Source organism: Xenopus tropicalis, chromosome 3 (genome assembly GCF_000004195.4).
Source record: "Xenopus tropicalis strain Nigerian chromosome 3, UCB_Xtro_10.0, whole genome shotgun sequence".
Classification (NCBI taxonomy): Eukaryota; Metazoa; Chordata; class Amphibia; order Anura; family Pipidae; genus Xenopus; species Xenopus tropicalis.
The window spans coordinates 129,357,163-129,429,251 of NC_030679.2; the positions used below are offsets into that span (position 1 = coordinate 129,357,163).

General features: G+C 43.5%; 1 protein-coding gene across 1 annotated transcript; it reads right to left on the bottom strand.

Moving 5' to 3' along the window:
- Positions 1-9,900: 9,900 nt before the first annotated feature.
- gfra2 (GDNF family receptor alpha 2) lies at positions 9,901-46,153 on the bottom strand. The gene is made up of 9 exons (NM_001113052.1): positions 45,954-46,153; positions 24,552-24,848; positions 23,861-23,944; positions 23,147-23,489; positions 16,800-16,909; positions 16,567-16,707; positions 11,619-11,794; positions 11,354-11,401; positions 9,901-10,282 (listed from the first exon to the last, which is right to left on the bottom strand). The coding sequence occupies exons 1-9, from the start codon at positions 45,997-45,999 to the stop codon at positions 10,163-10,165; spliced, it is 1,365 nt and encodes a 454-aa protein (NP_001106523.1). The 5' UTR covers positions 46,000-46,153; the 3' UTR covers positions 9,901-10,162.
- Positions 46,154-72,089: the final 25,936 nt, after the last annotated feature.

Here is a 72,089-nt window from a genome sequence, read left to right on the forward strand (position 1 = left end):
TGGTTGCACTCAATATAACTCTCCAATGGGGCACAGACCAATGCAGACACTTGCAATTTCACAGCAATGGATATCCAGGTATGGGACCTATTATCCAGAATGCTTGGGACCTGGGGTTTTTCCATATTTTGGATCTCTTAAGTCTACTAAAAAACATTTAAACCATAATTAAACCCAATAGGATTGCTTTACCCCCAATAAGGATTCATTATATCTTAGCTGGGATTAGGTACACAGTACTGTTTTATTATTACAGAGAAAAAGGTAATATTGTTTAAAAATGAGAATTATTTGAATAAAATGGAGCCTATGGGAGGTGGCCTTCCCATAATTCAGAACATTCTGCATAACGGCTTTCTGGATAACAGATCCCATACCTGTAAGATTATTTACCCACAGCTTTCCCAGGCTCCTTGGTGTTTTTGTGCACTTTAATAAAACATCCCATAATGTATTGGCTCTCTGGCTTTCTATTACAGTTAGAGCTTAAGCATGTACTGGATATTTTATTAATGCTCTCTAAGCTCGACATACAACGCTATATTTCCCTTTCTGCATTGTCTGTTAGAGATGAATAATATTTTAGCTTATTTTAAAAAGTTGAATAGAGTTACAAGAAAACCAGGACATATATACAGTATACAGTAGGTGGAAAGGTCTTCATTAAAGCATTGGCCGCACCCAGCTACATCAATTTCCCCATTGAAATGAAATGAAATGCGTAGGGGTGTAACTTGAGCTCCATCTGTATGTTCACCTACTAAAATGTATTGGCAGGAACAGCCTGTATATATATATATAGATGTATATATTTACTTATAACCCAACCAGTCGATCCCTTTAATGATTCAGAGTCATGTTTTTATGAATAAGATATCATAGCTACACACACATGATGGGCATAAAACTCAATATGGAATTAGCTGTTTACCTATGGTAGTCTCTATAGGTGATTACATGCAATATAAATAAGCAACTAACGTCACCATTGATCAATAGCGCTTATGAATAATGAATACTGAAGGGGAGAGGTAGCATAACAAGCAGTGTCAATGTTCCTTTGTATAAATATTCCCAACTATTTGTATGGATCTCATGAACTCTAGGAAGTCAAGACCACAGAACATCTTTACACTAAGGGGCTCATTGAAGTACGAGTTTGAATCCCAAAATGGGAAAAAATCAGATTAGATACAATAATTTCTGATGATCGCAAATATCACGAAAATGCTTATGAAAAAGAAAATAGTCAGGATAATATCATATTGGCGATCAGAAAGTCAAGAAATTTTCGTATTGAACGATCGAAAGCGGTGGGAAAACCGTTCCGACTTTGATCCTTAGGTGCATGATTTTGGAAGCCTCCCATAGGGCTCAATGGCACTCTGCAGCTCCAACCCGGCCCAAGGAAAGTCTCCCATAGGGCTCAATGGCACTCTGCAGCTCCAACCCGGCCCAAGGAAAGTCTCCCATAGGGCTCAATGGCACTCTGCAGCTCCAACCCGGCCCAAGGAAAGTCTCCCATAGGGCTCAATGGCACTCTGCAGCTCCAACCCGGCCCAAGGAAAGTCTCCCATAGGGCTCAATGGCACTCTGCAGCTCCAACCCGGCCCAAGGAAAGTCTCCCATAGGGCTCAATGGCACTCTGCAGCTCCAACCTGGCCCAAGGAAAGTCTCCCATAAGGCTAAATGGCACTCTGCAGCTCCAACCCGGCCCAAGGAAAGTCTCCCATAGGGCTCAATGGCACTCTGCAGCTCCAACCTGGCCCAAGGAAAGTCTCCCATAAGGCTAAATGGCACTCTGCAGCTCCAACCCGGCCCAAGGAAAGTCTCCCATAGGGCTCAATGGCACTCTGCAGCTCCAACCTGGCCCAAGGAAAGTCTCCCATAGGGCTCAATGGCACTCTGCAGCTCCAACCCGGCCCAAGGAAAGTCTCCCATAGGGCTAAATGGCACTCTGCAGCTCCAACCCGGCCCAAGGAAAGTCTCCCATAGGGCTCAATGGCACTCTGCAGCTCCAACCCGGCCCAAGGAAAGTCTCCCATAGGGCTAAATGGCACTCTGCAGCTCCAACCTGGCCCAAGGAAAGTCTCCCATAGGGCTCAATGGCACTCTGCAGCTCCAACCTGGCCCAAGGAAAGCCTCCCATAGGGCTCAATGGCACTCTGCAGCTCCAACCCGGCCCAAGGAAAGTCTCCCATAGGGCTCAATGGCACTCTGCAGCTCCAACCCGGCCCAAGGAAAGCCTCCCATAGGGCTCAATGGCACTCTGCAGCTCCAACCCGGCCCAAGGAAAGCCTCCCATAGGGCTCAATGGCACTCTGCAGCTCCAACCCGGCCCAAGGAAAGTCTCCCATAGGGCTAAATGGCACTCTGCAGCTCCAACCTGGCCCAAGGAAAGTCTCCCATAGGGCTCAATGGCACTCTGCAGCTCCAACCCGGCCCAAGGAAAGTCTCCCATAGGGCTCAATGGCACTCTGCAGCTCCAACCCGGCCCAAGGAAAGTCTCCCATAGGGCTCAATGGCACTCTGCAGCTCCAACCCGGCCCAAGGAAAGTCTCCCATAGGGCTAAATGGCACTCTGCAGCTCCAACCCGGCCCAAGGAAAGTCTCCCATAGGGCTCAATGGCACTCTGCAGCTCCAACCCGGCCCAAGGAAAGTCTCCCATAGGGCTCAATGGCACTCTGCAGCTCCAACCCGGCCCAAGGAAATCTCCCATAGGGCTCAATGGCACTCTGCAGCTCCAACCTGGCCCAAGGAAAGTCTCCCATAGGGCTCAATGGCACTCTGCAGCTCCAACCCAGCCCAAGGAAAGTCTCCCATAGGGCTCAATGGCACTCTGCAGCTCCAACCCGGCCCAAGGAAAGTCTCCCATAGGGCTCAATGGCACTCTGCAGCTCCAACCTGGCCCAAGGAAAGTCTCCCATAGGGCTCAATGGCACTCTGCAGCTCCAACCCGGCCCAAGGAAAGCCTCCCATAGGGCTCAATGGCACTCTGCAGCTCCAACCCGGCCCAAGGAAAGCCTCCCATAGGGCTCAATGGCACTCTGCAGCTCCAACCCGGCCCAAGGAAAGTCTCCCATAGGGCTCAATGGCACTCTGCAGCTTCAACCCGGCCCAAGGAAAGCCTCCCATAGGGCTCAATGGCACTCTGCAGCTCCAACCCGGCCCAAGGAAAGTCTCCCATAGGGCTCAATGGCACTCTGCAGCTCCAACCCGGCCCAAGGAAAGTCTCCCATAGGGCTCAATGGCACTCTGCAGCTCCAACCTGGCCCAAGGAAAGTCTCCCATAGGGCTCAATGGCACTCTGCAGCTCCAACCTGGCCCAAGGAAAGTCACGATAATGAAGCTTGAATGAATCTGAAACTTTCGTACTCGGCACGACAAATGCGATTTTGTCGCACAAAGTCGCACAAAGTATGACAAAGTTGCAGAAAATACGCACAGCACAAATTTTTTGTATTCGGACTCAATCGTACTTTGATAAATGTGCCCCTAATATTGTTCTGAATTCTAACACTCTGTTGTGATATATAAATTACCTAGCATAGTTCCTATTCCTATATACTCTTGTCAATCAGTCTTGATGTTCCATTAGGGAAACCATGTTTATACTCTTCTCATACAACAGGGATCCCCAACCTTTTATACCCGTGAGCCACATTCAAATGGAAAAAGTGTTGGGGAGCAACACAAGCATGAATAAAAGTTCCTGGGGGTGCAAATAAGGGCTATAATTGGCTACTTAATAGCCCCTATTTACACAGGTAGCCTATAGAAGGCTCTGTTTGGCTTTACACTGGGTTTTTATTCAACCAAAACTTGCCTCCAAGCCAGAAATTCAAAATTTAGCACCTACTTTGAGGCCACTGAGAGCAACATCCAAGGGGTTGGGGAGCAACATGTTGCTCACGAGCCACTGGTTGGGGATCACTGTCATACAAGATGCACAACACTGAACTTGTATCAGTGCCTTTTGCTTTGGTTTTGTAAGGCCCATTCCTCTGCTGGATTTGAACCAGGTACCTGATATATTGCAGTATGTTGCTGTACCTCTTTCCTATTCAGGCAGATTGGAGGCATAGGCTTACACTGTTCTGGGGTTCCTAGGGCTATTCCTAGTGCTGTTAATTACACTCACCTTGCCAGTGCCTAGGTCTCCATATGTGCTGGTTACCCTGATCTTTTTCCTGATTGCTGAGTACCCTGACCTTCTTGTTCTTGACCTTGTTCTTGTTCTGACCCTGTATCTGTCCCTGGTTTTTGATCCTGATTCCGGATCCTATACTTGCTGGTTACCTTCAGCACTGCCTGTATTTTTTCCTGTCCCAGGACTTATGTTACCCTTGAACGATTTCTGCTGAGCCAGTAACTTGCTTACTTTTATTATCCTGCTTGTCCCTGTACAATGGTAATTGTTTACTTTATGTCGGTTTAATAAACTGTTTGTGTACAAGCATCCTTCCAATCTCCTTGGAAGTCTACTCCCTACTAGTCTATACTTTAAACACTAGCCCAGTGGTCCCTGTGACCCTTGCGGCCCCCTGGTGGTCATTCCTATGTGGGGTTTGGGCCACTCAACGTGACAGGTTTGTCTTGTAGAATGCTACAAATATCAGGTGTTCAGTTTGTGCTTTAATTGTATACAAAAGCAAAACATTATGTGATATATTTGGCTTGGGGGGGGTGTGTGGCTTCAATAACCCATAATATCCCTGTGCCAGTTTAACTGCGGTATTTGCCAGGGACTGAAACAAGGGGAGTTATCACGAAAATGAAAAGTAAATATAAGCTGTATCTCACAAAAATAAGACCCTATATAAATATAATCAATTAAAAATGTTGGACTTTTTCTAAAACAATCAAGTTACTCTTCATTCTCCCTCCTCTTAGCAACCTGTCTTTCTTCATGAAAAAGTTGGGGATTGATTGACAGTTAAGTCTAATTCATGTTTAGGGGTGTTCCCCTTCCTAGCAGATGTATTAGAGCTCACTCAAACATTTCCTTAATTTTACTATAATACCTTTTCAAGCATTTTGTCTTATTTATAAGATGAATACAGTTTTTCTAGGAAAATTTCAGTACCTCTTGGCCCAGAGCTTGGGAAATAAATGTTTGTTTTAATGTGAGACAGAAGAATTTGCTGGTAGCAAAATGCCAGAAACAAGTCCTTGAAATGTTCCTCCCTAACGAAAATGTGAGCGAGGTCAGTAATGTGATAAAGAAGTAATGGGATCTCGGTAGCATTTTGCTATTTCCATCTACTTTCCATTTCCTGATATCATCAGTTATTTTGCTGCCCATCAAATTCCACAGACTTCTTTTTTTTTTTCTTTTTAAGATAAACCCTGTTTCTCCAGTAACTGCTGAGATACGTTAAAATGGGGCGCTGGCTGCTCCTGTATTTAGCTATATGCCAGCTGGGGCAGGTTTTAGGATAGGGAATGGTGTTTACTCAGGGCCCAGCTTGTCTGCAATCGCAGGGGATGCCTATTGTCTAACTATGGCACTGGTTATAATTAATATGTGTAATAAGGGGAGCAATTAGGGATGGGCAAAATAATTAGTCAGTCATGGATTTGCGGCAAATTTCTGCATTTCGCCATTGGCGGATTATGTCACAAAACGGGCGACAAAATTCGCAGCAGTAAAAATGTTTTCACCACGCAACATTTTTGACATTTCACAGATTTTTTGCTGTTTTGCAAATCTTTTTACAGATTCACAATTTTTTTGCCGAAGCGAAACAGGACAGATTCGCTCTTCACTAGTAGCAATCTATATCACTGGGAAATTGCTTGTTTAATTCTTTATTGCTTGACAGATTGGGGTTCATGATCTTATCATATCCTTTTCTGCGCAGCCAATAAACCCTGCTTTCTGTTTCAACACTGCAATTATTTTGGTAGGAAAATCGGACTTGTTTCATTGCTGAATGTTTCCAAAGATTCGTGTAACGGCGGAAAATTCTCGAAACAACCAAAATATCACAGTCAAAAAAAATTGTTGCACTTGTCAACGAAATTGCTGTGTGCAGCTTTTTTTGACACGAGTCAATTTTTTTTTTTGTTGTGGGCGACAATCTTTGCGTGGCAAATTGTCACCTGTTTCACGAAACAATCCACCAGTGCCGAAACACAGACATTTACCCCGAATACATGCCTGGCGAAAAATTTCACCCATGACTAGTAGGAAATTGAATTGCCCATTTATAAAGTACATTTGGCAGAAAACAATGAAAAGTGTCTGTATTGAGATGGGTGTAAAGGTCCCCATACATGGGCCGATTCCAGCTATGGGTCCCTTAGACCGATTCGGTAACTAATCACCAATCGGCAGGTTAAAAAATCTAGTTGGATTGGGGACCGCACCGTCATAATTTGATTGTTTGGCCCCAGGCTACAATCAGCCAATATGAGTAAATCTAAACAACTGGACATGCTAAGTAATCATTGAAGACGTTTCACTACTCATCTGAGCAGCGAAACGTCTTCAATGATTACTTAGCAAGTCCAATTGCTTAAGATTTACTTATATTAGATATATCGTGACCCAGATGAATGAAAATCTTCATAGTCAATCAGCCAATATGGTTAAGTTAATGCTTAAAATGGATTTAATCTATTTAACATTTTATTTCCATAAATAATGAAGATAAGATCAATTAGAATATTGGATACAACTGGTCAGTTTTCCTTTTCTACCCACCATTTATAGATAAGTTACTAGATTTTATAGAGCGGTTTTTCATTTTTGAACATATATACTTGCCTGTGCTCTTTCTAGGAATTAACGTGATGAAAGTAAATCATTCTCCAATGAAAACTCATTTACCAACAACTGATGGATTTTGATGGCCAATCAGAATATTGATTTTCCTTTCTCATACATTGGATCTCTTCCCACGTTATAAACTGAGGCTTAACTAGGTATATGTCCCAATCATATATATCTCACATAGTACATTAATGGCGCAGCCTGCAATGGCACTTCAAAGTCATTCTCTTACCGGCAAGGGTCTTGGAACTTAAGGCATAAATAGAGAACAAGTAGGGCCAGATCTTTGCTGAAACCAAATGCCAAAATGAGGTTTTCACAACTGATTACCTGGAGATTTGTTGCACTGGCAAATTGTACCCTATCAATGGTGCCTTCTCGTTGACATACTACAAATGGCTGATCAATACTCCATTTGTGCTCTGTAGAGCCACTCAGTATACATGGATCAAATGGAGTATTGATAATGTATTCATCAATATATATCTTCATTCAGCCATCTATCATAGGGCACTTGGCCTCCGACTAGACAGTGATGCTTCGGCCCTGGCATTTGTTTTTCAGATCTCTGTGAGTTATTGGTTTATAAAGCACAAAATTGAATAGATATAGAATAGAATAGACCCAAATGTTGTAATCTTGTAAAGCCACAACTTGAGATATATTAATTAGAAATACTTTGAGTGGATACTTGGCCTAAGGCTTTCATAAGAGATGAACGTGCCTTAAAGATCTGCTATTCAAGCAGAATTATGAAGATAGAAGTTAGAGATTCAGTAAACAATCTCCATTTAATATATAGTATAAGTAAATCTAAAGCAACTGGACTTGCTGAGTAATCATTTGAGATGTTTCACTACTCACAAAGAAGCTGCTCGGATGAGTAGTGAAACGTCTTCAATGATTACTCGGCAAGTCCAGTTGCTTTAGATTTACTTATACTAGATATAACATGATCTGAATGAATGAAAATCATCATAGTCAAACTTTCATTGTTTCCTTTATCTACCTCTCTTTCTAACTGGGGCTTCTATGATATTTTTGTTTTACAAACAAGCCTTCCTAATTCTAGAGCACAATAAATTGTAATTGTTTTGTGTCTTCTATTTGTCCCAGAATTGCAATGGCTTTTGCCGGGTGCATATGGCATAAATAGTCCAAGGCAGAGTTCAAAATGGCAGAGCTCCAGATTGTAATCTCTAGAAGTGGTCCTAACCATTCTGTTCCCTGCCAAAATGGCACTCTTTATTAACACCATGTCCCAGTGGGCTTTCTGCTGTCACTAAGTGCACTAAGCCTTGGCTATTTGGCAGCTTTTGTGCTAGTCATGTGGTGCACTCAAAGAAAAGACTAAAGGAAATGGCAAGCCTATAGTCCTGGTGGTCTTGGGGACTGTTTGCACTGCAATGGGCAAACCTTTTAAAGACCTGTGCCAAGAGCACCTTTAGTCACCCTTCCCCTTTTTACTACTAGGAGCTAATTTATTAAGAGTATACAATGCTCACTTTATTTATGTGGGTCATGGTGCCATTTTTATCCCTGGTATCCAAGGATGTCGCATCACCTGACCCAAACACAACTTGTGTTCGCATTTTTGAAGAGAGAACTATGCCGGTGAAAGGCGCATTAAGCAAAATGCTTGTCTCTCATCATTAAGCATTGCCTGTAAGGGGCATGAACAAAACACGCTGATTGTAGGGAAAAAAATGAACCCTGTATTTATCTATGGCTTTGGAAAGACTGTAACTGGGCTCCTTGCAGCAGATTTCTGTATAATGAACAACGTCCTTACCTGTCCCATGAAGAAGCAGCCGTGCATCTGCACTGATCACTGCCCCACCCCAACATGTAAAGTAGATCCTAATATTCTGTGTAATAAATTCAGTAAAGAATGGATGAGACTACAGGATCAATACATTTTAATTCATAAAATGAAGAAAAATGCAATTCCAGAGGACATTATAAATATTTGGGGATATGTACAGCAAAAGATGCACAGAAAGAGGCACCTAACAAACTATCTCCTTCCAGAACTTTCCATTTGTCATTCCTTCTCTTTCATTTCTAATCCCTTCTATAGTATTTCTTTTGCAGATGGCTTGTTCTTTATGACTAGTGATGAGCGAATCTGTCCCGTTTCGCTTCGCCGGAAAATTTTCGAATCTTTCAAAAGATTCGCGAAACAGCAAAAAATTAGTCCGCGGCTATTATTTTGTCGCACGGCTATTATTTCGTCGCCCGCGGGTATTATTTCGTTGCAAAGCTATTATTTTGTCGCCCGCGGCTATTATTTCGTCACACGGCTATTTTTTCGTCGCCCGCGGCTATTATTTTGTCACGTGGCTATTATTTCGCCGCACGGCTATTATTTCATCATCCGCGGCTATTATTTCATCGCACGGCTATTATTTCATCGCCCTTGGGTATTATTCTGTCGGACGGCTATTATTTCATCGCACGGCTATTATTTAGTCGCACGGCTATTATTTTGTTGCCCGCGGCTATTATTTTGTCGCCTGCAGCTATTATTTCGTCGCCCACGGGTATTATTTTGTCGCCCCCGGCTATTATGTTTTTGCGCGTCAATTTTTGGACGCACAGCGAATTTTTCCATGGAGAAATTTTTTAATCCATTTCGCGAAACAATCCACCAATGGCGAAACGCGGAAATTCGCCGCGAATCCATGCCTGGCAAAACATTTCGCCCATCACTATTTATGACTATACAGTACCCTGTCCTTCAGAACAGCCTGCCATCTATCTCCTATCATATATTTATGGTGCCTTTCCCTTTACCCTGCAAGAGAGAAGAACTTCACCAAACTGCAACATCACTCCATGAATATCTTTTCCATTTCAAGCTGAAGAGCACAGTAACACTACTCACATTCCTACTAGAAACCTGCAGAGCATCATTACACTAATTCCTTGTTAAAAGCAAGCCAAGGTCCATAACTTCCCAGCACCAATAAAAAAACTGCAAAGTATTTATCCATTCCCCATACATAGATACGGTATCTAAAGCATTCTTCAATCAATGACTCCTTTTCTGTATTTCCCATTCTTTACATTGCTTCTCTTACAATCCAATTTACAAGCAACATACATATACATGTTGTTCTTATATTCAGATTATTTTAATTGTCAATATGTACATTGGTCTGTTGGGAAACATTGCCCAACAAGGAAAATTTGGGGAATTTACAAAAATTTTTTAATCTGATTTGTTTCTGTCCCTCCTCTGTATGTGTTCTCTATGCTAGAGAAGTGGCTGCCTCATTGCCTTTCAGTGCCACCAATTAAACATTGGCTTTTTGGTGGATAAAGATCGGGGGTATAGTCCTTTGTATGAAAGGGGCAATATCTTCACTCATCAAGAGGCCTTAGGACAAAGACAGATGGCAAAGGATGGTGAGGGCGATGTACAGAACTGATGCTTGGAGTTGAGGTGTCCCAGAATGGCTCTCCTCTTCTGTCCTCAAATTGGGTATGTTGCGCTGGGACTGCAAAAATAAAGTAAAATCATTGGGTAAATATGAACATTCCCAGTATGCCATTGATGAACTAAGCATTATACAATTCTAAAGCTCAAGCATTAAAGTGTTGGCCACAGCAAGTGTTGGCCACAGCCTCCAATGAGAAATACTATGATGCTTAGTTTGGATAATAGGGGTTATTTACGTGTCGCAAGTACAGTGTTTAAAGTGCACTTTTGGATGCAACTGCCATGTCTTTTTTACCTACAATGCAGAGTTTATGCTTTCCACAATTCTAGTGTAACTGGGGGTCGAGAGAAACAGACGCGCCTGGAGCAATGGTGGCCAATGTATCGAAATTCAAGATAAAAATGTTCTAAGTTCAGTTAGCATCACTCCCATGACACATCTAAATGACATGCGTTGGATCTTTTAGGTGCAACTGAGCTGTGTGTATTGACGCAGGCTGCTGTGGGAACCCTGGAGCCTCCTTTGGAACTGGAGGTAACTCCTAGGTAAAGCACAACGATGCAGCAATTCAAGGACAGCGACTGTGGGCAATTTGGTTTGGACTTCAAAAGTGCTTTACATTAATTACCCCTAATATCTTACATTATTATTTATTGGGTGCTGCAGGAACCACACAGGATGTAGCAATTAGAAGAGACTATATACAGATACTGTTGGATAGACCCAATATCCAATGAAATGGTGTCAGCAGCCGAGTGAGCAATGAGCACAGTATAATACAATTCTAGTAGGACAACCAAAACCTAAATGTGTTTGAGATCACCTCCTTGTACCTTAGCAAAGTCAAATAGTGCCATAATGATAACAGTAGGACATATACATAATTCACCAGAGTGAAGCATAGCCAGTGTAGAGAAATACACATTTTTCTAACTTAGTGGCTGATTTGTTGAATAACGGTGAATTCTAGATCAGAACAGTAATGGAACTTATGTTAGGACCTTCAAACTAAAGGGCCTTTGTTCTGATATAGCCCTACAGCCAATTTTATAGGCTATAAGACTTGGAACCTTAGAGAACTAGCCGGTTACAAGTAGAAAGGGTCAAATAGTCCTGTTAATAATTTACCTCAGAGACACATATTCTAAATTCTGGAGCGCTGCCATTCTTCACCTCCTGCAGGAAAGGAAAAACACAAATTAAACTCATCCTCCTCCTATACATCCAAAAGCCTCCTGGTGGTGGGCAAGACAATCAGCAGAAATTAAGACCAGTGTCAGCCACATTCCAGTCTAATTTTTTGGATGTATTACTCCTACCCCTTATTAAGGGCTTCATATACTTGGTCTCAAGTGAGGTTAGAAGTCTTCCCATCCCGCTACCTTCTTCTCACCTGGAAGGATGTGCAGATGCCAGGGTCAATCTCAGGCAAGATGTTGCTGTCACTCTGATTATCTGGAAGAACATTACTCGCCTCCACTTTGGGGGTGATTGTGGTGTGGGGTGCTCTGGTCACGCTCTGTCTATGTACTACATCCGTGCCATTCCCAAATGCAAGAATTGCATTCCCTGCAAAAGGTAATAAAGAGTGTTAGCATATAACTGTGTTTTTCAAGAGTCCGCTGTCTCCAAAGTACAGATTTACAACATAATTGATAATCCATTCATCTTAAAAAAGGGTTGTGTTGGGAGTTAGCTTTTAAAAATATTTAATGAGGTCTATATAGAAGGACGATATACATAAGCGTAGACCTTTTATTTACCAGATGCAAATACCAGCAGCTGCCCTAGGCCAAACATATTGTGGGACAATGCAGAGTAGATGTTTTAAGTAAAGAAGCAACAGTAGAGCAAAATGGCACAAGCAGGTCAAATTGTTGCCCAAACTACAATCCTTCAGTTTTTGTTGGAGTCTCTCAGGGTGGTGCTGGGCAGGGATGGAATTAGGGGTAGGCAGTAGGGGCAGGTGCCTAGGATGCAACAGTGGGGGTTGCCTACCCTTTGTTAAGGCCCTTATGTAACTCCAGCTGAGGGAGGGGGTATTTGTTGAGCTTGATGGTAATGAGGGGGGGGGGCTTAAGAGCCCTCCACTTTATATCTTTTGCGACGCTTGCCTTGGGCACTTGTAATAAGGGAAATGTTTTGCCAGGTTTCACTGTGAAAACTGCCCATAGACTCCAACTGTTGCAAAAAAAGAAAATCTTGCAGTATGGAAACATTTACCACGAAAAACCAACCTTTGACGCAATGCGTTATACAAAAGGGACATATTCACGCATCACTACTGAGTATCCTTTCCATTTAGCCAGCAACTGGTGCTGAGATGTAGTGGATTAATACCTAAATTATAGGAAATACAGTCATGTTTTATATAATAAATGGGTCCCCAAAAAACTTTTTTTTTATCCAGACCCACAGCAATAAAGACAGGTCTGAATATAAATATAAACCATGATAGCTGCACACCCACTTTCATGTCTGCAAACCTCTGCATCTGATATAGTAAAAACAACTGCCTCGTTGGCCATTATAGACTTTCCCTCTTCATGGATAAAGGTCACTTGTGGTTGCATTTCATTAAAGAAGTGTTTCATATGTAAGAACTTCACTAACCGAATCCAGATGATACATAGACCTATGCGTGTATATGTTAGACCTGCGGTCTGCCATGGGTAAACACATGTTTCTCACATATCTGTATAAAACTTACAGTTGACAGATTGGGTAAACTTTATTTTATCTGAGGGCATCTGAATATCTGGTTTGAATTGTGCAGCAAAGGGTAAGTTCACTTGTCAGTGTTTATATTCCACATACATGAGTGTGGCTCTCTGTGTTTATCTGTCTATCCTTGTTCCTAATTGCATTACTGCTGAGAGTGGCTGGGCTGTAACCGGCGGTGGGCACCCACATGGCCAGACTACTCTTGCGGTCTGGACTAGATTTCCATTTGTAACATCTCTGAACTACAGACAATCAATCATTCAGTGGGAACTGGCCGTTTCCGGATCCCAATGTATTGTGTCAGCACCCACCCATAATGTTTCATTGCTGAGATAATGGACCTGTGATAGCACTAGCAGTACTAGAACGCACAGTGGGGCATAGCTAGGTATACAGTTCAAAAACGATGGTGGAAAAAGTGTTATTGGGAATGAAGAAAAGATATTTTTTATTCCACTTTTCCACCATCAAGTCCCTGAGATTTGATGACAAATGACATTTATCTGGTATCAGGGTGATTAATTCTATTTGCTTTTCCCCTGCCATTACTTGGAAATATAGAACACCCACACACCATGAATATAAAATGGACCCCAGTGTTCCCGGAGTAAGGAACTTTGAGCATTGTGTGGTGCACCAAGGTCCAGTGAGTGGGTGAAGGAACTTGCTAAATTATATCATCTGGCTGAATAAAAGTGTCCTTCACTTCATTTTATAACTTGTATATCTGATCTTTGATTTTAATGAATATTATGCTTCTTTGTTCTTTTCAGTACATTAGAACACTGGAGAATAGTGTGGTTGTTAGGTAATGTATCTGCAGGGAAACAAGGTCCAACGTAAGGTATCAGGAATAAATGCACCCCAACCCCCACTGTGATGATCAGTGCTACTCCATAAACCCAACATTACATGCACACATAGAAGGGGGATGATATAACTTCACCCCATTGTATATCTCCCACAAGATACTATATAATGGGTAAGAAGGTGATGCACTTCTATGATATCAGTGGTGGGCAAGTAATTTATAAAGTGTGTTAAAGGATCACATTCAAAATCATGTTGGGGAGAATGAGCAGGAATCAGCATGGCTTTATTAAGGACAGATCATATCAGACAAATTTGATTGCTTTTTATGATGAGGTTAGTAAGAAGTTAGAGCGTTGGATACCGTGCCCCACAAACAACTGCTCTCTAAACTAAGGTCTGTTGGTCTTAGTAGTGTTGTTTGTATATGAATAGGAAACTGGCTACAGGATTTGGTGCAGAAGGTGGTTGTTAATGGTTTGTAGTAAGGTTCTTAGTGGGATCTGGCAAGGTTCTGTATTGGGTTCATAAATGACTTAGGAGAAGGTATTGTAAGTAATGTATCAGTGTTTGTAGATGACATAAATTATGCAGCCCAATTAATTCCAACCAGGATGTGGCATCCTTGCAGCAGGATCTTGACCAACTGGCAATCTGGGCGGCTAAGTGGCAGATGAGATTTAATGTGGATAAATGTAAGGTCATGCACCTGGGATGTAAAAATATGCAGCCACTTATACCCTTAATGGGACTGCCACAGACTATGTATAGTATATAAGGGGATCATATAATAATCTCTCTAATGCTTTATTTACCAGTAGGTCCTGAGGGCACCCATTCTGATTAGAAGAGAGAAGGTTCCATGTAAAGGGTTTGTTACTGTGAGAGCTGTGAAGTTGTGGAATTCTCTCCCTGAACTTGTGGGTTCATCCAAAAGACAGCAGGGTAGACAGTAAACTTGAGGCCATACAGTAATGCCAACAGTGCCACACTGACACAGAGACCCGCATTAGAGAGAGTGGCATGGAAACATACAGTGTATGATACTACAGAGCAGGATGAGCACATCCTTTCAGTCTTCGGAAAATGATGAGGGAGGGACAGGCCAGAGACAGTTATTGAACGTCTGATGAACTTGCAACCATAAGGCAATATATCTCCTCCTGACATTGGCTCCCTTCCTGCAAACAACAGAATGCAACTGATTTCATTATGGTTTCTGGCCTTTTTCCCATTGAGTAGACCCAGTAGAGTCAGCTGACTGATCTGATAAGGTGAGCAGATTTCCCCTTTAGTGCAAGAGAGTTAAGAAAATTGAATTTTGCATAGCTCCACTGTCTCCAATGCAGAATAGTCATTTTCTGCACATCCTGCATTTAACGGAGGTCTGGAGACCTGGTTTTTCAAAGGCTCCTTTCCCTTATTATTCCAGGCAAATTCACTTACTGGAGCCTTTTCAGGTTTTATTGCACGCTATTCAGAAAATATTTGCTCACATATTACCTCATCTGCCATGAGTTTGCTTAAACCAACTAAGAAGTAGCTAGGCATAGAGCTAACCAGTAACCAGTCAAAGCATTAAAATAGTTGAAGGTCTAGACAACCCTCTATACATATAAACCAGTGATCCCCTGGCAGCTTGTTGCTCATCTCCCCCATTGATGTTTCTCCCAGTGGTTCAAGTCTCCTGAAGCTGGCAGTCCATATGGGGCTACCAAATAGTCAATCAAAATTAGGGTCGGACTGGGCCGCCGGAAAAATCCCAGTGGGCCCCAGGCCTAATGGCAGCCCAGTCCGACCCTTGCCGGTGCTCCCCCAACTGACTGTTCCTCCCCTGTCGCATTCAATTTATACGTGCTCGGGGAGGACGTCGGGTGGGGGCCCTGCGGGGGGGGTAGGGGACACAGCTGGCTGGGGCACCTGCAAGGCCCCTTTAGTGGGCCCCGCACCCCCCAGTCCAACCCTGATCAAAATCAATCTTATTTGTCAACCCCCACGAACTCTGTTTTTAAACATGATGAAATAAAGTTCGGATTTTAAACGGATCCCTGGTGTCTGGAAGGTGCTTGATGTCCTTTTTCTTCAACCCCCACGAACTTGTTTCATGCCTGTGTGGCTCCCTAATACTTTTCAGATAGGAATGTGTCTCTGGGGTAGAACAGTCTGGGAACCCCTGATCTAGACCTTTAGTATATTCACAATTCAAACAGGACAGTGTATGTAAAACAAGCTTCTACTTGCAAAGAATGGATGTTACTCTAAAAACATGGTTACCAACAACCACCATTAATGTGCTAGGCCCTAAAAATGCAGTGTTCTGTGTAGCTTGAAATCTATGCAGCCCTCTTTTAAGAATGTTTTATATGTGTCCCCTTATTAAAATTGGTTGTTATCAACCATATCTATGGGCACAAGTTTGCCCTGAGGCATATTAACCCATATTAGCCAATGAGAAATATGTAGGCTTATTAAATCAAGGCAAACCTCTTCCAATGTGACGACATAACCACAGCACATACCTTATTAATTTCTAAGGTCCTTGGCTATTCAAAATATTGACAAAGGTCAATACAATAATAGATATCCTTAATTGCCATCTCAAATTCCAGTCGCGGGTATAGAGGAACCTCACTTTAACCTTCTTAAATGCACATCCCTTGTATTCCAATCACAATTCTGCTGTTCTCAGTAACACGCACACTCCCAGGAACCTCACCCACACAGAGATTGCTGCTGAGTTGGCTTTACCACAATGCCCCCTTCTCTATGTCAGATAGGATGAAAGGCAAATCGTTTATCTCACTCACTCAAGCAGCGGTTTTGGGTGAACTCTTTAAGGTATCTCTCACACCATGCCTCCTGATCTCCGCTTCCATTGCACGAACACCAGGGCCCAATTGAAAGAGAGTGAGGGCTGGAGTCCAAGAAGTTTAGGGCCACGTCAAATCCTGAAAAGGAAAGGGATAGAGACAGAGGGGTAGAGAACCAAATACACGATTAAGTCATAAAGAATAATGCCACTGAAATAGGGAGAACTCACCAATTAGCCCTGAATATGCCCCCAGGCAAGCAGCGTAGTTATCACGAACGCACCCACTCACGGACTGAGGAGAGCTCTGACAGCTGGTAATAAAATCTGACAGTCTGGACCTGCAAGTTCAAGCACATTTGGATTAAGGTACCCAAGCACAGGGTGTATTGAGGTTTCATGATGCAAAAAGTCTCATATTCTAGAATTACAAGTACAAGATGTTTGCATCTATAATAAGCTAATTATGCTACTTTTGCATCTTTTATGTTATGTATGTCACCACTGACCTGTGTGACAATGATTAGAAACTAAAAGGAGCTCCAGAATATCTGCTTTCTGTATATACATTTATAACAAACAGAGTTACTAGGTGTGTAGACTTAAAGGGAAGATATTGTACTTGGACATGAAGAATGGGCAGCCACTCAGGACAGGCCAGACTGGCAATCTGTGGATTCTGGCAAATGCCAGAGGGGCTGCTGTAACATGCCATAGTCAGTCACTATTTATTGGGCTGGTGGGGGCTGTTTGGGCCTCTGGGTACTTGAAATGCCAGGGCCTATTTTGAAACCCAGTCCGGGCCCAGACTGGCAATCTGTGGATTCAGGCAAATGCCAGAGGGGCTGCTGTAAGATCCCATAGACACTCACTATTTATTGGGCTGGTGGGGGCTGTTTGGGCCTCTGTGTACTTGAAATGCCAGGGCCTATTTTGAATCCCAGTCTGGACCTCTATGAAACCTTCACTACCCCAGCAAAAGAAAGGTGCAGTAACTGCCCACCCCTAGTGCTTACTCTTCTCTATTTCCTTGTGATCTGATAAAGGTCTGCGGATTGAAGACCCAGGGCCGCTGCTGGCCAAATGGGTGCCCTAAGCAGAAATTTACTTTTGTGCCACCTCCCCCAAATATTACGGAAGTAAAAATAAAATACTAAACAAAAACACCTACTATAGGGGCCCCACACACAGTGCCCCCAATTGCCCCCATAGACAATGCCCCCATAGTAAGTGCCCCCAATAGATTGATTGACAGTGTTGGGGGGTATGTAATAATATATATATATTTTTTTTTTTTGGAGCAGCTGGGATGGTGCCCCCCTGGGAGTTGGTGCCCTATGCAGACTGAGTACTCTGCTTATAGGGAGCGGCGGCCCTGTGAACACCACAGCACATACCTTATTACATGTTATCTCGTTTTTATACAAACAAAAACATTGCTTTCAGCCTATTTTATTTGGCTCCCAGGCATTCAATCCAAGTTTCACCCTTACTGACCTTCAGGCTGCCCCCAAAGCCACTCTAATATTCCAGCTCTACAAATTGGGATTCACCGCATTTCACTGATCCTCTGGGTCGGAATGGGCCACAGGGACACTGGGAAAAAACCCAGTGGGCCCTGACCCTAGTGGGCGCCGGCGGCCCAGACCCAATGCTTGTTGCCGCTCCCCTGGTCACAGGTATCCTCCCCTGAAACCAGGGACGGGCCAAGTCGACCGGGCACCCTAGGCAACCCAGTTGGCCACCTCGCCCCTGCACTTTCCTCATTCGCCCCCCCCCCCTCTTTGGCGCACATGCACAGTTGAACGCAAGGGGTCGGGGTTTGCTTTGTGAGGGGCACTGACTATGAGGGCGGGCAATTACTAAAGAGAGCGGACTAGTGGTAGGCAGCAGAGGCTCCTGCCTGGCGCCCCCCAATCGTTGCACCCGGCCCTGCCTGAAACGTTTCACTTCTGTGTGCTTAAGGGAGGATCTCAGGAGGGGGCCCCTGTGGGGGGAATGGGGGTTAGGGGGTGCAGCAGGGGACAGAGTGCGATGGGGACACGGCCAGCGGGAGCACCTAGGGGGGTGCAGGGCAACTAGAGTGGCAGTGCCAGTGGGCCCTCACCCCCCAGTCCAACCCTGCTGATCCCAATGGGGGCTATGCGCATAACTGGCTGAATGACAGATGTGCCATAAGAATAATCTAATTACAATATACAATACATACTGTATGAGTGCTGTATTTTTTCTTTATATAGTTCCACTTTTATATCCAGTATTGCACATTTCTAACCATGCATTAATACTAAAGTCATATGGAACAAAGCAACATTGAAAAAGTATAAATAAAATATATATAATTACATCAAAAGACCATGTGGCAAGTGTTAAGAGACTCAGGAGAAAGAAGGTCCCTACCCCATACAGCTCACAGTCTGTATTTGTAATGTATGGGCAGAAATAGGTAGAATAGGAATAAAGAAAGTGCATGGGGTGGTACATTTCAATCTGTAAGCTATAGAAAGGAAAGGGCAAATATCTAGAAGTATAGCTTAATTAAGCCATGCATTATTACATATTTCTGATGAAATAAAGAATAGCAGAAAATAACCTTGAATTCTATTCTATTTCAATCACTTCTAAGCCCTAAGTGCTAGCCAGCCCCCACTATACTTGTGACTGCACCTGGAGGAGAATGAGGAGCTGGGGCAGAGGTGTCAGAGATTAATTCTGATCTATTAACACCTCTATTCAGGTGCTGATTTCAGGGCCAGCAGCACTGTTATACCCACAACTCAGCGCTAGGTATCTCACAGGAGAGCACAAGGAGAAGTGGGATGTGAGAGACAGACGTTTGGTGTCGGAAAAGATCAGGGTGCAGAGGAGGGCATCAGAGAGGGAATACATTCGGGGAAGGAAGAGAGAAGGGTAACCTGCGAGGTATAAAACACTGGGCTACAGCAAGGTCATTCTGGGCATGTAGGAAGCTGAGAAATAAAGGCTAAGTACTACTGAGACTGGGCTGCACAAATGTTACATGACAGCGGAATTAGCAAAAACCATGTCTTTAATTGCAAAGGCAAAATGTCATTGGCGGGGAGAGGAGCTGCCAGATAGGGTTGGTAATTTAAAGAGCCAGAAACAAAAATAAGAGTATACATTTTAATACAACTCCAAGCACCTGTAAAGCACATGGGGCTTATTTATAAAGAACCGCAAAAGATCCTCTGCACTCACCCATTATCAATATGTAGAAATAGGACACATTCAGCTACCAAGAAATGCCGTCCCCCCCAGACCCTGCTGAATGCACAAAATGTGCAGAGGATCTTTTGCGGTTGTTTATATGTATTTTGTGGTCACAGCCTCATTGCACCCCCGCCTAATGGTTTACAATTTAGTGGTTGAGCACAACTTTCCCTTTTTTTGTGTGTTATTGTTTATACAGGAGCAGTGGCCAGCTCCGTGTTGTAGCCCCCACTCTTCCCAGCTACATTCAGGTGATCACAATGGAGCCAAGAAAAGGGCAACCATATGGGAGTTTTAACCTTAAAAGCAACAATGTTGCAGGTAAAACTTAGTCCCTTTGCTCAGTACTAATCTTAAATTACTTATATTGGTCAGTGTAGGACTGGCCAGAAGGGATGACTTTGACGTAGTTGGCCAGCTTGAAGTATATTGCAATGTATGGACAAACAATCCCTCTTTTGGGTCTGGTGGGGGGAGGGAAGGCATTTCTTAGTAGCTGAATGCACAGAATGTCTTAGTGTCCTATTTCTACATATTGATAATGGGTGAGTGCAGAGGATCTTTTGCGGTTGTTTATATGTATTTTGTGGTCACAACCTCATTGCACCCCCGCCTAATGGTTTACAATTTAGTGGTTGAGCACAACTTTCCCTTTTTTTTTTTGTGTTATTGCTTATTTATAAAGAACTGAAGCTGTAAAATAGAACCAATTCATGAACCCGTAACTTCCTGTTTGGGCAAAATAACATCTTAGTGCCGCCATTGGAGGACGAAGAGCTTCCGAGAAGCAATCATCGATACTGTCATTCCTGCCAATCGTCCGTTGAATTGCTATTAAGGTCACGGCATTCCAACGCCATGTTACTACTCCTTTACTACAACATCCCCATTGTTATTTGACAGCTTCAATGTCATTCCAACTGCTGGAAACACTTTGAAGCTTTGTAAATCGGCAGTGCCACCAGTGACCGAGACCAATGCAGTGCCTCAAGGCAGTAAAATCACTTAGAAGCTTCATAAGCAAGACTTTTAGTGATGCCTTCAGGAGCCCTAATATCATTTATAAACATAAACAGCTATCATAAATGCCATCCAATTCAGGACCAGAGGAAGACACTGTGCAAAGTGCAAAAGAATGGCTGGCATTTTTTGAACTCTGCACACTTTGACTTCCAAATGACTCCTAATGGCTTTAATAAAGAAGCCCAAAGTGCTCTTCACATCTGCAAATGTTGGTTACACCCCGCAGGATTGTCCCTGTTGTTTCAATGAACTGGCAGATTGTTGGCCCGCTGGCTACACACATTGCAAACCACATTGGCCAATAGATGCCCAGGTCTGTAGACATGGCAATTACCTAGCCAAGTAGACTAGACAGGGTAGAAAGTAATCTATTTAACCAGTGGTAATATACTTGGCCCAATACAACCATTGGCTGGGTTGATTTAACAAACTGTTCATTCAGAATCTGCATGATTCCTGGCAGGTTCTGATCATCCGTTTCTGCAAAAATTGGTAAGAATGGCAGAATTATACCCAGTTATCTAAATGTCTCTGCCAATAAATATTTTAATCTGCTGGATAATGGAATATAAGCTTTTAGGGGCAGATAAGAGATCACCACAGATAAAGTGTATTTATCAAATGGTGAACTTTAATTTTCACCCATTGATAAAAATGCTTTTAAAAATCCCATAAGTGAATAGAAATTGGGTGCATTTTTCAGTGGTAAGCTCTAAGCCAGGGGGCTCAAACTCAATTTACCTGGGGGCCGCAGGAGGCAAAGTCACGATAAGGCTGGGCCGCATAAGGGATTTCACAAAATCGCGCCCTTCAGTTTTAACAGCGGTATAGGGCGGGGCCTCGTAAGCCACGCCCGCTGCAAGTTTTTCCTCCGTATGTTTCCAGAGTTGTGGGAGTACAGTCCCTAGCTTTAGCGTGCCTATCCCGCTGTTAAAACTGAAGGGCGCGACGCTGGAAGCGCTGAGAATACACGTGTGCATGTTCCAAGCGAGGAGCCCGAGTTCACCAACACTGCGCCGCTCCTCCCCTTATAGTGAGTACGCTTTCTTTGGAGCTAATTGTGCACACAGAACGTTGGTGCGGGCCACAAAATATTGTACCGAGGGCCGCAAATGGCCCGCGGGCCGCGAGTTTGAGACCCCTGCTCTAAGCTCACATTTTAATAAATCAGCCCCTCGATGTTTATTTCAACTTCATGATGTTACTGGCCCTTTAATAGCATGGCCGGAGTAACAGGGCTGCTGCTTTATCTCACCATTCTGCCTTCTGCATCCTGTAGCAGGGTCAGTGTGAGTTAATAGGACACTGCAAGCTGATAGAGGGGTCCATGGATGCTGAGTGACGGGTCCATGTGCATTAATTGAAAGGTCAGTGTGAGATAATAAAAGGGTCAGTGCGAGTTAATGGCTAGAGCAATGCGAGCTGATAGAGGGGTCGATACGAGTTAATTAAACACACAAGCGTGAAGGAGGCAGCAGATTTTTTGTCCAATGATAAGTTCATTTATTAAAGAAAGGGAATAAAGAGTAATTCAAGGTACCAGCGTAATATATATATTTTTGACAGGGATGAGTTATTGGGAATGTGGCACAGAAGATGCACACAGGATAGGCATTTCATTAAATATACTGATAAAAAGATCACGCAGCCTGTTTAGTTTAGAGCAGAAAGGGCAACTAAAGCTCAATTGAATGTTTGCAAAGAAATTGTAGAAAATAAAGAAAACCTTACAGCAATGTCAACAGGGCACTCGCTACCTCTCTAAAAATGTAAAAGAACACCTTATTGTTCTCCCTCGCTCTTTATGAGAATTACATGAAACTTTGAGAGCATGCAATTGCCACACAATTCACTTTAAAACAGAGTAATATGCCCTATATCACCCTGCCATTGTCCTTAATCCCCTTGGATTCTATATTCTAATTTCTTTCACTGTGGAAGAAAACCCATGTACAAACTACCATACCTGGTCAAAACTGAACCCAGGACACCCCTAGAGCATGTCCTGGGTTCAATTCTGAGCAGGTATTGGGAAGTATATGTAGGTTGTCTTCCACAGTCCAAAAGCATACAGGCAGGTTAATTAGCTCCTGAATATTGACCTTGGTGTGCCTGTTAGAATGCCTGGGGAAATTAGATTTTAAGCTCCATTGGGGCAGACCTGAATAGCTGAAAGTACTGTGTATATTACTGTGTCATATGTTGACCCTGAATAAAATATGATGATAATAATAAAGCTCTAGGTTGGGTTCCAGGTGTAATATGGTTAGTGGATGTTGTTAGGCTAACTGTAAGGTTGGGTGATTGCAAAGGGCACAACTTACCTGCACACTGGGTCCTGCCTGCAGTTTGACCAGATTTCCATGCAGTTGGGTATCTCTGGGCGCTTGAAAGAGCAGTCTGGCACTGTAGTCTGTCGCCGTCGCTCTGCACAGGGCTGGTCCCGGCAAGGGCAGAAGAGAAGGGGATAGGAGAGATCTGCGGGAATGCGCTCAATAAAAGTCCTCAGGGCTCTGTGACACTTGCGTCGGCCACAGTTCTCGCCCTCTCCTACGGTGTTGCAGGTTGATATATAGGTGGAGCGGAGTCGCTTACATGCATCATTCACATTACAGAATTTGGCAGCATCCAGACAGGCATTATGTTTAGATGAGACAGGCTCAGAACCTGTGGAGCACAAAATGCCCTGCTTATTTTCATCTACAAGCACCCTGACATATTGCATTATAATAGAACCACTATTTCATCTACTACTGTCTGGCAGCACACCCAGCTACTGTATATGTGATTTATTATAAGCTGGCAGTAGGTCACCCTAGAATATAAACCTACAGAATCACTGCAATATGGGCTATTACATAAAATGAGGATAGAGAGCCCAGTAATAGCTCTGGCACCAGGGAAAGTGCTCTAAGTGGTCCCTCTACCCCCACCACCCATCTAGTTATCCATGGTCTTCTGCCCTCAGGAACATATAACTGGTCTACCTGACCCTGGGCTGGATTTTGAGGTAATAGGTTTGATGTTTCACTACTTACCAGAGTTGATTGACGCCAGGCGGAAGATGTCAGACAGACGGGAAGTGAGTGGCTCATATGGTGATGTTTCATAGAACTCATCTCCTAAAGGGGAAGATAAAAGTTGGCATCCACAGCACTAACGATATATGAAATGGCAATGGTGACAATTTTGGACCCACTGCCATCACCCAACATTTTCAAGCCTAAATAATATTCAGCCTTTTATGTACTATGTATAAATTATTAGTAATTGGGCCTAAATGAAATGTTTCTACTTCATGCCCAGGCAAAAATAAACACATGTACCAAGGATACTCTCACCGCCATGAGTTCTATACAATATTGATGTTATGCAAGCCAGCGATTGGAATTGTTCTAGAGTGAGGCATTGGATCATTGGAGCATTGGATGTTCTCATCACCATGAGTGCTATACAATATTGATGTTATGCAAGCCTGTGATTGGAATTGTTCTAGAGTGAGGCATTGGATCATTGGAGCATTAGATGCTCTCACCGCCATGAGTGCTATACAATATTGATGTTATGCAAGCCTGTGATTGGAATTGTTCTGGAGTGAGGCATTGGATCATTGGAGCATTGGATGCTCTCACCGCCATGAGTGCTATACAATATTGATGTTATGCAAGCTTGTGATTGGAATTGTTCTAGAGTGAGGCATTGGATCATTGGAGCATTGGATGCTCTCACCTTCTGTCAGACCAGCATGGATGCCCCAGTAGACTTGGAGACACAGTAACTCTCTTTTCATGCCTCTGCGGCAGCGACACAGATAGAGGGGGCTCTCCTGAAGCACCTCCATGGCATTCTTGCATTCCTGACTGGACAGCAGAGCATCGCGGTCTCTCCCAGCCAGACACTGGCGTAATGTTCTATACCTTGAGCTGCAGGACTGGTCTGCGGCACACAGCTCATTGGCATGGACACAGTCCGTATGTGATGGCCAGGAGACAGGAGGTGATAGAGAGAAAGAAAGGGCAGTCTGGGCTGGAAAAAACAAAGAAGTTATGGCGTCATTTGGGTTAAATCAGTCACCAACTGACTGTTGTATCTGTTAAAAAAAACTTAGAAACAACCCCTACAAACAAGACACAGTATAATAAATAAATAATGGGAGTCAACTGCACAAAAACTAATGCTTGGGTTTAGTCAATACTCTTGGGCACAAGTCTTACAGAATAAAGCTTTCAAAAGGCCAGAACCTAATACTTAGTGCAGGGATTTACAGTAATTATTTTGGGCCAAAAAGAAGCCAAAACAACGAAGGAAGGCTGAGATCAAGGAGGCACACAGCAATTAATTGGCAATAGCACCAGCAGTGAAAGCCAAAGACTTTGATCCTGTTACACGGAGATCTCATTGGAACCAATTATTTGGGGGTGATGTAAAAACTATACACAAAGGGGCCACAACTTAAGCCAATAACAGTATTATACTTTAATCCCGAGGCCTAGTGATGTCATTCCTCCATAGTCATTGGCAACTATTTTAGAAGAGATTGCCCACTGTTCCCCATACTGCTACGCTAGACCTCATTCCTATTCTATATTTGCATCTGCATAGTTTATTTGTAACTGTCCACGTGTAGATCAGTTGGATTTCAGAAGGACTCATCTCAAAGATTAGCACTGTATGCTTTAAAGTAGTAAATAAACCTGTATTTATTATAAGACCCAAAACTGGGCATATGGTAGATAGATGCATAGGCCAGTAACCAATTAACGTGTTTTTTGTTTCCGAACTTAAGGTCCCCATACACGGGCCGACTATAGCTGCCGATATCGGTCCCTTGGACAGATTCGGCAGCTAATCGGCCCGTGTATGGGGAGAGCAGAGCGGCCTGGCCGACCGATATCTGGCCTGAAATTGGCCAGATCTCGATCAGCCAGGTTAGAAAATCTGGTCGGATCGGGGACTGCATCGGCTCGTTGATGCGGTCCCCGAACCGACTGCCCCATAACCACTAATGTAATCCAATCGTTTGGCCCCAGGCCCAAACGATCGGATTATTTTTTTTTTAAGTTACTTGCTACCCGATATCGCCCACCTGTAGGTGGGGATATCGGGTGAAGATCCGCTCGCTTGGCGACATCGCCAAGCGAGCGGATCTTATAGTGTATGGGCACCTTTACTGGTCCTGGTGGTATTTAGGGAGATATTCTTCTACTTGGATTTTTAGACCAAAAAGGGAGATTGTTATGTTTAACTTATATCACAAGATTTGTCTCTTTTACTTTTTACACTTTGCGTCCATTTAGCTGCTTATTGGCTACTCCACCAATATGGGGGTCCTGAGCTCCTCTAGTCTCTATGGTGCCAATGCTATGGTGTTTTTATGCAGGTCGTGTAGGTTCTACATTACATAGCACTAAATATATGAAAAGAAATTGTGTAAATAAAATGCTATATTGCTATACAGCAAAAAAGTGATCCCCAACCAGTGGCTCGGGGGCAACATGTGACTCATCACCCCATTTGATGTTGCTCCCAGTGGCCTCACAAAATAGGAGCCCATTTATACATTTCTGGCTTGGAGGCAAGTTTTGGAAGCACAGAGACACAGTTTTACCCCAAGCAGAGCCTCCTGCAGGCCAGCAGTCCCCACGGGGCTACCAAATAGCCAATCACAGCCCTTATTTGACATTCCCAAAGAACTTTTTTCCATGCTTGTGTGGTTCACCAACACTTTTTACATCTGAGTTGAAAAGGTTGGGGATCCCTGCTATACAGGAATCTGGCCCTTGAGACTGTGCATTGTATCTGGCAGCACAACATCTTTATTACCCTCTCTGTTAAAGGACTTGCTTGGGAATGATTATCCTATTCTAAGCTCCATATGTAACACTTAAACAGAGAGAGCATCTCTTATTTGTTATGTAGCAACAACCCATGCCAACCAATCAGCAGCAAGCTTTGATCCATCTAGCACAGATAAAACAATGAATGTATTTGATAGGATGCTATGGAGTAACTGAGCAGGTACAACACTGTGTTTGTGTTGCTAATTAAGACTACTGAGAATTGCTTTCTAGGACATTTTTTTTAGGATTGAGAGTCCAAAGCAGGGGTTGGTCCTGAAATCCCCAAGATGGATGACAGAGTGACCTTCCCTGGTGTCTTGTTAAAGGGAAGATTGAAAGGAAAGTGTGAAACTCTGACATTTTTCTGTCTAATTTTGCTCCTACGTGGCACCTTACATCAATCTGCACTTGCGAAAGGTGACAGACTTGGCACAAAGCAGCTAGGGAACAATTTCTTCACACGCTGCCCACATTCGCAGCCAAATCGGGCATATCTGACACTTGAATTCATCTCGCCAACTGCTTCCTATGATGACTCCAGCCGCTACTAAAGTCATTTCTCGCTTATTACAGATAAAGAAGTTCACAAGCTCACCTCAAGGGCCCTTCCTTTATGACAGGGCCAGAGGCAATACTGAGAGAAAAATCTTATGCAAACTACTGACATCCATCTATTGTTCCGCTATACCTTCCAGGATCATCTAAAAGCTAAAGGCTTTCAAATAATACTGGGTAATGAAGATCAGCAACATGGCATACAGCATAAGTGAAATAATGGGCGAGGGGTATCAGGCCATGGTGAGGCTGAGACTCAGGAAAAATGCTATTTTTGCTCATTTTTGCTCTGACCTAAAATTAGCACCAGTAGTTGGTTTCCATTGCCATTTTTTCATATTCTCTTTTTCTGTCCATTGCTATTTGTTTTGACCAATCCACTCCTACCCTAGTTTCTTCTTCAGCCCTCCACCTAGTCTGAGCCCCACGGAAGTGGCTTTTGCGCTATAGTCACTGTGGGGACTGAATTTAATTTGGTTACTTTGTTAACCCAGCACTTAGAGAAACTGCTTTATCAGTTATCCTGGGAAGAGGGTGAGGGTGAATGCCGCAGCAACAAGGAGGGGGCAGATGGAAACATGTGACATGGAGGGAAATCTGTATCAGTAAAGGGAAATCTGGGGTGCAGGTAAGGAGAAAGGCCACTGGAATTGGGGTACGATGAGGTGGAGTGATCACAAAAAGGAGGACAGGAGATATAACAAAGAGAGGGAAGAGAGCTTGAGTAGGAATAAAGGACAATATGAAAGTGTGTAAAGGACTTAATAAGAAAGAGCTAGATGATGGGGAGTTAATATGGTATTTGTTTGGGCACCTTTAGCTTATATCAAGTCTACAGATATACAAAGTCATTGCACTGTCCCCTGTTATTATTTTAGGAGAACACAGGGCAGCCAATACACATTACACTTCCCCCACCAGCACTACCACCAACATCACCACCAACTTACTTTTTTTTAGTCTGGACCCCTCCATGGGAACTTATGTTATAATGGATAAAATAGTTGGGGGTAGTGGTATCACAGCAACGTTAGGAAGTGCCATAGCATTGAGTCGAGGTTCTGCCAGGAAGGGAGGTGGGATGATGTAGCAGCATGGAACTGAGAGCATTGATAGGCAGTGTTGTTAGCTGAAGACTGGGGGTACCTTGTTAATAAGGGTAATTTTCATTTACGTCATATTAGTCTGTAAATTTAAAATTAAGAAATATAATTATCTGGTTATGTCCATCTCTTTATCTCAAATGAAGGCCCAGTATGAGGGTCAGTGAGATTCAGCATGAACATTTATTTTAGTGGTGTAACTAGATGTTACTTGGCCCCACAGCAAATTCAATTTGGGGCCCCTAAAGCTGACCTGTCCTACCAAGATATATTGAAATTGCTTTATAATTAGGGCCTTACTGGCCCCCTACACACCTGGGACCCTCTGCAGGGTCTGATTCCTCTATAGTTACCCCAGATTTATTTGCTGTTCTATGAATAGCTGGAACTATGGCTAAATGGCTGATACACCAATGCTTTCCTATATCTGCAACATAATTATAGACCTCCAAGGGGAGCTTGAACTAAAACAATAAGACAACCACTGACAGCATTGTTTTGTGACCCCCCCCCCCCCATAATTTTGGTGATAAAGGACTGGTACATGGATCTCCAGCTAGAGACGGGTTAGTGCAGTTCTATTGCCAGGCGGGAAGAAGCACTAATCTGTGAGATGGATAGTAGAAAGATGATCTAAAGATTTTCTTTACAGTTCATCTTCGCAAAGATTAATGTTTTCCCAGTCCTTGCCTTGGCAGCCTGTTTCCGCCCTTTGCTCTGCGCCTCCATGCCGAGCGCTGCTCAGTGAGCCCTCCTTTCTGCTGAGCAGAACTCTGAGCAGAATCTTTCCCATGGAGCGTACCTTCTCTAAATTAGTACTTTCGCCGAGCCTGGCCGCTGCGCTTTGCACTGGTTCCTAATGAAATCCTGTGGGGGCTCAGAGCTCTGATGGAGAGAATGGGCACATCGTGGGGACAGATATGGGACAACATGGCAGAAAAAGAAGGGGGGAAGAATGGGACATTAAAGGTGACCTTCAGAGATAACTTCAGAAAGTGCCATCCACTAGACTACATTGAGGAGTTAGTGTCTCGGGAATCTCTGCACATGGGAATAAGGAAACCTTTTGTCTGCATAAATAAATCCTCCGGAATTGTATTGCTGTGATTTTCTGCAGAGTGAGAAATACATTCTGCCTCCGACAGCTAGGCGAGTTAAATGCTGCATGCACGCACATGGACACGGACCATTCTCCACATGCAAACGCAGTTATTCTACACATCAGGAACATTTATCTCCTTGAATTTACAAGGAAAAGAGTCTGGCGTTCTTCCCATTTTTCAGCTTGGTCGCTGGTTTTTGCAAGTGTATGCTAACTTGCTCTAATGGGTTGACAAATAGTAGTATTTACAGAATAATTTACGATTTTGAGGCGTGGTGCAAAGAGCGTAAAATGGAGACAAAGCCGGCCGCTTTTTGTACTTTGTGCCTTGCCCTATTCTGATTTCCTTATTGCACCATAAGGTGCCTGCTGTGCCCTGTTGGCTGTGCTGCATATAGAAAGGGTGGGAGTATCCCCTGGAATGCCCCTGGCATGACAGCAATGAGCTTTGTGTTCAGCAGGGTTGGACTGGCCGGCTGGGATACCAGGAAAAATCTCGGTGGGCCCTGCCACCTGCCCACAAGCTAACCACCAAAAAAAAAAATTAAAGCAAAATGTAAAGTAAAAATGGCTGTGCGTTCTACTGTGGAACAAAAGGGGAGTGGAATAGGCAAGGGTGGAGTGGCGGTGGCTGAATGGTGGGCCCTTGAGTTGGGTACCCAGTGTTACCCCCAGTTTGAATCCAGTATTCCGTAGTACCAGTAATGCATGGCGCTTTAAGATCCACGAGAATGAGGTCCATAGAGATCCTGCAGTTGTGCTTAGTCCATAGAAAATGGACCCTAATATGCATAGCGGGTACCAGTTAAACTTGATATCAATGTTCTCACATTGACTGCTGATTATGACACATTGGTATTTGTATATGACAATTTCATATTTCTCTACTGTAGGTGGAACTAAGTGCCAAAAATGAGCCAGCTTTACCCACAACCAGGGGTAGGGGGCCTAGAGCGTAACTAGAGGGGGACAAATTGGGAAGGAAAAATTGCAGAATCCTAGTGCTTCCTAGGCTCTGTACAGGTAAAGGTAAATCAGGACAATTCCTGCCAACAAGTTTCCTTTAGAAACAGAGCAAATACAGTGTACAGCAGTGATCCCCAACCAGTGGCTCGTGAACAACATGTTGTTCTCCAACCCCTTGGATGTTGCTCCCAGTGGCTTCAAAGTAGGTGCTCATTTTTTAATTTCTGGCTTGGGGGCAAGTTTTGGGTGCATAAAACCCAGTGTAAAGCCAAACAGAGTCTCCTGTAGGCTGCCAGTCCACACAGGGGCTACCAAATAGTCAATTATAGCTCTTATTGGCGCCCCCAGGAACTTTTTCCATGCTTGTGTTGCTCCCCAACACTTTTTCCATTTGAATGTGGCTCATGAGTTAGAAAGGTTGGGGATCCCTCGATCGGGCAGATTTGATTTTTCTGTTGGATTGGGGACTGCATCGGCTCATTGATGCGGTCCCAGAACCGACAGCGTCTATACCCACCGTTTTAATTTGATTTGAATGAATTAGCCTGATAACACCCACCCGTAGGTGGACATATTGGGAGAAGATCTGCTCGCTTGCCGACCTTGTCAAGTAAGTGGATCTTACCATGTATGGCCAGAGTAAGGCTAAATGCATAAGTATCAGTATCGAAGGGTTTTGGTACAAGGTTTAATTCTCCTTTACACCCTTGCACCAATATTGCAGCTCCCTATGGATCCCATCCAGTCTGTGTCTAATCCTCACCGACCACAGCTTTATCCTCACACAAGGAAAGAGGTTCTGCAGTTCCCTGCCTGTTCTGCCAGGTCATTGAGGGTGGCATTCTACAGTGCAAACTGCCGAGTGGCCCTGATTGTGCCAAAAAGTAAGAAGCCATATGAAGCATTATTAGCATGAAAGGAAACTTTTAAAGGCAGTTTTTATTCTGATATCAGAGGTGGCAAATATTTGTTCTTGGCACCATGTTCAGCTGCCACTGACCCTTGTCTCTTGCACTTGGCAGAGCTACATATAGAAGGTGTGGGAAGTGGATATGTTCTCAAACACCCCTTCATTGCCAATTCTATTTGGTTCTCTTTCTGGTCTATCTCCCTTCCCCCATACACATATAGTTTCTGGTCTGATTATCACTCCATACTAATGGCCATTTACTGGCAGATTTAAGCTACCGATTTGCGTTCTTCAGACCAATTCTGCAGCTTATTTGCCTGTGTTTAGGGACCCATATCTGACCAAAAACCTTGCTTAATTTTCCCATCAGAGAGAGGAGGATATTTATGAGCCCTCAGTCCTATTCCCTTCGTTGTAATGGGATTGTTTGTCCCAGTGGGCAATCACATTAGCACACTATTGCCCACCCAAGGGGAAGGGGGAAAGATCTGCTCATTTGGTGACCAAGCCAGTCTTATAGGGTATGGCCACCTTAACTTTTAGACTGGAGAGATTTAGAATGAAAAAGTTCAAGCTCTCATAACCACAAAAACATAAAGGCTGACAGTAAATTGACTAAAAAAGCTATATATTATGCCGATCTTCTCCTTGAAATAAATCTCAGCGCATTCGTGTCCATGTCCAGCTACAAAAGCACCCAACCCACAGAACAAATGATGGCTCCCTCCCTGGGCCGGGGGTTCCATAACCTGACCGCCCTAACATAGAAGTCCCTTCTTAAATTCTTGTCTTGTATCTGGCTGTGTGTAAAGTTGATTAGATAGAATGTAATATTGATCTTGTATTTATTTCTACAGGTTCATCTTGTCACATCAAAGGTTCTTCTCCATTGTGCACCAAATCCAACTTCCATAATGTTTCTTTCTATAGCTTAATCCCCCTATTACCTTAATGAATGTCACCCCTCCCTGCACCCTTTTACATTTCCCTTAATCTTTTTAATTGGGTCCTGAAACTCAATTCTACATTCGCATTACTTGTAGGCAGGCTTCTCATTATACATAATCATACAATCTGTTGTCATTTCTGTGCATCGTAGGACTGGATCAGCACGTCTCTGTCTATTACTAAGTGCGTTGTCTCCTGCTATCTAGAATGATACCTACATGATTTTCCATCTCTTATCCAATTAATTAATAAGAAGCTTGCATGTCACTGCAGTCTAATTACATAGCCTTACCTTTAATTAAATTGAGCTACGTTTGCCATTTCCCTGTTCAGCCTGCAATAATGTTTCTATAACAACCAAAAGTCCGACTTTGCCCATTTTAATGTTACGGGGCAGCAGATATGGACATTAAGCTTTCTAAACCGTCCTTTTAATTTCATTAGAAATTCAATTAGAAATTCATACTCAGCCCTCCATATACATTTCAGCGCATCCCAAATATGTTCCCTTTGTAACAACTTTCTAATCTCAACCAGTTCCTGCCATTAAGTGTCCCACCAACTATTTGCAGATCTGCCATTGATAATTTACTGATTTTAAATATCCTTTTGCAAAGAAGTATTCATCCTTTCAAACATAAGTTAGGTTCTATTGTTCAGTAGGACAGGAAAGATGGAAACGAGCAGAGCAGCATCTAGAGGCGCTTACTGCCAGGCTCTGACTGGCCCACTGGTGTACCAGCAGCAGGCTAGGGGAATGTATTCTTCAATACTTAACTACTCTGGCCCCGGTATCCGTAGGGAGCAGTGGTCCCTTAGCTGGATGGGGCAGGGTGAGGCCGGAGTGGTGGGCCCTTTGATCGTGTTTTGTGGTGTCCCCTGCCTCCCCCAGTCTGACACTGCTTCCTGCATCTGGAACTTGAGCTTTTGCCATGCTGTCCAGTGACCTCCAGGATACAACAACAGGGGGACATTCCTTGTACTTCAATTTAAAACTGCTAACATCATGAAAACAAAATAGACAACAAAAAAAATCTCATGGAACAATTTCCATATGGACAGGGTTATCAGTCTCACCCAAGCTGCTACCTGACCTATATTCTCACACCATCCTGCTTTTTACTGGTGTTTTTTTTAAACCCAAGAGTTCAGAGATGAGTAGGACAGACACCTATTTTCTAACAAGGGTCCAAAGAGGGGCTGGGGTGGATAATGTTGGGTAGGGCTATGGTGTGCCAGGATAGTTTTGTCTAGGTTTCAGACTCCTGAAACCTGCACAGGCAACATTAAGGGTAAGAACCCACAGAGCGATTCAGTCGGCCACGATAGATCTTTGCTATAGCGGTGACAAGCCATTCCAAAAAGGCTTTCCAGCGGAAACAATAGGAGTCGCGGTGGAAAGAACTTCACATTGCTTCATTTTTACAAAGTCGCAAAGTTGCCTGCAGGAGGAAACTTCGTGCAACTTCAGATTACTGAAGTGATGAAAAGGACTTTCCACAGGTGACCTCTATTGTTGCCAGTGGAAAGCCATTTCAGATTGGTTTGTCGCCTGCCATAGGATAGATCTACCACAGACGAATGAACCACTTCATGGGTTCTTACCTTAAACTGGACGGCCAATGTAAGGGTGAAGACACACTGAGCTACTTAGTAGAAGCGTGTGGCTTTTAAATGCCAGAAAATTCCCTGCCATAGACAATACTGAGAATTGCCTCTGCTAAAACACACGTAGAGACAATTATCAGTAAATGATCAGCATTGTCTATCTTTGTAGCTGTGACAAGTAGCTGCTACTAGTAGCTCTGTGTGTCTTCACCCTAAAAACTGGTCTGTTCAGTTCAAAAGCAGACAGGTGGCCACCCTAGAGCCAGGCCCAATAATATTGCCACCGAAGTCAATACTACTTGGCCAGGGATTCATTAAGAGATATGGAAACCTTGGCCAGGTAAGTGAAAAAACAACTGGCCAGTACTACACAAAAATGATTTCTGTGACTACTTGCAGTCACTCTTGTCATCCCCATTCCTATTGATAGTGGGAATATCTCTGGGCTGTGTGTTGGCACAGTTTCTCAGGGGACTGTGTGCCTTCTTCACGGCTCTGCATATAATAAAATAATCTACAGACCACCAATATCTCTTGTCTCTAATGAAACCCATATGCCTTCCCTTCAAATCCATTATCTTGAACCAGGCTTAAGATGTCGCTGATCTCTTCAAAGCCGACTATGACAGCTGACATGAAAAGCGATTGTTCTTCCCAGGCTTGACATGATCCTGTGCTGCCTGTCCATAGCATTAGCCCTAGTATCTGCTTATCTGTCTGTGCGGGGATCCCTCCTATCTGATGCCTTTCCAGCACTATCTGATATCCTGCTTTCATAGACAAATCATTTACTAAGATTAGTTGCATAACCATGAATCCATGGGTTATTTCTGTAATGGATTACGTATACCAATTGCGGTTTAAAAAAAAAATAGCTGAAATCAAGGAAGCAAAGAGTCCCTTTAAAGTGTAACAAGTTTTTTTTTTCCAAAGCCATTATCATTTATGAACCATATTTTTTTTTATGCCCCACTTTAAGGGGGTGAGGAGGCAGCACTAAACTCCAAGTTCCTTTATGTATCAGGCAGTGACATTTTCTCAGCAAAATCCTTTAGTAAAAGCATAAAAGCACATGTTAAAGTGCTCAGTAAGTATTCAAATCTCCAGTTAAATGGCTCCTTGCTGAGAAAGCGCCACGCTGCTGGCCTCAAATAGGCTAACACGTCCCACGGAATTGTAGCTTTAGATATATTCATATATAGCAGCTTGGGCAGGATCCATCTGTAAATGCACTGTACTTATACCAACACATATATTTACCATCCAACAAATCACTATTGTATCTTATGTGACAAATACAATCTGGCCGTGCAGCTGTAGTTCTACAGGTTCTAGATACAAAGTACAGGAATGGGCCACTTATATATATTAGAGTGACAATAACCAGACATAGCCCAGACTTCACATTATACTTTACATCCTACTCTGCAGCCTACTCCACCACCGTATCACTCAACATACTCCCACTTACTCCTGTGCTATGGTACAAGCCTCATTTTCACTATTCTGTATTCCACCACAGTTTTCTTCCAAACTTAAAGGAACAGTAACACCATTGGTGTTTACATTTATAGTTTATACATTTTCACTTTTTGATGTTACTGTTCCTTTAAAGAAGAACTAAAGGTGGCCATGCACTGGGCAGTGTATGGAGCCCACAGATGGGCCAGTCTGACTGAAAATCAGGCAGAAATCTATCAGGCAAGTTTGATTTTCCCATACGTTGAAGACTGTACCGGCATGTTGGTGTGCCCCTTCATATAATGAAGATCAGCCCAATTTAGCCCAGCATGTGGGTGACCAAACCTGGCCCAGATCTGCTCATTTGGCAGCTTTGGAGATCTTGCAGTGTACGGCCTGCTTAAAGCCAAAAATGGATTTAACTAAGCACGCTGTACTTTATAGCTTAAACTTACTGTACAGCAGAGAGGCTCAGCAGCCCATCTTGGATCTTGTTAGGCCATCCTTTGAGTGTCAGTGGCTCTACACATGCTCAGTGAGCTCTGGGCTGTCGTCGGAAATTATCAAGCAGAAAATGAGGTTCTATAGATTGATGCTACAGGGCTGATTATTACATTCTGCACAGTTCTGAGCTGTCGTTTTATGTTAATCTAAATGAATTACTAATTGACCCTTATGTTTTATATATATACTGTATACAGTATATAGTGAGTGGGCCCCTAAGCTCAGGTAAGTGCCAGCAGAACAGAGTATGTGCAGGGAATCAGCAGAAAAGAAGATGGGGGGCTACTGGGGCAACTTTGGGGGCACAGATCTTCCCTGCTAAAGGCCTGTGGGTGCCTTGGGCTGGTACAGAAGCCCAAAACATAATATACATTTCTAGTCTAGCTCTCTGTCGAGCTTAAATTTAGCTTTCAGGCACTTTCTCTAATCCTGCTGTGGGGCTTCAGCTTAACACCATCTATTAGATCTGTGAGCTAGGGGCTCACAGGGCTTATTCTCCACCTGCATTTTTCATCCGGAGGTGAAGCGCCTATGCAGCCTGTCATTTGGTTTAATGGAATCTGACTGTCATTTAGCGGATTCCATTTAACTAAATGACAGGCTACATGGGTGCTTCTCTGCCATTATTTTTCACCCCCCCCCCCCGCCATGTCATAGGCCTGAAATGCCTATATGTTTTCCACTGTAAGCTCTTCTCTATATGCATCCCTCTCTATGCATCCCCTTCTAATGTCCTCCCTATTGGTGCTGTTCTATCTGCAATGTTTAGCCGTATCTATTATTCACTGTTTATACACGCTTGTGCTTATCTTGCTCACCGTACTCTCATTAAGTCTGCAAAGTGCTGGGTTCATATAGAATGTGGCGTGTTCTGAAAATGCAGGGATAATAACTTGATTACAGCGATTTTCAAGGGAAACCTATTCATTGAAATAAATGGTGTTCTGAGCTGAAAAAACCCAGAGGTTGCGTTTTCAGCATCTATAATTGGACTGTTCCATTTGGACATTGTTTTCATATACAAAAAATTGGTGCACACACAGCCTACATGGGCAGTCTTCATACAGACACACACATCCAGATCCGGTTAGAAATTCTTTATACACATATACACAGATGTAGCAATTATAAAATATCATTTTACATTATCTATCTATTTATATAATATATATAATGATATATATTTATATGTTCTCCTATATAGGTGCATATGGAAGCACCAATAGATTTATTGATATTATTGTACTGTGAGCTCAGCAATGTTACTAAAACAGACTACTATTTTGCTGAGAGACAGATACTATATCACTTGGGGCTGAAGAATTGTTTTGGGGCTGCAGCCATAACCATTCACTTTATCTATACCATCATTCAATACTTGTCCATACACAGCCTTGGTTTGGTAGCTGCTGATGGAACTACCCACATTACGAACCCCAACTATAAATCATTGATGTGTCCAGTTTGGTCAGATTTTCCTGTTCCTATTGGAGTTTGATGAATTTGTTTGGACAACATAAAGAGAAAAATTTAATTAAATCTTTGGACTTCTCCAAAATGTCATCAAAAGGCTATAGTAATGCAGATATGTTTGTAAAATTATCCAAGCTGGACTGCCTTTGGGGTGTTAGAGCTCAGCAGCCACAGTGCCCCTCTGAACTGTTTTAAAAGCAAGTATCTGATTGGCTGCTGTGGGTCAGTAGGCCTAGGTCATATAGATGCTTATAATGATGCCCACCTGGATCATTTTCAGGCTATTATCATACAACATTAGGCACGCAGGCCTCTATACTGTGAAATGAAGATAACATTAATACATGCTATATCAAATATAGACACACTCTGCAGGATTCTTCACAAAGTAACTAAACTATATATATTGTATGGGTATAACTTTTAAATCAGTAGTTACATATACTGTATATATGCTTCATTGGCTGTCAAACCTGCAACCAGGTCCATCTTTTGTTGATTCATTACTCACCAGTTCTGGGAGCTGTAATACAACAAGAGCCAGAGGTCTGACATCTAAATACTTATTATTCCTTATCTGTCAGGAACAGCCCTCAAAAAATGGCCTGCTGAGTGCTGCAAATGAAATACTATGCTTTCTGCTGGTTGGAGATGGTATGATGGGCAATATGGCACCCTCATAACACACACCAATATTAACGTATTTAGTGGCGTTGTACAATGTGTATACACTGAAAATACAAAAATACAAATGATACCAGTGGTAAAAAGGGCCCTACCCCAAAGAGCTTGCAACCTAAAAGTAAAAGTGATATAAGACCCAAGGTGAGGCTCATTGACGAAGCTGGGCATATACAAAAAGATCCACTCTTTTAAAGAGGTCACCAAATTTGTGGCTCTTTAGCTGATTTGGCTATCAACACACTGGACCAAATCGGGTTTCCAATCAACCTGGGCCAATGACTGGATCATAATGGGAGGCTTAGAGGACCAATGGTGAGAGGACCACAAGAGGGGCCAAGTTAGCAGCTTTAATCAGCCATGTATAGACACCTTAACTTGGGTGCTACAGTGCGCCAGTGCTGTAACCAATCAGCTGTAGGCTTTGAACTAATTTTCCTCCTTTTTCACTTTGTTTTCATATAGATATGGGGAATGGCCTTGGTATAGACATACAACTTATATAAGTGGTTGAGCAGAAGGGCACAATTGGACCCACTGGAAGTATTCCTGGTTCCCGGGTGGGCCAGTCACACACTGGTTTTGATCAGTTTGCACCAAGTTACCCAATAAATGGAACAATATCTTTAGTTTCGGCATACAAATGCACCGGTTTTTTATTAATTAGCCCCATTTAAGTATTGGTTGTATTTTCTGTAGGGTTCCAGGCAATTCCCCAAATCCATCCCTGACCTTGTAAACTCTTTGCTTTACAGATTCCTTGTGGGGGTGCGGCTACATATTGGTGGGTAATTTTTTAATTGATCGAATTTACTGCCTTATTTGTACAGATAATCAATGGGGAGAAATAAAAGAGAATTAGAACATTCCATTTACAGGAAAAGCCAATGAAGGCTTTAGCGCTGGCCATGGCTTTATGAGAATAATGTTACCACCTCAATCAAATTATCATTGCTTTGCCTTAAGTCTTCTATTGTAATCCTAAAGCTGGCTGGATGCTTGGGGAGTATCCCTTTCCTCCATCGCTCCCACACGCCTTGTAATGAACAAACGTGTCATTCGTTGGACGGAGCTGGCGATTTTCAGAAACAGGCGCGGGCCTGCGTTTTCCCTTTCAATAGCTTGAGCCAAGTGGAAACTTTCCCTGACCCCCCCCCCCCCCAAGGGGATGCAATGCATATATGCGAATGTAATTGAATTTCTCTTACATTTTCAGACCCCCCACTACTTTCCCTAGGGGATGATTCCTTTTCTTGACATTCAACCCCCACCCAAAAAAAAGGGTTCCCAATAGGGCTAATTTACTACAGTAGTAGGGCAAAGTGCAAAATATCAGTATTGTACCCACAATAAAATATTCTTTCCCAGATTTCCAGCATTACTGCACACACTAGAATCAATACAACATGCTTGTATATCAGATACATGTGATGCCAGTTGACAAACTGAGCATATATAGGCACAAATTATGGGTCACGGGCGCCATTTACAGCAGGTGCTAAGTACAGGGATCTCTTACTCTGTAGTATAAAGGACCACACCATTTGCACCTTGGCACCAAAGTAGGTGCTATTTTTGTGCCTAGAGTTAGTGAATGAGCCAGCTACATTTTCATAATAATCTTCTAGCAGTGGGCATCTACTCCATTCATAAAGCAGAACCTTTTTTTAATAGGGGGGATGGAGCTTTTTACCTAGGGCTGTAGCCAAGGGCTCTTGGGTAAGAAGATGTTATTAGTATAACTATTGCTTGATATTCTTAAACTGGCCATTGAGGCTTGTTTGAGGCAGCTGACAACTGACCTGTGTCCTCACACACCAATGACTATACCCCCTTGCCAGCTGCCTGCCAAGCACCAATAAGCCCTGACCAAATGGAGTGGAAGGCTGGTGCAGACAATAATGTACATCTAGATAAGCCCTAAGGACACCCAGTTTAATGTGTTTCAGTCCCAGCACCTCTATGCCCTCACCGTAAATCAGGGATCCCCAACCTTTTTTACTTGTAAGCCACACTCAGATGTAGAAAGTGTTGGCGAGCAACACAAGCATGAAAAACCCTTCCTTTTGTATGCCAAATAAGAACTGTGATTGGCTATTTGGTAGCCCATGGGGACTACTAACCTGCAGGAGGCTCTGTTTGGAGTAAAACTGTCTCTGTGCTTCCAAAACTTGCCTCCAAGCCAGAGATTTAAAAATGGCACCTACTTTGTGGCCACTGGGAGCAACATCCAAGGGAGGGGTGAGCAACAGGTTGCCCCCGAGCCACTGGTTGGGGATCACTGCCGTAAATCATCAAATATTACCTATATTCCCTAACACACATACCTACCCTATAGTGTTCTACATACAGATATGTGCCAAGGGTCAGACATATTACCCTAATAACTATATAAAAATACTTGGATCAGCCTACTCTACATACAAGCAGCAAGTACAGTGGTATCAGGAGCAATGCGCAAGTGATAACAGCACTAATGGAACAGTGTATTTATAAATACATATCATATTTTTCCCTTTAGCAGAACCATTTTTCAGCCCCACCATCAAAAATAATTCAATGAGACGATTGATCTGTTTTGACACGTACATCACATATATTAAAAATGAGCATTAGTCATTAAGGCTATACCTCTGCCCTTAATAGATAATGAAGTATGAATGTACAATGTGCAGACCAGAGCATGCTTTCGCTGCTTATTTACCTTTATACATATTTCCATGCTGCTTGCCTCCACTGAGAATCTATACATACGTTGCTTTGATATATTAGTATATGGCATATGCCTCAACTAAAGCAAGCATGGTGGCAGCCTGTGCATGTGTGTATTTATGGCTCTTCTACTTCTAGATTTAGGGTTTAGAGATCCATAAATTCTCACTCTATTCATTCCTATGGGATTGGGTATTTATTAATGGGTGAAAGTTAGAATTCAGCAATTGATAAATATGCTTTTTTAAAATCCTTTGGGAATGAATAGAGCATGTGTGAGTATTTATGAATTAAGCTCTAAACTCACATTTTGATAAATCTGCCCCATGATTGCCCCCCTTCTCTGGAATTCGCTCCCACAAACTGTCAGACTTTCTCCCAATCTCTCTGCCTTCAAGAGATCTCTAAAAATGCATTTATTTAGAGAAGCCTACCCTAATCTTGTTTAAAAGTGTGCCACTAAAAGCAATACCCTGTGCCCCACCTCTCACAACCCTGGTCATGCCCATTCCCACACCTTGGGGCTGATTTACTAATCAACAAATCCAAATCCCAAATGGGAAAAAATCGGATTGGAAACGAACATTTTGCGACTTTTTCGTATTTTTTGCGTTTTTTTCGTCACCGTCGTGACTTTTTCGTGAATTGTTGCGACTTTTTCGTAGCCGTTATGACTTGCGCAAATTGTCGAAACTTTTTCGTAGCTGTTATGACTTGCGCGAATTGAGCGCTAGTAAACGGCGGGGAAACAATTCCGATTTTTCCGCGATGGCTACGAAAAAGTCGCGACAATTTGCGGAAGTCGTAACAGCTACGAAACAGTTGCGACAATTTACGAAAAAGTCGCGACGGCGGTGAAAAAATCGCAAAATACCGATCATTACGAAAAAAAACTCATTCGGACGCTTTCGATCCGTTGGTGGATTAGTAAATCGACCCCCTTGTGTCTCAACCCTTTCTCCTTGTAGATTGTAAGCTCTTTTGGGCAGGGCCCTCTTCACCTCTTGTATCGGTTACTGATTGCTTTATATGTTACTCTGTATGTCCAATGTATGTAACCCACTTATTGTACAGCGCTGCGGAATATGTTGGCGCTTTATAAATAAATGTTAATAATAATAATAAATGATGTCCTAATTCAATATATAAGTGTGTTCCCAAACCATATTAACCACTTATATTGTAGTGTCACCCACTGTGACCTACAGCACTTACATTTGCCCATTTGTGTCTGTTAGTTACCCTCCCATCTAGATTGTAAGCTCTACGGGGCAGGGACCTCGTTCATCTTGTTTCTGACTCTTATTGCAACTGCACCTTGTATTTATTGTATTTATTGTTGTACTTTGTATTTATCCATTATCTTATTAACCCCCTGTTTGTACTAATGTATTCTACTGTACAGCGCTGCGTACATAAGTAGCACTTTATAAATAAAGATATACATACATACATACCAAAGGCAATCCCTCTTTAGATACAGCACCGGCCAACCTTGAGCCTGTATCAGCCATTACCCCTTTCTGGGGATTTTTGGGAAACTCCACATAAACTTAAATTATGGGGAATTAGGATTAACATAAGCAGGAACATGGAAACAGAGACTTTTACGGCCCCCTGAATGTCACTTTGTATATAAATGAATAAACTCAGCTTGGAAAGTGCTGAAAGACACAATACTGAGTGTAGAACATCTGGCTGTGCTGCTTGGGAAGGTCAAGCACAAATGAGCGTGAAAGGTGCGAATTAATAATATACACACGCGTGGACGCCAAAGATCCCCACCTCATCACAGTGGTTTAACCCAAGCAACAATACTTAATAGCTGTAAAATCTCCTCTCCTGATCATGAAATTCCCAGCATTCCACTGAATTCTGAAAGATCTGGGCACTGGGGACACAGAGCCGAGACCCCCCGACGCGCGGGGGTGTTCATCTTTCTAATCTACGTCCATGAATATAAATGTGTGGAAGGGTCCCGGAGACAAGAACATGAATAGGATTGCCCCAGGCTGTTGTAACATGAAATTGGCACTGTCAGTAGAATTTATTTCTCAATATCTTTGCACATTGCGCTGCCTTTATTTAATTGTTATCTTTTGTTTGTGGACATAAAAGTGGTGAAATGCAATGAAATGTGGTGTTTAAAAAGATAACTTGGGTATAGTATACAGGCGTGGGGATCTATTATCCAGAAGCTCATTATCCAGGAAGCTCGGAGATTTGGCAATGCCGTTTCCCATAGAGTCCTATCTGCACAAACAATTTGCAGTATTTAAATGATTTGCTCTGCAATAGTAAAACAGCAGCTTTTGCTTGATCTTAACTAAGATATAATGATTCCTTATGGCAAGTAGAACGATCCAATTGGGTTTATTTCTTGTTGTTTTTAGTAGCCTTAAGGGATGATCAAATTAACCCCAGAAACCCCAGCCCCTTAGCATTCCTGATAACAGATCCCATACCTGCATTTGATCACATAACAATTAATTCAAGGCAGATATGGCTATATACTGTACATGAGGGGTGAGGGCCCCTTATATATAAATGGAAGCTCTCCAATATCCTAAATTTGCCTGTCTATCAAGCTATCTTTTGTGATCCAACCTGTTTTTGAACTGCAGCTCCCAGAATCCCCTGCCAGCCTTCGAGGGCTGTAGTTCTAGCTCCAGTGGATCCAACAGATATATACTACCTGCAGCCATAACTGGGTTCAAAGGAGATTCTATACTTGCCCATAGCTATACAAGAACCCCAGGTGTAATAATGCAGCTATGGGATCTATTATCTAGAATCCTTGACCTGGGGCTTTCTGGATAAGGGATCTTTATTTTGGATCACAACCCAATTCAACCCAATAGGATTGTTTTGCCTCCATTGAGGATTAAAGGTGTGATTCATTTTTAACATTTAATATGTTGTAGAATAAACAATTCTAAGCAACTTTTTAATTGGTCTTCATTATGTATTTCTTATAATTTTTGAATTATTTGTCCTCTTCTTTAAACTCTTTGTAGCTTTCAAATGGGGGGGTCACTGACCCCAGCAGCCAAAAGACTATTGCTGTGAGGCTACAATTTTATTGTTATTTTTTATAACTTAATTTCTATTCAGTCCCCCTCCTATTTATATACCAGTCTCCCTTCAAACCACTTCCTGGTTGCTAAGGTCATTTGCACCCTAGCAACCAGACAGCTGTTATAATTTCAAACTGGAGAGTTGCTAAACAATTACTGAAATAATTAAAAAACTGCAAATAATAAAAAATGAAGACCAATTGCAAATTGTCTCGGAATATTATTTTGTACATCATACTAAAGGTTAACTCAAAGGTGGACAGCCCCTTTAATTAGTTGGGATCAAGTACAACGTACTGTTTTATTATTACAGAGAAAAGGGAATCATTTAACCATTAAATAAACCCAATAGGGCTGTTCTGCCCCAATAAGGGGTAATTATATCTTAGTTGGGATCAAGTACAACGTACTGTTTTATTATTACAGAGAAAAGGGAATCATTTAACCATTAAATAAACCCAATAGGGCTGTTCTGCCCCCAATAAGGGGTAATTATATCTTAGTTGGGATCAAGTACAGGTACTGTTTTATTATTACAGAGAAAAGGGAATCATTTAACCATTAAATAAACCCAATAGGGCTGTTCTGCCCCCAATAAGGGGTAATTATATCTTAGTTGGGATCAAGTACAGGTACTGTTTTATTATTACAGAGAAAAGGGAATCATTTAACCATTAAATAAACCCAATAGGGCTGTTCTGCCCCCAATAAGGGGTAATTATATCTTAGTTGGGATCAAGTACAGGTACTGTTTTATTATTACAGAGAACAAGGAAATCAATTTAAACAAAAAATTGAATTATTTCATTAAAATGGAGTCTAAGAGAGATGGCCTTCCTGTAATTCGGAGCTTTCCGGATAGCAGGCTTCTGTATATCAGATCCCATATCTGTATTCTTGTTCCATATCATGGTATTTATCCTTCAGCACATTCTGCATGCAGTTGTATCCCTCCCTATGTTATTAGCGGTTCTGTACCGCCACTGTCTATTACATGACTTTATCCCAGAACTGGCTGACCCCACACAACGCATAGCCCTTTTGGTTTCTCTCTCGTTCTTCTCTTTTTATTTCCAGTAAACCAATTGCTCTCCCTTTTGCACAGAAACTTTTGCTTATCTTTATGCAGTTCGCATTCGCTAGCGCCCCCTCAGATATTTTTAGTGACCTCAGTAGATATGAACCTGTCATAACATTAGCTACACTTAATTAGGCCTCTTCAGATTCCCTGTTTTCAGGCAAAATGTCTCATTTGTGTCGGAATAATTATTGCAATAGCTTTGACGTCCCGGCTTCAAAGAAAAAAAAAATGAATTGTGATCAATATCTCACATTCATCCCAAATATTCCCAGTCATCAGATATCTATACATGAGATCACCGATGATGACAGCTGCATGGGAGGATGACGAATGCGTTGCAATTACAAAATGACATCATAGAGGCAGGATTAGGTAAGCAGCGCAACGGCTTTTACATCCCCAGGGTGGACCTCTGTACCCCAATACACACAATTATATAAAAGTGCGTAATGCCCTAGCACACACACTAAATAGGGGCAGATGTATTAAAATGTGAGTTTAGAGCTTAATATATAAACACTCACCCACGTTCTATTCATTCCTATGGGGTTTTTAGAAGTGTATTTATTAAATGGTGAGTTCTAACTTTCACCCATTGATGAAGAGCCTTCTAAAAACCCCATAGGAATGAATAGAACGTGGGTGAGTGTTTATGTATTAAGCTGTAAACTCACATTTTAATACATCTGCCCATAAAACTCTGATACAGTAACTAGAGCTCAAAGCTTAACTGTATTCTGGGTTCTAGTCATGTAGTGGCCATTCATTATGGCTACTGACAGATACTTAAATACATAAATACATAAACTTAATACATAAATTTACAGCTACAGAGAGATATTATTATATACTATAGAGAGATATTAGTATATTATTCAAGAATATGTATATATATATATATATATATATATATATTCTTATCTACAAGTGATGCTTCTTTGGCAAATTTTATGGCAGTGCCCATGAACTAACCCTAATTTGCCACTCTCCCTGGGCTACTGTATATTATTTTAGCCAGAGGCTGGCAATTTGGCATTATTGGCATAAAATGCTGAAGTTATAAGTTTCTTCTCCTTGGCTGCACTAGAAATGCCAGGCTTTGCCACTCACCTAGGAGGAACAGGCTGTAGGGTACCATTGGGGTCAGCACGTTCATGTTTCCAACGTAAGTGGTCCACTTCAAGGGAATCCAACAGAGAAATCCTTGTTGCCCTCCAACTCCACCAAATGAGACTTCTAACTGGCCCTGTGAGCGCTGGATCCTGTTTCAGACATCCTTTAGAGGGGAAAGAGCTGATTGCAGAAAAATCCCACAGCAAGATGCTGAGCCGAAAGATTCTGCTTCTGAACTGTGAGAGAGAGAGGGAGGGTTGTGAGGGGAAGGGGGGACCGAGAAGGAGGAGGAGAGTGTGTGTTTGTGTGTGTTTGTGTAACAGAAATTGTGAGTTGGATAGATTGGGATAAAAAGGTAAGAGTAACCAATAGGGTCAGAGACAGAAGAAGAAATTGTGAAACAAGGGATCAGAGTGTCAGATGAGAGACTCACAAAGTGTCTGAATAAAGCGTCAGTGACTAAAGAGTGTAAGAGATGTGTGTGAGCTGTCAGAGAGAAGGAGAAGGTATAAGAGAGAGAAAAAGTGAGTGAGAGTGAGAATGAATTAACGGAGCAGGGGAGAGAAAGTGAGTGAGTGAGAGAAGGTAGGTAAACTGAGTGATAGGAAGACAGAGAAAGAGAAGGTTATGGGTTAGAGAGAGAGTGAGAAAGAGATTGGCTTGGGGCACTTTAGCGTGTGTGCTATTTGGTGTAAGTGTGTGAAAATAAACTGTGTGTGTGTGTGTGTGTAAGGAGGCTTAGCGCAAGGAAAGAGAGTGTGAGATAAATGGTGTGAGACAGTAGATACAGGAGTAGGTGATGGACAGTGTAAGTGAGTGAGAGTGTGTGTGAGAAAGAGTGAAAAGATGGAGTAAGAATAAGGAGGAGGAGAATGATAGGCACTTCACAAGAGGCGGAGGGAGAGTGACATAAAGTAAGAGAGTGAGTAATAGAATGAAGCGGGGAAGGATGAGAGTGTGAGAGAGAGAGTGTGTGTGAGTGAGAGGAGTGTGAGTGAGAGAGGGAAAGAACAAGAAGAGAGAGTGTGAGCAAACTGAGGAAATGGGAGATTGTGAGAGCAGAGGGAGGAGGAGAGGGAAAGAAGGGGCAGCAAGGAGAGAGTGTATAACAGAGAGAAGGAGGAGTAGGAAGACTGGGTGAAAGTAAGAGAGAGACAGCAGTTGTGAGAAAATCAATTAAAGGGATTGCTCCCCTTTGAGTTTACTTTTAGTATAATGTAGAGAGTAATATTCTGAGACAATTTGCAGTTGGTCTTTATTTTTTTATTATTTTGTAGTTTTGTAATTACTCCAATAATTATTTTACTTTTTGTTCAGCAGGTCTCCAATTCAGGATTTCAGCAGCTACCTGGTAGCTAGGGTCCAATTTACCTTAGTAACCAGAGAGTGGTTTGAATGAGAGACTGGTATATAAATAGGAGAGAACCTGAATAGGAATATAAATAATAAAAAGTAACAACAAATAAATAAAATAAATAAATAAATAAAATTCTAGCTTCACAGAGCAATAGTTTTTTGGCTGCCGGGGTCACTGACCCTCATTGTGAAGAAGAAGAAGGCAGCAAATAATTCAGTAACATCTCATATGGCCCCCCTCAAATCACTGATTGGTTACTGACTGCTAACAGCAGTCTGGTTATTATGTTAGACATCTGCCCACTCCAGCATTTATAGATGACTATAAATGATGAGCAATTCTTTCCCGTTTCGCTTTGCAAAAGAATTTGCGAAATGGCAAGAAAACGCATTTGTCGCACGATTCTTTTTGTCAACCGTGTCTTTTTTGTTCGCCTGCATCTTTTTTTCGTCGGGCGCACTTTTTTTACGCAACCGCGCCCAATTTGACATGCAACAAAATTTTTTGATGTGCGTGAAATTTTTCCTCTGCAAATTTTCACAGAAGTTTCATGAAAGAATTCGCCAATGGCGAAATGCGTAAATTCGCTGCAAATTTGCTCAGCACTACTGACTATATTAAAAACATTTTTTATTTTGTGCAGTCTGTCTATTTTACCCAGTTTCATTTTTATGCTGAGACTGGGAGAAGTGCAAATGTGAGTGAGAGAAAGTAAGAGACAGAGTGTGAGAGAAGGGAGAGAGTAAATAAAAGACTGTGTAGGAGCATAAGAGTCTGAGAAAGAGAACTAAGGAGGAGGGGAGTGAGTGAGAGGGAAAGGGAGGAGGCAGGAACATTGATTATGGAGATAAAATCTGGGATATAGAGTAAAGGTGGCCACACACGTGGCAATTTGCGATCTTTCGTGCAACCATCGGTCGCACGAAATATCGTACAATCGGCCACACACCATTCAGGGCTGAAACAGGCAGATAAGGAGGTAGAAACAATAGGATTTCTACCTCCTTCTGCCGATTCAGCGCTGAAGGCAGATTTTGGCCAGGTGCCTTCTATGGCGCCTGATCAAAATCTTTTAACCCGCCCGATCGGTGAGTCGACCGATATCAGCAGCTTCCTGCGATATCGGTGGACTCGCCGACTTGCCATACACGCACCGAATATCGATATTATCGGTGCGTGTATGGCCAGCTTAAGGGTGAGAACTGGGAAGAGAGAGTACAAAGGGAGTGTTAGAGGTGGGGTGGGAAGGAGCATGCACGAGAGTGAGAGTGGGAGAATCTAACTGTTGCAGAAGGGGACTGGGAGTTGGAGAGTGGAGAGAAAGCATATAAGAGCAGAGAGATGCAGAAAGAAGACTGAAGGTGTGTGAGAGATACAGTGTGTATGTAGAGCTGAGAGAGAAGGGTACAGTGTGAGAGCTATGGGTCGTAGGTTCTGCAGCGGGTTGGGTAAGGCTACATTTTTTCTACACTCGCCCACTTCCTGTTTAATGGTGATCAGCGGGTCATGTATTGGGTTGCAGATAAGGCAGTTGTGGGCCAGGTAGCAAGTCAGAGCAAGTAAAAATGCCGGTTGAGGGGCCAGAGTTACGGGTTGCAGGTTCTGGGTCTCAAAATGGTTTCACGCGGGACTCTATGGGTAGGCCTACCAGTTATCTCTTCCAAAGAGCACTGGGAATTGTAGTTTCACAGCCAGGCCCGGATTTGTGGAGAGGCCACAAAGGCCAGGGCCTAGGGCGGCAGAAACCTGGGGGCGGCATGCGCCCCGCCGCACAAAAATCATCTAAAAATTTGTGTTCCCATACGGAGCAATGGGGACTTCTCCCCACTGCTCCGTATGCAAGTTTGGCCTATGGCGCATGCGCGCTTGCAAACCCCGCCTCCTCCCGCTATTCGCGCATGCGCACTTGCAACCCCTGTTCGAGCATGCGCGCACCCCCCCCCCTGTTCACGCATGCGCACTCGGGGGGGGGGCGTGTGACAGGGGACGGCCTCGGGGCGGCAAATTTGTAAATCCGGCCCTGTTCACAGCAGATGGAGAGGGACTCTTGCAGTTTGGTTATTTTTACTCTAGGAGGGGCCAGAGAGACCAACTGAAGTGTTACTTCACTGCCAATGAATTTGTCCCGTACTATAGTTTATCATTCTATGTAACTTATATACAGTATATATACATAGACTACTTATACTAATGACAGTTTTTCATTCTGTATAACTTATATACAGTATATATACATAGACTATTTATACTAATGACAGTTTTTCATTCTATATAACTTATATACAGTATATATACATAGACTATTTATACTAATGACAGTTTTTCATTCTATATAACTTATATACAGTATATACATAGACTACTTATACTAATGACAGTTTTGCATTCTATATAACTTATATACAGTATATACATAGACTATTTATACTTATGACAGTTTTTCATTCTATATAACTTATGTACAGTATATACATAGACTATTTATACTAATGACAGTTTTTCATTCTATATAACTTATATACAGTATATATCCGTAGAATACTTATACTAATGGCTGTGGGTCACTAACAGGGACTCCCTTTGGCCAAAGAAAGGGGTTATACACAGAGCCAATGCAGTAACAGGCAGTGGCTTTACTCTTTGGGAAACTCCTTGGAAAGCATCTTACCCTATCAGAGCCACTTAGGGTCCTGGTATTGGAACACTAAACCCACTACAGGTTATGCATGGAAAGGGTGGCCATTAACCTGGCCAGTAAAAGTCAGGCTTTATGTCAAAGTTATTAATAGGGAAAAAGGGATAAAAATATAGGAAGGGCAGTATTTTTTTTCCAGGAAATTGGGCAAGCCTATGAATGGAGGATAGGATGGAGCACCTGAACAATGGGTCTGGTTTTGCACTGATTAAACCATATACCTGAGGCCATAAGCTGGTTCTTTATTGGACCCTCTCTGAACCGGACTCCACCTTAATGCAAGAGAAAAATTATGTGAAATGTTTCATGACATCCTAATCACTCAAAACATCAACTACATGACTATTAGAGCCCCCTAAACTGTAGAACACTGATCCCCAAACAGTGGCTCCTGAGCAACGTGCTGCTCACCACCCCCTTGGATGTTACTCCCAGTGGCCTCAAAGTAGGAGCCCATTTTTATATTTCTGGCTTGGAGACAAGTTTTGGAAGCCCAGAGACACAGTTTACTCCAAGCAGAACCTCCTGCAGGCTAGTGGTCCACATGGGGCTACCAAACAGCCAATCACAGCCCTTATTTGGCATCACCAAAGAACTTTTTTATGCTTGTGTGGCTCCTCAACACTTTATAGTGAGAGCGACTCATGAGTAAAAAAAGTTTGGGGACCCCTGCTCTAGAGTGTGGCCCAGGAATTCTTCTACTGTTGCACCCAAAGAAGGCGTTTCCCCCAAATGGTGTCGCTTTATTGGCTCTCAATAAACATGGTAGAGGCTGTGAACCCTGTGTGAATCCAAGAATGTGAATGTTGGTACCGAGAGGGAAGCAATAAGAAATTTGTGTAGCACCGGCATCTATGTTCAGCTCTACATTTGGCTGTGCTGATATGAACTCTCCCATTATATGCCTCAGGAAAACACCATTCTTGCAGTTATGGCTCCCACTGCTTTTTACTCACATGGGTGCATTAAATAGGGGGTGCAACCCTGGGTACGGATACAGAATTAAACACTTGATCTCTACCTACAAAGATCTCTTAGACTTTCCCTCCTCCATAGTAACCTCCTCAGAAATAACTGAAATGAGACAAATGAAATGACAAATATGCTGGAAATAGAAATGTCTTGGCGTGGGTTGCGGTGGGCAGCAGTGAGGGTATGTGGGATAATCCGCCTGATGTAACTGCCATGTGGCTCTGCGCTGTCCTCAAGAGCAGGGTAACCCCCAGAGCCAGGGGCAGGGAAATGGTGAGTTAGCAGAAGCACTTGTTAGTCTGGGCACAAAAGGCCCATTCACGCCATGTACTGAATCACAGTGTATTTCATAGCATTTTGTGATCTCCTTTATCCACATCTTCCTGTTGGGAATGGGCGTTATCATGGAGACACAGAGGTCCTTGTGTGGTGCCCTGTAGTAAAGCACCATGATTTGTTGTACTGTCTGATTGTAACCTGTGTCAGTTCTCCATGTCCAAGTGTGACTTATATTTCATTTCTGGATCTAATTGCGTTCTGTTTCCCCCCTGACCAGTACCACCTTACTGTATCTGATGCTGATGTGCCAGTTCTAGGTCTGATTGTGCCCTGTTTCAAATCTTTGTGCCTTTGTGTTTTATTTTTATCTAACCTGTCCTCCCTCTTTATGTCAATTTATATGTTATTATGACCCATGAAGCTTTTCTGGGTCTGAATGTGAGACTTTTAGGCACCCACTGCTTGATTATGAACCAAGATACATTCCTATCTGATGACACCACACTGACATCAACTGAGCTTCTTCAACCTATGAAGGAGAACCGGATAATTTATATCTAATCTTGACCTATCACACTTCTTGGTGTCTGATTGTGACCCTTCTCACCCTCTGTATCAAATGAATGTTGCCAACTGTGTACTGTACCAACCTGCTATGCCTGATTGCGACCTGTGTCCCATCTTTACATATGATTATCACTGATTACCTTATAATATTACCTTATAATCACTTGTCATCATATTGGGTTCATGACACCATGTTACATAGTTACATAGTTACATAGGGTTGAAAAAAGACCAGAGTCCATCAAGTTCAACCCTTCCAAGTAAACCCAGCACACACAACCTATACTTACCAATCTATACCAACGCATCATGTTAAATCTGACTGTTCCTAGAATCTGAAGTTATGTGCCACCTCTCTGTATCACTGGTCTGTGCCAGCTCTGTGTGGCTGTGTATCTGTGGTCTGTGCCACCTTTCTATTCTTCTGATCTGATCCAGTTCTTTATGTCTATAACCTGTGCCACTTATCTATGTTTGTGATCTTTCCTAGTTCTTGGTGCTTATTTATATAAAATTCCTGTATTTAAATAGAATCATTGTCATCATTGGTTTGCTGGTGATATGAGCCTTCCCTTAGTATCTGAGCAATGGCGGTTCCCTGTGCCTAATGCATCCTGACTTACATTAATGTCTGTGCCCCGCTGAATCAGTCCTGTGCCCCCTCTCTAGTTCAGATTGTTGTGAACTCTGCCTTTTTCAGTGCCATTATGTGGCCTTTGAATGTACCCAGAATGCATGTCAATGTGCACAAGAGATGTTGCCAATCCCCTTTGCATAAATGTGTTAGCTTTATGTGTTGCTCCATGACCTGATATGTCACTTTTCCTTTCATCAGGATACTAATGACATTTGCTTGCACAGTCTCTATGGCTGCCGGGGGGCACTAGAGGAGAGAGGATCCCCAATCTCCAAGTACCCCTTGACCATGTGTATAGGTGTTTGGGGTCCAGAGATTGCATGCATGGTCAGGTTACACCCCTGCACAGCCAATCCTTATGTTCGGCAGAAGGGTGGCCCTTAGTTTTGTGGATCTCCATCATTTATAATGCAACTGGTAGCTCTTCAGCTGTTATTGTAATCTATCTCCCAGCACAGAGAAACACCTTTGGCTGTCAGTGGAGGGTGGTTGTTGTAGTTGTGCAGGGCTGGTGAAGCTGTGCCTGCTTGCACCCCTCTATCTATGAATGGAGAGATACTTTGTGTATATGTAGAATGTAGAGAAGCAGTAATTGATAGTCCAGCACCCAGTTTCTAACAGAGGAGCCCTTAGCATTAGCATTACACCAGTGTTCTGTGGCTTTATCAGCAAATGAAGTGACATTCTGTGTATTTTTAGGCTGAGAGGGGGGTTAATGGAGTGACACTCTGCAAGTCTCTATCAGGACAATGATTAATGGAGAAATACTCTGCAGGTTTGGCGCGGGGGGGCTGGGATGCAGTGGGATTTTATATGCGCTCGGCTCAGCAATTTTCTCCACTATAAAGTTATTTCTCGTCCCCTCCTGCATAGTGTTGGGCCTTTCCTAGATTACTCCCCCCCCTCTTGAGGATAATGTGCAATACAATATTCATCTGTCTATTGAACTGTTTTTGTTCCTCTGTGAGTAATAAATCATTTATGTCTGTGTGTAACATCCTGCTCCCCGCTCAGTGTGCCGCGCACACATACACACGTAGGTATATAACAGCCCTGTAATACATGTATAATTGGAGCAATGGAAGCCACTCACAGGACTGCACTACTTATGTGTGGGGATGTGCAGGGTTTATTAAATGCATATAACCCTAGTCCAGTGCTAGCTGATTATTATTGCATGGGGGATAGATAGATAGATAGATAGATAGATAGATAGATAGATAGATAGATAGATAGATAGATAGATAGATAGATAGATAGATAGGTAGATAGATAGATAGATAGATAGATAGATAGGTAGATAGATAGGTAGATAGATAGATAGATAGATAGATAGATAGATAGATAGATAGATAGATAGATAGATAGATAGGTAGATAGATAGATAGATAGATAGATAGATAGATAGATAGGTAGATAGATAGATGATAGATAGATAGATAGATGATAGATAGATAGATAGATAGATAGATAGATAGATAGATACATACATACATACATACATGATCTCCATTTAGCAACTGCAGGCATGAAGAAGAGTATTTCTGTCTGTATCCCCATCACGTGCCCTCCCTTTAAATAAAAGATCTGGTAATCAATGCTTATGATTGAAGTTATTCTGTTGTTATCGTTCTAATGGGAAACAGGTCATTGATGTATATTACAGCAAAAAAGGAAAGTTGCTCTCACCAGTAAATTTAAAACCAGGGGTGCAATGTGGCTGTGACCACAAAATTCATACAGACAAGATGTCCTCTGTGCTCACCCAGTATCATTATATATGTAGGACATTGTGTGCATTTAGCTGCTAGAAAATGACCTCCCTTTTCAGCAAGACAGGGATTGTTTGTAGGGATGCACCAAATCTACAATTTTTGGGATTCAGACAAACCCTGAATCCTTTGTGAAAGGTTAGTCCGAATGTCGAAGGGTTAAAAAGACCCGCGTTCTGCTGGAAAAGGCCGAATACCGAACCGAATCCTGGTGCATCCCTAATTGTTTATCCACATATTGAAATATATTCAAGCTGGCCAACTACGTCACAGTCATCCCTGTCTGGCCAGTCCTACACGCACTTAGATAGTCATGAAGTTTGATCCTATTAGTGATCTGTATAAAAATTATTGTATGTTCAGCCTTAAAGTAGTTGTTAGTAAGCACCATAGTAATTCAAATGCAAGGTCAATGGGCAAAACAACAAAATAATAGGACAACTGTAGTCTGATTCAATCGGTTCCATCACTGAGGGAATAACAGTGCATTATGAACTCTATATACTCACTATAAGGAAAGAGGGGCATTATTGGGTAAATCTTCAGGAGCTTGGACACATGTGGTGGGTCAAATCGGGCTCATTAAACAGCAGGCCTATGGAGACTATGGGTTCATCATACAGCAGGCCTATGGAGACTATGGGTTCATCATACAGCAGGCCTATGGAGACTATGGGTTCATCATACAGCAGGCCTATGGAGACTATGGGTTCATCATACAGCAGGCCTATGGAGACTATGGGCTCATCATTCAGCAGGCCTATGGAGACTATGGGTTTATCATACAGCAGGCCTATGGAGACTATGGGTTCATCATACAGCAGGCCTATGGAGACTATGTGCTCATCATACAGCAGGCCTATGGAGACTATGGGTTCATCATACAGCAGGCCTATGGAGACTATGGGCTCATCATACAGCAGACCTATGGAGACTATGGGTTCATCATACAGCAGGCCTATGGAGACTATGGGTTCATCATACAGCAGACCTATGGAGACTATTGGTTCATCATACAGCAGGCCTATGGAGACTATGGGTTCATCATACAGCAGGCCTATGGAGACTATGGGTTCATCATACAGCAGGCCTATGGAGACTATGGGTTCATCATACAGCAGACCTATGGAGACTATGGGTTCATCATACAGCAGGCCTATGGAGACTATGGGTTCATCATACAGCAGGCCTATGGAGACTATGGGTTCATCATACAGCAGGCCTATGGAGACTATGGGTTCATCATACAGCAGGCCTATGGAGACTATGGGTTCATCATACAGCAGGCCTATGGTGACTATGGGTTCATCATACAGCAGGCCTATGGTGACTATGGGCTCATCATACAGCAGGCCTATAGATAAAGATCTGTTGCACAAGGACAGCATCAATAAGGCAAAGCTGTGTTAAAACCTGCTCAGGAGTTAGGCCAGATATCATTGGACAGGTGCTCCTGAGGGCCCATACATGGGCTAATAAACTGTTGACTCTTATTGGCTCCTGTATGTCTACCTTAATGTTTGAGATAGTAGATCCTTACTGGATAACCTTATTAAAAGTAGACCATACATCTATTTTTAATAATATTCTTTTGGGGGTTTATTTATTGGGGTGGAAAAACAGTCTCTGGAAAAAATGTCCCTGGCAGATGGGAGGTTAAAACGTTGCCAAAGGAAGAAAATGTAATAAGAGAAAAGCCAGACAGAGAAAAGAGGGAGCTGCGCACAAATGATGATACAGATAATTTTAGGTTTGTCAGCAGTTCCCGTAGGTTCCCTCTGCTGGGAATTACCTTTCAGAGCAAATTAGTTATGAGCACCAATGAGCTTTAAAAGGGACTCTGGGAAAAAGTTTAGAGACTCGGCAGGGAACATTCACAATCCCGAGTAGAGTACAATGAATATGGCCCAGCAACAACCATGGGACTCACTATAAAGGAATCAAACTCTGTGACTGCGACGGGGCCAGGAGGTACAAGGCCCAGCAGGGTACTAACTAATAAGCAGATTCAACAAATGTTCACAAAAAGTAGCTTATTCCAAAAGGTTAGGGGGGCTTTGGTCTCTTTTTAAGGGGTTGTTAAAATGAAATTAACTTTGAGTATGCCATAGACGTAGAGAGTACTAGTAAAAAATTTGCAGTTGGTCTTCATTTTTTTTTATTTGTGTTTTTTAAATTGTTTAGCTTTCTATTCAGCAACTCTCTAGTTTGGAATATTAACAGCTATATGGTTGCTAGGGTCCATATTCCCCTAGCAACAAAACAGTGCTTCAAATGAGAAACTGGAATATGAACAGGAGTGGGTCTGAATGGAAATAAAACTAATAAAAAGTAACAATAACAATGAAATTGTAGCATTAAAGAGCAATGGGTTTTTTTTGGTTTCTGGGGTCAGTGACCCCCTTTCGAAAGTCAGAAAGAGTCGGAAGTGGAAGGGAAAAAGTTCAAAAATGAAGACCTATTGAAAAGTTGATTAGAACATATACTAAAAGTTAACTTAAAGGTGAACTACCCCTCTAAAGAGAGAACATACTTCAACATACAACATAATACCTGGATCTGTACTGTCCCACTTGCTAGAAAACACAGAATAAACCAGAATTAGTAGCATCACAGTGACAACATTCATTCTGTCCTACTAGGGCATACCATGGGGCACTTGTACCCATACCATTAGCAAATGCAAGCTGTGCAAGTGCAAAAATAGGGTGCCTTGTCCCATGTTTGATATGTGAGTCTTATAAAATGGAGGAAAAGCAGCTGCACTGAAGTACTGCACTGCTAGGTTTATGTCTTAGCAGAAAGTTATCCCTATTTAATTTTTATTTCCTTTTGTTGCAGAGAAGCCAGGGCTGACAGTGCAGTGAAACTGGAGTCATGGTTCAGATGCTAAAGGGCTCATTTAGAACCACTCTGTGCAATTGCACACACTCAAAGTTTGCTGCATTCCTTGCGCAAATAAATATACACCATGGTTTCAGGGCTGCCACATCACCCTGCGGCACTGGCCAGTAATACACCTGCCAAGGACGGGGCAAGTATTCAAAATATAGTAATATAGTAATAGTAATATAGGTAAATTTGTAATAGCCTCAAGTTCAGCCCCTGACCTGCCCCCTATCTATCATGGGTGAAATTTACCCTTCCTCTTCCTCCTTCCCGAGCCTCCTCCGGACACATGTGACATCATAGCCCCACCCCTTTTGTCATAGCCCCACACATATTATGTCACAAGCCCCCCTTTTTGTCATCACCCCCTGCTGGACAGTAAATTTATTCTTAAAAGGTAGCAACCCTGGGCCGTGGGCACAAACTTGCGCCTAAAGAACCATGCGCAGAGCAGAAATGACAAACATCCCGGCAATTAAAATTTTCTTCACAATTGCCTCTGACTGCTTGTGTTTCTATAATCAGCCACAATCGTGACAAGCAACTTACAGCCGCCATTACGCTGGGGAGAAGACACTGCATTGTGGGTTAAAAATTGGTGCACTTTGTACACTGCGCTTGGGCTTGTAAATAAGCTTGTGAGTGTCCAGCAGAAATCAATCCAGACTCATATCCCGCAATTAACACAATTTTTAAACATAAAAATTATTCTTAAATCTGAACAAATTGGATCTCAGACTGAGATTGAGTTTTGGCCAAATTTTTGGTAGACAATTCGGCATTTTGCCAAATCCAAATGTATGGATTCCAGTGGCATAACTAGATGTTACTGGGCCCCACAGCAAATTCAATTTAGGGCCCCAAAAATTAGTAAACTGATCTATTTTACCAAGATATATTGAAATTGATCATTAATTAGGGCCTCACTACACTCCTAGCACCTCTGCAACTGCAGGGTCTGATTCCTCTGTAGTTGCCCCTGATGGATTCGGTGACAATTTCAATGTAGAGCGAACTTTTCAGCCATGTAACTGGGGGGCACATAAACAGCAGAATGAAGGTTTGGGCATTCTTTGCATGGAACTCTGGTTATAGGCAGGATATAGAACCCCCCAATAATGTAATAAAGGCTGTGGTTTTCTACTTAGAACCAAACCCCTAAACCGTTCATTCTTGCAATTAAAATTGTTCTACAACTAAAGCTGGCCATACATGCACTGATAATATCGTACAAAACCTCATTTCGTTCGATATTCAGTGTGTGTATGGCAAGTCGGCGAGTCGACCAATATCGCAGGAGGCTGCTAATATCGGTCAACTCGCCGATCCGGCCGGTTGAAAGATTTTGATCGGGTGCCATAGAAGGCGCCTGACCAAAATCTGCCTTCAGGGCTGAATCGGCAGAAGGAGGTAGAAATCCTATTGTTTCTACCTCCTTATCTGCCGTTTCAGCCCTGAATGGTTTGTGGCTGATTGTACGACCATCGGTCGCACGAAAGATCACAAATCGCCACGTGTGTGGCCACCTTTACACCAAGAAGTTGCCAGACTGCTTGACTCTTTCATCAGGACAGCACGTATAGTAAATAAATGAGGTTGCCTATAGAGTATGCCCCCTGCAGGGGGGGGCAGTTTGTGCCTGTATGTTACCCAACCACTTAGATTGTAAGCTCTACGAGGCAGGGATCTCCTTCCTACTGTGTCTCATACCACATGGCACTTATATATATATATATATTGTATTTATTTATTATATCACTTGTCCTCCCTGTGTGTAATTTTGTATTCTGTAAGATTGTACAGCTCTGCGTACCCTTGTGGCGCTTTATAAATAAAGTTATACATACAGACATACATACATATGTATATATGCCAGTATATAGGCAGGCCTTAATTGAAATAAATGGAACACATACGTGCACTTCCCTTTTAAAGGGGAACTCTTTTTTCTCTTCCAAAGTTAGAGTTCCCCATTAAGTTTTGTGTTTGGGTGAAGTTCCCCTTTAAGAAATAAGACGCTGGCAGAAGAGACCCCAGGAGACACGCCTTATGTAAAACAGCTTAGTTAATCCGAGCCATAAAATCAAGCCAATGTCTCTGGCTGCAGTTACATCTTTATAAATATATACGGGTGGAATCGCTTCTGACAGGGGCTGAGCTCCCACAGGGGACATGCAGCTATGACACGCTAACAATATGCATAAATATTTATAAGAGTGGACGCATACTTCCCAGACACGCTGTGCATGGATCGGCTTCATCGGGGACAGACGTCTCGCTTGACTTATAGATACCCTCTTCCCTAGGGCAGGAAGGCTCATACAGAGATGGAGAGATAAAGAGCGATTTTGGCCTAGATATGGCAATCGTGGCAGGCATGAAACGCTCTCCGCTCCGGCAGTATCCTATGGAGTGCCGCTGTCAGGCCAAGAGGGAATTTTCCTGATTTCTGTGAGCACTTTGATAAGTCAGTTTCTAAGAATAATGTATAAAAACTCTTTCTCAGATTTTCTAAAAAAGTTAGGGACACGCTGACAACCTGCGGCATTGCTTCCAGGCCCGGACTGGCAATCTGTGGGTTCTGGCAAATGCCATAGGGGCTGCTGTAAGATTCCATAGACAGTCACTATTTATTGGCCTGGAGGGGGCTTTTTGTGCCTCTGTGTATTTGAAATGCCAAGCAGTGACGTGCGGGTTGAGAAAAACCAGACCCCTGCCCGACCCTAACCCACCCAAACCCTACCCGACCTGGCTTCTGCCCTGTATTTATAGACTCACGCCCAACCCACCCCGCAATGGCGTCACAAAAGGGGCGGGGCGTGGTGCACCTATAAATACAGAAGCTGAAAGAGGCAGCAGGCACTGTTAGGTCACGTGTGGGGAGGGCGAGTGGAAGAGCTCAACCCAAACCCGCACGTGACCTGCAAGTTATGTGCCGGGGTGGACCCAAACATGGCTGGGTACCAGGGCCGCCATCAGGGGGGCACAGGGGGTACGATCGTCCCGGGCCCGAGCTTTAAAGGGGGCCCGGCCACGCTAGAGTTTCCTTAGCTCGGGCCCCCTTTCCTCAAGCCCGGGCCCCGTCTTTAGTTTTATCCTCCTCTTTGTGCCGCGGCTCGCTGCCGCATCTTTGCTTTTATAAGGTTGCGCCCATGCGTACTGACGTCACACGCACGGGCCGCAACCTTATAAAAGCACGGAAGTAGCAGAGAGCCGCGGCACATAGAGGAGGACATCGCCGAGCTGGGTGGCAGGAAATGTTAGGTGCTTGGGGCCCTGGGGGTAAACTGAAGGTTACTTGGGGGCCCTGGGGGAAGCTGAAGGATACTTGGGGGGCCCTGGGGGAAAGCTGAAGGATACTTGGGGGGCCCTGGGGGTAAGCTGAAGGATACTTGGGGGGCCCTGGGGGTAAGCTGAAGGATACTTGGGGGGCCCTGGGGGTAAGCTGAAGGATACTTGGGGGGCCCTGGGGGTAAGCTGAAGGATACTTGGGGGGCCCTGGGGGTAAGCTGAAGGATACTTGGGGGGGCCCTGGGGGTAAGCTGAAGGATACTTGGGGGGCCCTGGGGGTAAGCTGAAGGATACTTGGGGGGGCCCTGGGGGTAAGCTGAAGGATACTTTGGGGCCCTGGGGGTAAGCTGAAGGATGCTGGGGGAAGCCGGAGGATGCTGGGGGGGGCCCTGGGGGAAGCCAGAGGATGCTGGGGGAAGCAGGAGGATGCTTTGAGGGGCCCTGGGGGAAGCAGGAGGATGCTGGGGGAAGCAGGAGGATGCTGGGGGTGCCCTGGGGGGAAGCCGGAGCATGCTTGGGGGGAGCAGGAGGATGCTTTGAGGGGCCTGGAGGGAAGCAGGAGGATGCTGGGGGGGGGCAGGAGAATGCTTGGGTGGCCTTGGAAGAAACAGGAGGACGCTGGGGGGGAGCCGGAGGACGCTGAGGGGGAGCCGAAGGATGCGGAAGGAAGCAGCAGAGGGCAGGCCATAGTATGAGTAATTTGGGGGGAGCACCAATGTTTTAGGGGGCCCTGGGCTGGCCAGCATTGATTTAGGGGGTACCTGCCCTGGCACCAATGTAAAACGTAACCCCTGGCCACCAATGTTTTAGGGGGGCCCTGGCTACCAATGTCTGTATGTCCTTTGTATTGATGGGAGGGGTCACTGGGGGAGGGGCCATTGGGAGTGTGGGAGGAGGGGGGGCCCAGAAAATCTTGTTGTGAGGGGCCCCGTGATTTCTGATGGCGGCCCTGCTGGGTACACTGGGTAATTCTCACACAACATGGAGGTGCCCTTGAAACCCATGGGTCCCACGCGTATCGGCCCAGCCCACACATCACTAATACCAAGGGCTATTTTGATTCCCAAACTGGGAAATTTCCCTCTGCTGGGCAGGGAGCAAAGATGAGTATAAGGATATACCCTTTACTGTAACTATTGTGAGAATCACCCCTGGGAGTACATTATAGTTTTTTTGTATATTACACAAAACTGTAACCTTGTTATAACCATAGAAGGCCCAGTCTAAAGATCAATTTTAGGGAGATTTGGGGGTGAGGGCATATTTGCTGCCCTGGCTACCCCTGGCCACCTGAGGCAAGATTCTCTAGACAAATGCTCCTTGTTACATCAACTTTATACATAACATTCAAGACACATACAATACAAAACACTGGGACAATAACAAAACAACAGACCATTTCCCCATTGAAGGTTGAGAGTCCCAGAAGACCACACTTATGCAGCCCACCCTTTACAGCAGTGATCCCCAACCAGTGGCTCAGGAGCAACATGTTGCTCTCCAACCCCTTGGATGTTGCTCCCAGGGGCCTCAAAGCAGGTGCTTATTTTTGAATTTCTCGTTAGGAGGCAAGTTTTGGTTGAATAAAAACCCTGTGTAATTGCCAAGCAGAACCTTCTGTAGGCTTATATTCAAAATAGGGGCTTTCAAATAGCCAATTATAGCTTTCATTGGCACCACCAGGAACATTTTTATGCTTGTGTTGCTCTCCAAAACTTTTTCCATTTGAATGTGGCTCATGGGTATAAAAGGTTGGAGATCCCTGCTTTACAGGCTCAAGAGTCTGTATATGACGTAGGGAGAGCCACCCCTTAAACAACTGCTCCTGGCAGCAAGGCATTTATATTAGGGCACAACTGTTTGAATTCTGTATTGGATGCACAATATGTCGTATCTGACATCTCTGGCACAAAGTATGAGCCAGACAGGTCTGTTTTACAATAACTCCCTGCCAGCCTCTGCAGAGTCAGTGTTGGAGGATAATTATTAGAACCACTTTCCTTCCACATCCAACTTTTCTCTTAGAGCAATAAGTGTAGGCAAGGATAATTAACTTTATAAAATTGCTCCTCCTTCCCTCTCTGTGTTTCATGTGCTTTCAGGCATAATAAATAAGAAAAATCTAATCATACTAAGGGAAATTAACAAGGATGGAGAACAGGACCTCTCTCTCCTCAATGCGTAACTCTACAGGGTCCATAGGGAGAACAGGACCTTTCTCTCCTCCATGCGTAACTCTACAGACTCCATGGGGAGGGTGTACAATGAATTAATTCTCCATGCACACTAGTCAATTAAAAATATGATTTTTTTTCCTAAGGCTTATGTTGAACAATGCCCCGTGAATTACAAGAGAAGAAATCAGAATCTGCCCTTTGAATTAGAATAAAAATGTGTTTTTAATTCAGCAAAGAGGGTTCTGGTATTCTCTCCCCAAGCCATCTTCTGTTAAGAACTAGTTTCCCTGGGTCCTGCAGATTTCTTCAAGCATTTCCCTAAGCTATTTGTATGGCCGATGAATGGTTGATGTTGGTGAGTGGCTATGGAAATACAAGAAAGCACCCACTGCCAATGGCTAAATGTGGCAATACATGGTCCAATAAAGGCTGCACAGCTTGGCCCCTCCAGACTGAAATTAAAGTCATAAAGGCCTGCCTGACCAATTTCTGGCCAAAAATTGTGTTCATGGCTTAGAGCAGTGATCCCCAACCAGTGGTTTGTGAGCAACATGTTGCTTCCCAACCCCTTGGATGTTGCTCCCAGTGGCCTCAAAGCAGGGGCTTATTTGTGAATTCCAGGCAAGTTTTCGTTACATAAAACCTGTCATATTGCCAAACAGAGCCTTCTGTAGGCTGCCAGTCCCCATAGGGACTACCAAATAGCCAATTATAGCTCTTATTTGCACCCCCAAGAACTTTTTCCATGCTTGTGTTGCTCCCCAACACTTTTTCTATTTGAATGTGGCTCACAGGTATAAAAGGTTGGGTATCCCTGGTTTAGAGGTTTCCACTGGTGTCCTAATCCCAGTCCAGCTCTTTATTGAAATTTTGGACTGGGTAGGTATCGAGCCATCTACCTCTCACTGTTACCCCTTCACACGTTCACCATCCATCATGTATGGGAGCCAAGAGAAAAATCTAGGCTGCTTTTCCACTCTCAGGAAGGTCATCTGGCCCTGTCAGTCACATGGAGTACCTTGTAGACCCTCCCATAAGGATCTATCCTCACTAGCTAGGGACAGTTAAGAGATATGCTCTGCAATGGTTATTTTTTATTTATTATATATTAATATATATACTGTATATATATATATATTACTTTATTCAAAGCTTTCGCTTTAGATATATTATTCATACAATGCCTTAATAGGTAAGTATAGTGTTGCTTCATATAAAACAAAGGCTTTGCTTTGCTGCTGCATTATAGTGCAATTAAAGACTTATTGGGAATATAGTGTGATTTTTGTTTTCCTTTTAAAAATGAAAAGGGCACTGAGCGTCACAAAGGTAATTTTGCTGGCATTAGAGGAATTCTGGGAACGATCCTTACAGTCATCATGGGAGCCGAGGATGAAGGATGCAGAAAGCACAAGTGTATGAGAGTGGAAGTAGAAAAGGAAGGAGCGTGGCAGTTATGGTCGGCTGAAACTGGGTCAGACACGAAGTGCAGCGAGGGGAGCCTGAAACAGAAATAAAAAAGAGTAAATATTCTGTATTTGTGCGTTGGAGAAAGAGAGAAAAAGAGTCTCCGTGTAACAATGAGGGGGAAGGGAAACCGAGGAGTCACCGAGAGAATTATATCAGGCCTTCAATGTACTGGTTAGAAAGGAATGATAAGAAATAAAGGGGAAGAAAGAAAGGAGTTGGGGGTTGTAGGCAATAAGCATTGTGGGATATGGAACAAATTCAAATGAGAAGTATAAATCATGAGAGAGAATGGAATAAAAAGATTGTAAGTAGAACCACTTGCTTTGAGCTGCTATTTAATATACCCCCGTCATAGGTGTTCCCCCATGTTCCAGCATGCATAGAGCATCTAATATAGCAGCTGCCTTCCATTGCCTTAGCACTCTCAGTCCCATATACGTATTAGAGTTCTATAGAAATGTCTCCCTTTGCCCTTGCAGTGGTGAAACAGCAGAGGCCCCAAGGCTTGAGGCTCCCCCACTGACACCAAAAAAGGAGAAAACTATCATATGAAGGGAAGGTTGCACAATGTTACATGAAGGCAGTGAAGTATTTGGGTGTGAGATCAACTGGTGGTCATTGGAGACTGCAGTCATTGTCATTTACTTCCCCTCCTACTAAAATGAGACTGGCATTCATGATGCATGGCATCTAATCCTGCATTCAGTAGGCAAAGGCAAGGCCCTCATTCAGCATCTGGCTCTTGCTGCACTGCAACTCTCAACATTTAAAAAGATTTCTAAGGTTAAAATTCAGTATTGGACAGGCAGCTGTACATTCCAATTACATAAGAATCAAGGGCAAGTAAAGCATGCAAAGATGGTATGCAACCACCATGCAGAGAAGGAGCCATGAATAATTGTTGGATGAGAAATTCCCATAGGCAACATGGCAGTCTGGATTCCCCTCAGAACAGAAATATGGAATGGACTATAAAGTACAACTGCAAGGTTTCAGATGTTTGCACTTCAGGAACCATTGTATTGCCTTGTCTTTGAAGGTAGTGGGGTTTATAGACTTTACAAGGGAATAAAAGACAAAGGGCACATATTTTAAAATACTAGATTAAGATATTTTGGTTAAATCGGTGTAAAAACCTGCACTTGCCCCAGCATCTGAACTTGAAGAAAGGTTTGGGCAATGGTGGGAGAGCTCTGCACAAGGTACTAGCTATCTAAGAGGTGTTCATTGCCCTTTAAAACTTTGGTTAGACCCTCAGATCTAGTGAAACTCAATGCCTTGACCAGATCTCCGTTCAGTAATTGGGAGCCCTTCCTGGTGCCCAGTGTGCTCTTTCCCTTATTCCGCCCATAACCCCAGCCTGCACACTGTGTGAGTGGTGTCCCTTTGGTTTATTGCTGACCGTGACAGCAATAAAGCAGCAATAGAAGCAGCAATTTTTGGATGTGAAATTAATGGACAGGGAGCAGAGTCAGGACTGGCGGGGGGCAGGGTCAGTGGTGATTAACATGACCATTGCTGAGGCCATCAAATTATAACCCCCCTCGCAGTAATATAGCAAAGTGCTGAGGCAATCAGGAGGTTATTATAGGGAAAGGAATGGAGGGTGGTGAGGGACAGCACAGAATAGAGCGCCGTGAAACAGAGAGAGACAGAATAAAAAAGACAAAGACTAAATGCATTCCTCGTGGCTTATGGAAAAGCACTGTGCCGTATACATATTTTATATGTGGCTGGCTTTAAAGGGTCAGTAACCCTGAGTGGAATTAAGTGAGCAAAAACAAAAGGATGAGGAGGGAAATGTAGTGGATTAAGGGGCAGATAGTGAAGGGAATATGAAAAAGAGATGAATTAAAAAGAAAAGAAAGGAAGATAATCACAGGGTTAATTTAGTTGAGGGTGAACTGGGTAATACTGGTCACCATAAAATTGCTCATACACAACCAATTTGTGGCTACTATATACCTGCAAACTCCAGCATGCGTTGCCCAGAGGGCTCTCAGGTAGTCCAGGCTCTCAGCTGAAATAGCCAATCCCCCCCCCCCCCCCCCCCCCTTGCTACAAACCAAGCACTGCATCTCCAAGGAAGCCCTTCTGCCTTCTCATTGGCCAACCTCTTGAAGGTTGAAGGTATCCTTTTAACAGCGTTCCTCTTAGACTGTACCTCTTGCTTTAAAAGGGATATTTTGGAAGAGACAGATAGGTATCCTGATATACAGGGGGGATAGGGGTCCTAGGTTCAATTCCAGTCAGAGTTCTACCTCCAACCAGTTTGTATGTTCTCCCTGTGGTTGGGTGGGTTTCCCCCGGGTGCTCCAGTTATCTCTCACACTTTACAAACCTACAGGCAGGTTAACTAGTTCCTGATAAAACTGATCCTACTGTGTGAAACTAGGATAGGGACATTAGATTGTAAGCTCCACTTGGGCAGTGTGTGATGTATAATCTCCAGCATGGCAGAATATCTGCCCTTTATAAATAATGGATAATATTAATAAAATACACATGTGGCTAGCCCCACCCACCAGGCCTCCGAGTAGGGGTAGATGTCCCCTAGACAGTCTTGTGCTTAATTCAGCTCTCCTTACATACAGAATATTGATGAACTAATTTAGTGACGAGCATTAACAACTTAATTGCAATTATTTGAAAAGTGCCAACTTTTATTTTACTCTAATAATTAAAGAATTGTGTAATTAGGCGAAAGAAATAGTCAGTTCCGATCTTGCCAAGTCCATTAGTGGCACAGGGAGCAATGACATGGCTGAGATAAAGTCCTTCACATTTTCCCAGTTCCCACCTATTTCTCTGTAAGTTCTGCGCAAGTTTTATGATGCATAGTGCGAAATGTATGACTAGGCAAGATTTACACAGTCTTCTACAAAATAAATCAGCAGAGCCGTTTGGGCTCATTTGAACTTGGCAAAAAGACGGCAGAAAAATCTGAGGGCTCGTTTATCAAGCAAGGGGTAACATCCAAAGTGCAAAACTGCAAGTCAAATGCACTTAGTTGCACATTCTTGTGATGGTTGGACCCTAAGCTCTAGAATGGAGGGCAAAGGGCTGCACCTAGCTCTGAATATATTGCTGCCATGGTTCTTTGGCAACAACTGAAATGCCCATAGCTTTCATGTCATTTACATGGCCAGACTGGGCTGTCGGGGCATCAGGAGACATGCCAGTGGGACCCATCCCCAGGGGGCCCTAGGGCAGGAGGAGTCGGAGATATAAGGAAGGTAAGTGCACCGGTGGGTGATGCAGGTTCACAGTGGGGGTTATGGTCCTCGGCTGTGGGTTTGCAACGGGGTGGGGGCCTTGGCTTTTGGTTTGTGATGTGTTTGAGGGGCCTTGGCAGCGGGGCTTGGGGACCTTGAACTGAGGTCCAACACTAGTCATTTAGACTTGTAGCCCAGAGACTGCCAGAGGCTGCAGGGAATAGGTAATATCTAGAAGAAGAAAGTTTGCCAGCGCTTAGTTTGCCTTTAAAAATAATTTTTACAAAAATTTTAAAGGCAAACTAAGCGCTGGCAAACTTTCTTCTTCTTTGTGTATAGGTAATGGTTTTTTATCGTTTATAGCAGCTGGTCAACTCCAGATTGTAGGTTAGACTGAGCGCTGGCACAATTGACAAAGACAAAGAATGCAAAAACTAGAAACAATAAAGACTAATTGCGAAGCTGCTAGGAATAGGATATTCTATAACATATTAAAAGTTAACTTAAAGGTAAAGCCTCCGTTTAATGGCTTTATACTTTGTACCATGGGCTGTTTCACATGCAGAGGCAATTGGCCAGTCACACGAACACGCACAGAAGGGAAAGAATCTGTAACTTGTACCAAGCGATGGATTTAAAGCCCCTGCTGGGGAATAAAAATAATAGAATTAAAGATGCAGTCTGGAAAGTAAAGAGGAGAAATTCCTAATGTCTGATGCCGGCTGGATGTGCTCTGCTGCGCTCTGTGCGGTGCGGTCGGCCTTGGAGGAAATTAAAGACTTACTGGCACTTTGAGCGGTGGCTCAGGCTAATAAGAAAAGGAAATCAAACATGCTTAGCGCAGACAGACAGCTCTTGTAAATACAAAGGGAGGATAAACGAGGGACTGCGGATTTACCATGGGTGGGAAATAGGCATTGGCTTCTATTTCTTTTTATTAGCAAACCCTTCCTGCGGAGTAAGGAGCAGCATCACAGATTGATCAAATACCTCTCATGTAAAGAAGCTGCATTTCCATACACAAATGTACTCATGCCCTTAGCATCCCATCATCTGCTTCTTACTATAGGCAACTGCCTGGTGCTATAAATATATATATATAAATGATGATGAGAAAGCGACACATTCATTTGGCTAAGGAAGGAGGTAGAAACTTCCGCACTCCTGGTTTCTTTCTGAGGAACATTCCACAGTGTCTGACTGTCCTGGGAAACAATGGCTGAAGCTGAAGGCAGCTGGGGGTGCTGTAGGCTCTCCATATAAGTATTTTTATGCCAAGTTGAGGTTCCAGCTTCTGTGAGGCCCCCCTAGTATTTCAGGAAGGGCTGGAGCTTTGGTGCCTTGCTTGTCCCATACAATATGTGTTTATTTAGTTGATAGGTTAACATGTAGACGTGTTTACACACACCGGCACATAAACACATTATATTACCAAATGCCTGAATGCACAGATTTGCGGTGCGCTGACAGGATCCTAATCTGCAAATTACTTGCCGTCCCAAGGGGCCAAGTGTCATCAGCAAAGAAACCACAAGAGAGACCAAGATAAGTGGTTCAGCATTAGCACAAGCTTTAAAGTGAGGCCATTGTTTAACCCTTCTCCTCCCATGACTTCCCAGCTTAACCTCTCACTTGCTGTGATGCCAAGGTTTAACCCCTTTCACACCCAAGGCTTGGTTCCGTGAGCGGCACGTTGGGACTATGGATACCCTTCTCTCATTTGTATGCAAAACAACATGAATCTTGGGAAGGAATCCAAGTTTCGCTGCTGAGTCTTCCATTTCCCAAGAACTGCAGTGGTTCGCCCCTTTAACCCTTTCCATGCCACAGACCTGCAGTGAGTCCATGGTTTTATTTAGGGCCACCATTAGAAATCTTGGGGTCAAAGGTTATTAACCCAGGTGCCTTTAGAAGCCCTGCCAACCAAGACAAATGATGCCCCAATCTCCCCCCAAACCCACCCACTCTGTGGCAAGTTCCACCACTTTTGAACTCCAAGAATCTAGATGCCTACATTGTGCCATTAACTTTAAGCAACTTGTACATATTATAAACTACAAGATAGCACTTTTTTGAGTATTCCTATGGAAAGATAGACAGACAGCTGAAAAGACAGATGGGCAGATATTAGAAGTCACTAAGGAGTTCTATGGCCATATAAAGGCTTTTATGGAAATATGAGGCGACTTATAATATCCTCATATTTTATATGAGTAGAAGAACATTGATTTTTTTCTTTTTTTATAATACACAAGATTTTATGAGTCATGTGACACAATACATTACGATTAGTTTGAAAGTAAAGATCTGCAGAGTGCTGACTGGGTCTTAATCTGCAAATTACTCCCTGTCCCCAGGGACTTGGTGTCATCAAGAAAGAAACCATAGGACAGGAATAGAGACCTGCGTGTTTTAGATCAGGCCAGAGGCCAGCAGACTATGTCTCTATTACCCAACAGTCCCTTCCCAGAGGCTATTATCCCACTGCTACTATAGGCACCATCTCTCCCTACTATACCTGCTATCCCACAGCCCCAGTCCCTTCCCAGAGGCTATTATCCCCCCACTGCTACTATAGGCACCATCTCTCCCTACTATACCTGCTATCCCACAGCCCCAGTCCCTTCCCAGAGGCTATTATCCCCCCACTGCTACTATAGGCACCATCTCTCCCTACTATACCTGCTATCCCACAGCCCCAGTCCCTTCCCAGAGGCTATTATCCCCCCACTGCTACTATAGGCACCATCTCTCCCTACTATACCTGCTATCCCACAGCCACAGTCCCTTCCCAGAGGCTATTATCCCCACTACTACTATAGGCACCATCTCTCCCTACTATACCTGCTATTCCACAGCCCCAGACCCTTCCCAGAGGCTATTATCCCACTGCTACTATAGGCACCATCTCTCCCTACTATACCTGCTATCCCACAGCCACAGTCCCTTCCCAGAGGCTATTATCCCCCACTGCTACTATAGGCACCATCTCTCCCTACTATACCTGCTGTCCCACAGCCACAGTCCCTTCCCAGAGGCTATTATCCCCCCACTGCTACTATAGGCACCATCTCTCCCTACTATACCTGCTATCCCACAGCCACAGTCCCTTCCCAGAGGCTATTATCCCCCCACTGCTCCTATAGGCACCATCTCTCCCTACTATACCTGCTATCCCACAGCCCCAGTCCCTTCCCAGAGGCTATTATCCCCCCACTGCTACTATAGGCACCATCTCTCCCTACTATACCTGCTATCCCACAGCCCCAGTCCCTTCCCAGAGGCTATTATCCCCCCACTGCTACTATAGGCACCATCTCTCCCTACTATACCTGCTATCCCACAGCCACAGTCCCTTCCCAGAGGCTATTATCCCCCCACTGCTACTATAGGCACCATCTCTCCCTACTATAACTGCTATCCCACAGCGACAGTCCCTTCCGAGAGGCTATTATCCCACTGCTACTATAGGCACCATCTCTCCCTACTATACCTGCTATCCCACAGCCACAGTCCCTTCCCAGAGGCTATTATCCCCCCCACTACTACTATAGGCACCATCTCTCCCTACTATACCTGCTATCCCACAGCCACAGTCCCTTCCCAGAGGCTATTATCCCGCTGCTACTATAGGCACCATCTCTCCCTACTATACCTGCTATCCCACAGCCCCAGTCCCTTCCCAGAGGCTATTATCCCACTGCTACTATAGGCACCATCTCTCCCTACTATACCTGCTATCCCACAGCCACAGTCCCTTCCCAGAGGCTATTGTGCCCCCACTGCTACTATAGGCACCATCTCTCCCTACTATACCTGCTATCCCACAGCCCCAGTCCCTTCCCAGAGGCTATTATGCCCCCACTGCTACTATAGGCACCATCTCTTCCTACTATACCTGCTATCCCACAGCCACAGTCCCTTCCCAGAGGCTATTATGCCCCCACTGCTACTATAGGCACCATCTCTCCCTACTATACCTGCTATCCCACAGCCACAGTCCCTTCCCAGAGGCTATTATGCCCCCACTGCTACTATAGGCACCATCTCTCCCTACTATACCTGTTATCCCACAGCCCCAGTCCCTTCCCAGAGGCTATTATCCCACTGCTACTATAGGCACCATCTCTCCCTACTATACCTGCTATCCCACAGCCACAGTCCCTTCCCAGAGGCTATTATGCCCCCACTGCTACTATAGGCACCATCTCTCCCTACTATACCTGCTATCCCACAGCCACAGTCCCTTCCCAGAGGCTATTATGCCCCCACTGCTACTATAGGCACCATCTCTCCCTACTATACCTGTTATCCCACAGCCCCAGTCCCTTCCCAGAGGCTATTATCCCACTGCTACTATAGGCACCATCTCTCCCTACTATACCTGTTATCCCACAGCCCCAGTCCCTTCCCAGAGGCTATTATCCCACTGCTACTATAGGCACCATCTCTCCCTACTATACCTGCTATCCCACAGCCCCAGTCCCTTCCCAGAGGCTATTATCCCACTGCTACTATAGGCACCATCTCTCCCTACTATACCTGCTATCCCACAGCCCCAGTCCCTTCCCAGAGGCTATTATCCCACTGCTACTATAGGCACCATCTCTCCCTACTATACCTGCTATCCCACAGCGACAGTCCCTTCCGAGAGGCTATTATCCCACTGCTACTATAGGCACCATCTCTCCCTACTATACCTGCTATCCCACAGCCACAGTCCCTTCCCAGAGGCTATTATCCCCCCACTGCTACTATAGGCACCATCTCTCCCTACTGTACCTGCTATCCCACAGCCACAGTCCCTTCCCA

Coding starts and splice junctions, on each gene's coding strand:
- gfra2 (NM_001113052.1), bottom strand. CDS start 45,999: ATGAACGTGCTGACCCCAATGGTACCCTACAGCCTGTTCCTCCTAG. Junction 24,849..45,953: donor CTACAGCCTGTTCCTCCTAG/GTGAGTGGCAAA, acceptor TGTTTTTTCCAG/CCCAGACTGCCCTTTCTTTC. Junction 16,910..23,146: donor AGGCAGGACCCAGTGTGCAG/GTAAGTTGTGCC, acceptor TTGAACTTGCAG/GTCCAGACTGTCAGATTTTA.